Consider the following 52,053-nt stretch of genomic DNA (forward strand, 5'->3'; position numbering starts at 1 on the left):
CAAGCATTTGGGTCCTGTCAGATTATTCTCAGATCCAAAGGCACCTAGCCAAGTTTATATTTCTGAGAGTTTCTCAGGGCCCAGAAAGCTGTCAAGAACCCCTTTTATACAGGGATTACACAAATAGTAATACTGTACTTCAGTTTATTCAACAGTTTCCCCCTATTAGAACTTAAGCTCCTTGGGAGCAGGAACTTCAAGGTTTTACTATTTATATCACTTGTTTAACAAAGTATTTTGTAAATGGTATACACTTAATGTTTTTTCATTCATTTTTGAACTTTATATCTCACTGAAAAATCTGAAAGCATAGTCAATGTCTTAAAAACAGTTAAAGTATGAAATTTTTGGCTGTACCATCTTCAAATAATTTTTTGCCTTGTCTATGGTTTCTCATTCATTGTGCTTTCTCAGTAATGTAAGGATAAGGAATTTTTTTTTAGGTTTTTGCAAGGCAAATGGAGTTAAGTGGCTTGCCCAAGGCCACACAGCTAGGTAACTATTAAGTGTCTGAGACTAGATTTGAACCCAGGTACTCCTGACTCCAGGGCTGGTGCTTTATCCACTGCGCCACCTAGCTGCCCTGATAAGGAAATTTTTCAATGAAGCTTTATTTTACTCCAAAATAAGCATGATCTTATTTTTACATCTTTTTTTATATTATCTTTGAAAAAAGCAAGATACAGAAATATAGTAGGGAATTTGCATCTATCTCTTTCTACTAAAATTAGAATTAGCAATAGTTGACTCTAGTTGATGGACTTAGTTCATTTGTAGATCAGGAGGTTGTTTTTGGTTATAATGAAACACTACCCTAGTCAAACACCCCTAGTCAAAGAATAACATTATTCATTAAAGCTGGTCTCTATTTCAAGTTTAATGGCCTGGATGATTAAAAAAACAACATTCCCTGCCTTTAAAGAGTTTATAATATGGAGATGGTAGTGATCACAAAATTTAAAAAATACAACCTGTTCAGAAATAAACACAAGTTATTTTTTCAGATAAAAGAGCTTAGTAATTTTAAGAGAAAGAGAGCACTGAAGGTAAGGGTATTAAGAAAGGGGGAAGCCAACAGTACATAATCAGAAGAGGCCTCATGCTTTGATGGGAACCAGGGATTCTATAAAACAGACTTTTAAAAAAGGCAATGAATTCCTGACCTATGGGACTATTTGTACCAGGGAACAGGGGCTGGAGATGGCAGTGTCACATCTTCACAACAGTGTGTGCCTAGAATAGAAAATGAATAAAGGGAAGAAACATGAAATAAAACTGGAAGGGTAGATGGGAGAAATTGTGAAGGTTTTAAGTGCCAGGCTAAGGATTTTGTATTTTATCTTGAAGGCAATAAGAAATCATTGAAGATTTTTGAGTAAGAGTGACATGGTGCTTTTGGACAATGGATTAAGAGAAGGGTAATTCCTGGAAGCAGGAAGAAAATTTAGGATGCCATTACATTAGTAAATGAGAGGGGAGAGAGCCCTAAACAGGGTTAGACTCTGTAAGCAAGGTCAAAGGACTTCAAAAATAAGAGGGGCTGTGAAGGTTCAGAAAAATTTGGTAATTGAATGTTGCAGGAAAGTGAGGAGTCCAATGAGCTACACTGTTGCAAAAGTAGACGACTGAAAGGATTGCAGTGCCCTTGAAACAGGGAAATGTGAAGAAGGGATGGGTTTAGTGATTAATATACATTCTGTTTGGACAGGTTTAGTTTTATGAAGCCTATGAGATATTTGGGTGGGGATGTTCTAGAGGCTGTTGGGAGTATAGGAGAGAAATGAAGGCTAGAAATAAATACAGATTGGAGTTATAAGGTCCTTTCACCTTCAACAGAATTCTCATGATGTTCATATTCTAAGGGGTGGAACTATATATACATATACATATATATATACATATACATATATATATATATATATATATATATATATACACCTGTATATGTATACACACACACACACACACACACACACACACACATATATATGGGGGGGGAGGTTTTGGCTGCATGGAAAGGGCTAGTGGTTCATAGGCTATATTATAAATGACTCATGAATACCAGTCTACAATGATTAAAATGTTTTTTATTAAGATATCTTAACAAAATGGCACGCCTCTCTCAAGGTGGGGGCGGGCAAGGAATCCCAGAAATGGAAGGTTTTTTAATGTAGTTTGAAAGGCTTTGTAGGAACAAATTGCCCCTTCATGCCAATCATAGGCTGGGATCACAATCTAATTGATACAGTGGTCCCCATACATTTCCCCTGCCCTGCTCATTATACTAATGACCAAGAACAGCTATCTCCTTAAGTATGCACAAAGGAGAAGGTCCAGAACCTAGATTAATTTAAAATAGGTGGGGTGGACCTGGCCTGATCATAGCTTTTTTTTTAATTTTTGCAGGGCAATGGGGTTAAGTGACTTGCCCAAGGTCACACAGTTAGGTAATTATTAAGTGTACCAGGAGGCATTTGAACTCAGGTCCTCCTGACTCCAGGGCCAGTGCCACCCCTTTTTTGATCAAATTGTGGCTACCCGCCCATAGGCAGCAATATAGACAGTCTCTGTAATGTAAACTTACAATCCTCCCAGCACATTCTTGTGGAACCCAAACACCCACATATTCCTCATGGGGTACAAAGGTTAAGTCAGAGAATAGGAGCTTGTAGTCTTGGCTTTAAAAATAAGAGAACAAATAAATGATGTTTTAGTTATTGTAAAACCTGATTGATGGGGTAAAATGAAATAATTGAGCCTTGTAAAATCCAAGTCTTGGAGGTGTTATTTTGTCTTTTTTTAATTGTGGTTTTATTTTATTTTTGTAATGACACGCGATGGTAGTTTCTCCACATTCCTCCATTTGAAATTTATGAGTTTCCCAGTTTTCTGTCCCTCCCCAGGGCAGGGAGCCAGGCGGGTCCAGGTCCCGTGCTCCACGCTGACACACACACACACACACACACACAAAAACACAGATACACACACAAACACACACAGATACACACAGACACACAGATACCACACACACACACACACACGGACAAATCTACCAGAGGACACACGGATGCTTCCCCCCGAGGCGCACCCACCACCGACGCCTTGGGACGAGTCTAACGCCACGGAAATCCCAGCCGGGCCGAGAGCCACCTGGGGCCCGCTCCCTTTCCAGAGCCTCACTTCCGGCTGCGGAGCACGTGACGTGCGCCCCCGTGCCTGCGGCCCGAGGGTAAGCCGGCGGCCGGGAGAGAAGGGAGCTCTGCCGACCTAGGTAGTGGCCGGCAACGCCCCCGCGCGCACACCCCCCCTCCCCGGCTTCTTCCGGACCCAGACGGCTCACTTCCGGGTTCCTCGGGCTCGCCCCGTCGCCTGCCTTTTCCCCGCCCCTTCCGCTCCGAGGGGGGCGGCGGAGCCGCGGGCCAGTGGCAGAGCGACTTCCGGCGGCGGGAGCTGCGCGGCCCCTTATCATGGTGAGTGGGCCGCGGGCCGGGCCGGGCTGCGGGGCGCGGGCGCCGCCCCGGGCCCTTCGCTGTGCCCTGCGGCGGCCCCGGCGCGGCGGGGCGGGGGCGCGCTTCGGCCGTTTTCCGCCCGCTGTCACCGGAAGCGAGGCGGCCGCGGCTTCCCGGAAGGCTCCCCCACACAGCCCGGGGCGCTCGCAGCCTCCTCTCCCCATCCCTGGGGGCCCCCGGCCGCCCGGGCTGTCGGAGCGGCGGCGACCTGGGGGCTTCGGCCGGATTGGAGTCGGCGGCCCGCGCCCTCTGGCTGCCCAGGGCCCTGCTTTGTCCACAGGTGCCTGGGGGCGCCGCTCGGCTTTTTTTTTTTAGTTTTTTAGCAAATGGGGTTAAGTGACTTGCCCAAGGCCACACAGCCAGGTAATTAGTAAGTGTCCGAGGCCGGATTTGAACCCAGGTCCTCCTGACCCCACTGCGCCACCCAGTCGCCCCTGCTTTTTTTTATTAGTGTAAAAATACCTGGACGGGGACTTCAGCCAGGAGTCCCCCAAACGAGAACGGCCCTTATTCTAAGGGAGTGCAGACAGGCATTTAGTGAGAAGCCGCCAGGGCCCGGGCTCCGGGGCCCCACTTCACAGAGAAGCGTCCAGTCCAGACACCTGGGGCCTCATCGCCCCGGATCCAGCCAAGTGCCCAAGGTGACCAGACTGGGAGAGTCCACGTGCCCGCCAAAGTACCCGCTCCTGGGCCGAAGCCCAGCCCTCAAGCTCACCCTCTAATGGGGGAGGCTTCGCCCGCACAAATGCCAGGGTTGGCCTCATGTGTTGTAGATAAAGGCGAGACAACACACAAATATACGTTGTGGTGGTTGGGGCTTTTCAGTTGTCATCATGACTCCATGGCAAAGATGCTGCAGTGGTTGGCCAATTCCTTCTTCAGCTTATTCTAACTGAAACTGAAGCAAATGGCTGAGATTTGCCCAGGGGCAAATGATAGAGTACTGGCCCTGGAGTCAGGAGTAGCTGAGTTCAAATGTGGCCTCAGACACTTAATGATTACCTAGCTGTGTGGCCTTGGGCAAGCCCCTTTGCCTTGCAAAAAAAAAAAAAAACCCTTTAAAAAAAAAGATTTGCCCAGGGTCACACAGCTATTAAGTGTCTGAAGTAGGATTTGAATTCAAGAAGATGAGTATTCCAGATCTCAGGTCTAGAACAATCCATTATGCTACCTGATTGCCTGTATTTGTTTGTATGTTGTTTGCACCATTAAAAGGGAACTTGAGAGCAGGGACTCTTATGTTTTTATAGCCAGAAATGAATAGGCAGACATAGATAAATAAATACAAGGTAATCAGAGGAAAGAAAGGCCCAAGAACAGAGTCTGTTGGTTTCTGCCAATATTTCAGTCATTTCTAGTCCTGTACAACCCTTTGTAACCCCATTTGGTGTTTTCTTGGCAAAGATACTAAACTAGTTTGCCATTTCCTTCTCCAGATCATCTTATAGATGATGAAACTGAGGCAAACAGGTAAAGTGATTTGCCTGGGATCACACATATAATGTGTCTGAGGCTAGATTTGAACTTGGGTAGATGTCTTCCTGTCAGACCTATCAAATTCACCCCCTTATCTGCCCATTTTACTATATAAATGATAAGTTGGAGATAATCAAAGGGAAGGCCCAAGGGTAAGGCAGACCAGGAAAGAGTTCTTGCAGAGAGTAGGATTTGAACTTAGTATTGGAGAATTCAGGGCAATGAACATGGAATAGGAAAGAAGTGGATTCAGATATGAGTTCAGTCACTGTGACTGGGCAAGTCATTTTCTGTGCCTCCTTTTTCTCACTTGTGAAATGAAGGGACTGAATTCAGTGTCCTCTGGGATCCCTTCTTAAATCTATTTGATGCTAAAAAAGTTTCTAGGTACCCTCTGGGGGAACTGGAAGCCAGGATGACAGATAATTGTCTTGAAAGCTACTCCCTAGAAGAATGTTTTTCTTACTTTTTTTCTCCCCTTTGTATTCCTGAAATTTAACACAATATCTGGCTCATAATAGGTGCTCAATATATATAGTAGGTGAATAACTGACCTCTACTTTTATATGCTTATGTTTAAGGGCCAGGAACTGTTTATTTTTGTCTTTGTATCCCTTTTGCAACTAGTCTATAAAAGGTATTCAGTAAATGTTGTTTATTGAACTAGGCAGAGTCCTTGAATTATAAAGGGTGTGCTCTTTATGATTAGAAATCTCTGGGCTACACATGTAACCCTTTTCTTCAATGAAACAATTTGCCATTGTGTGTGTGTGTGTGTGTGTGTGTGTGTGTGTGTGTGGCCAGAAATATTTAAAGCAGCTCTTTTGGAACTGAAATTGAAAATTGGAAAGTGAGGGGTTGCTCATCAAAGGAGGAATGGTTGAACAAGTTTATGATTATAATGTAATATTACTCTACTATAAGAAAGACTGATTTCAGAAAACTTGGAAAGATTCATAAAAACTAACGAAAAGTGAAGGGAACAAAACCAGAAGATATTGCTCACAGTAACAGCAATACCATATAATGCAAGACAAGTTCAAAGGACTCAATGGAATCTGAATGCAGGTCAAAGCATATATTTTTCACTTTCTGTATTTTTTTCATTTTTTTCCCCCTTGAGGACTGTATTTTCTCACAACATGTAATATGGTAAAAATGAAATAAAATAAATGTAGCTTTAGTAATTATGTGCCTTTTACTGTGTAATTTCCAGAAAACTTTGTTTAAATAAAGACATTGATATTGAAATACTTCACATTGATTAGTTAACTTGTTTTTTTTAAACACTGAAAGTTTCTGAATTTTCCCCCTCTAAAATACTTTTTTTTTTATTTTTAGGCATAGAGTTTGGACAGTAATTGTTTGAAATATGTGGTAGTTAGAAACAAAGTGGTTCCATATGTCAGGATACAGGATAGAGGTTTTATGTGAGTCTGCTGGCAATTTCTCTTTCTCCCTATCTGCTTATTTGTATATCTTCCTCCCTCCCTCTCTCTTTTCTTCTCCTTTACTTTCATGGTGGTTGTTTAAGAAATGCCATTTTATATTATGGACACAAAATTAGTAAACTCTTTGGCATCCATCACGTCACAGAGAATTTATATAGTGGAAAAAACAGATTAAACCTCAATAAAATGTTACACTTACATAATAAAGAAATTTTTATTTTCACGTTGTTTCTTTTTACAGGGGACAATACATCTCTTTCGAAAATCACAGAGATCTTTTGTTGGCAAGTTATCACAGGAATTTAAATTGGTAGCAGCTGATCGAAGGGTAAGTTAATTTTTAATACATGATTGTTATAATTTGAGGGAATGCTTTAAGTAAAGATTATTGGTTTAATTTTAAAATTATTTGAAAAAATTGGTTAGTGTTTTTAGCTATAATTTTAATTTTCCTTAATTGTACTGACTCAGTCTGGGGAATATATTGTTTCAGTCATAAGTCAAGCAGTTAAACTAGAACAAAAGAAATAGTTGTTTGAGCTAAGACTATTTAAAAAACAGCTGAAATTATAAATAGCACATTTTTTGGTGTCATGTTAGAATTTTTATCTATATTGCCTCTACTACCATCATTTTATTCAAAATAGAATTATGAATGTGCGGGGGGCAGCTAGGTGGTGCAGTGGATAGAGCACCGGCCCTGGAGTCAGGAGTACCTGAGTTCAAATCCGGCCTCAGACATTTAATAATTACATAGCTATGTGGCCTTGGGCAAGCCAGTTAACCCCATTGCCTTGTAAAAACCTAAAAAAATAAAGTAAAATATGATGTGGATAAAGAAATGTGCATAAAACACAGAAACTATGACAATTTTATTGTGGCACAAGACCAGACAGCCCTACTAACATTTTAGAATGATTTCAATTCTATATACTATATACATACACACATAATACCCACACACACTCTCTCTTTTCTTTTTTTTCTGTATATATATACTCTATATGCTTGCTCTCTTTCTCTGTGTGTGTGTGTGTGTATGTATGTGTATAATATATATGTATATATATGTATATAGTACACTGATTATTAAACATCAAAAGGCAAATTTAGCTGTTGATTCTAGAACAGAAAGGTATTACAATGTATTATTTGCACTCTAGGACACATGGGGAAATCTACTATACTTGATAAGGGGAGGAAAAAACCCACTTCAAAACTATGTTTGTTTTAAAAGGATGAACCCTGCCCAAGCTAAATCACTTTTACAGTTTCCTTAAAATACTGTGTGACCATATCCCATTAAACTTATGCTAAGGCATATTTATCCTCAGTCCTAGCTCACTGCCAGTTTTCTTTTTCAGTTTCTGTTTCTGGGCTACAAGATCATTTCATTGCTAGAGATAATAGCTTGGCTCACTACAGAATAATATTGAAGGATTTCAATTAGGATCCTTACTTTGTCATTTTTTAATCTGTCTTATTTGATTTCCCAGGAAAAATACCCAGATCCACCATGTCTTCTTTCTTCTCCAAGCTCCATACTTGTCTCTCTGAATTTGCTTTTTCCCCATTTTGGCTTCCTTTTGTGTGATGTCTTCCTTCATTAGAATGTAAAGGACTGTCTCGCTTTATTAGCAGTGCTTAGCCCAGTGACTGGCACTAGTAAGTTCGTTATTAATGATGGTTGGTCTGTTGGCTTGGCTGGAAGAGCACTTTTATGAAGAATGAGAATTCCAAGCCTTGCTTCTATGAATGCTTATTGAATTCTATGACTTTGGAACTAGGTCCTAGGAGAAGCAGGAGAAAGGTACAAGTAAAGGAGTTGGTCTTAGTAATAAACCCATGGACTATTTGTCTGTCCTTTGGAGAAAGCATGTGGGCTAGTGAAAAGAGTGTTGGATTTGGACTTTAAAAAATCTAGGTAAGTCACATTCCTTCTCTCAACTTTATTTTTATAGGCAGCTAAATTTCACAATAGCTAGATAATTGGGCTTGAGTTCTAATCCTGCCTCAAATAACTATAACACCCTGGGGCAAGTCACTTTACTTGTTCTTAGTTTCCTCATCTATAAAATTAGGGAGGTAGAGTTGGAGTCATGGTCTCTAAGGTCCCTTCGAGCTTTAAGTTGTGATGAGAAGACAAAAAGAGAAAAGGTAGAGGTGTTAAGATGGTTTTAAGAATGGAAGAGGGAAATTGACTAAACGTGAATTTAATGGAATATTATTATATCATAAGAAATGATAGAAAAGGCAATTTCATAGAAACCTACACAGATACATATAAAACTGAGCAGAATTAAGAGAACAATTCATGCAACAGGAGGGCCATAAGAAAAAAATTCTTTGAAAAAAGTTAAAAATTGTGTTCATTCCAATAACCAGCCATGATTCCAGAGAGCTGATGATAGCATGTTACCTACCTCTTAAGGGAGAGCTGATGGGTTCAAGAATAAGACATACATTTTTTGACACAGCTGATATGGATATTTGTTTTGCTTGGAGAACACATGAATATATATATATGTATGTATGTATGTATGTATTCATTTATTATAAGAGTTTTAGTGTTTTTGTTTTCTTTTTTTTAGGTTTTTTTTTTTTAACAAGGCAATGGGGTTAAGTGGCTTGCCTAAGGCCACACAGCTAGGTAATTATTCAGTGTCTGAGGCCAGATTTAAACTCAGGTATTCCTGAGTCCAGTGCCGGTGCTCTATCCATTGCACCACCTAGCTGCCCCTCTTTGTTTTCTTTTTCAATGGGTAGTACTCTAGGGTGTGGGAGAGAGAGGGAAGTTAGGGATAGAGTAGGCAAAAGAAAAAGAGGGTCATTTTCTTTTAAATCACAGAAGAGAACTTAAAGCTAAAAATCATAGAAAAAAATTTGAAAATTCATGTTGAATTTTTTTAATATTAAAAAATTTTAATATCTTTTTTAATAGTTCCAGAATTTCTGTCAGAATTTCTGTCATTATTCCTCCAGCCCCCTCCTATTTGACACATATTTTCTTTTTTGGGGGGGGTGGTTTGTGCAAGGCAATGGGGTAAAGTGACTTGCCTAAGGTCACCCAGCTAGATTATTATTAAATGTCTGAGGTTGGATTTGAACTCAGGTCTGCCTGACTCCAGGACTGGTGCTCTTTTCACTGTGCCACCTAGTTGCCCCAATGCAGTTTTTAAAGAAAAAAAGAAGAGTTTAAAAATTCAGCAGTACCAAGGAATATATATTTTTTAAAAATGTGAAAATACTTGCAATATTCCACACTTACGGACTTACCAACTCTGCAAAGAATTAGATCAGGATGCTATCTTAAATCTTCTTTACTTCTACACTTTGTTCATTATAATTTTGCAACATTTCACTTCTGATTATTTTATAGTTCCTTACATTTACATTGTAGTAGTCATTGTGTCTATTGTTTTCTTGCCTCTCCTTCACTCTTCATCAGATATGGCAAATATTTCTATACTTCTCTGTAGTCATCATAGTCATTTTTTCTTATAACATAGTAGTATTCCCCTCCATTCTTGTATTACAGTTTCTTTAACCATTCCCCATTTAATGGACATCTACTTTGTTTCCAGTCCTTTGCTGCCACAAAAAAAAAAATGCCAATGTAAATATTTTGATGTATTTAAGGAATATATATTTTTGATTGCTGACTTCCTTGGGGTTTAAATCTGCTAGTGAAATGTCTGGATCAATGGATATGGAAATTTCAGTCACTTTATTTGTATATCTGTTCTCCAAAATAGTGGTACTGACTCATAACTCTACCAACAATGCCTTGGGATGCACCCCTTCTCTCAAATCCAATTCACTTGCATGTCATGGCATTCACCTCCCTGATGTCACAGTCTTCTTCGAGAAGGAAAGACAAACTTCATCAAGATGACAAACAAAAAGGATGTACCACTGTAGACCTTTTCTATTTCTGGTAAAGTAATGCATTCCTTTTGATCTAAAGTTTCTTTGCAAATAAGAACAAATTTTTGTTCACAGTCCTGGAAGATCTTACTTTTTGGTGCTATAAACTTACTGTGTACTGGATTCCTACTTATGTGGTGCAGTTCTACTAACAGTATAGGTATGTTAAAGTTTTTACTTTTAGAGAATTTTATTAATTGCATTTTAGTTTTCTGATTTTAAAAAAAAGTCTCACCTGTTTATAATCTAGGTGTATTCCAGACTTCACAAAAATTTAATTGCTGTGAATTATATAAAATTTTAAATGTACTTTCAAGATGTAATATTTAAAGGAAATTTGATAAATATCTCCTTTTTAAAGCTAAAAAGTTTTGAAAATGTGATTAATCCCTGTAGTAAATGTTCAATTTTTAGATGCATTTTCTCAAAGCAAAGAATATTTGTGACATTTTGTACCAATGTTCTATTATCATTATAGCAATGTTTGGTCTTAAATTCAGTACCAGTTTCCACAGATATAAAGGAAAGCTGTGTCATCTAGAACAAAATAAAGTTAAACTTTAGTAATTACTTAGTTTATATAATGTAAGTAATCTTTTCAGTTTAAATATATGAATGAAGCCTATTTCTTTTTTTCTGTCTACCTTAATCCAACTAATTAGATAATTGCCAAAAATTAAGATAGACATGTGGACCATGATAAGAAATAATAAGAAAAATTGAAAAGGAATAATAAGAAAAATTGTGATGGCTTCTCAAGTCATTATGTTCTCAAGCTAGTTATTCTTAACAATTGCTCCAATAACATTTCTTCTCTCCCCCCCAACCCATTTTTTACAGCTTTAACTGCCTATACATATCTGACAATCTTTGATCTTTTCAGGTAAGTTTTTAAAAATTAAATTCTTACTGTTCTTATAAATTTATTTCTTTTCATTAAAAGACCAAAAGAATTTTTTCTTTTTTTAGTAAAGGAAAGTGGATTTTGAAGTATAATCAGTTGATTGAAATGACCTAGAGATTCTGCTGCCATTATGTGACCCTGGGTAAGTCCAGGGCCATCTCTAGTCATCCTGATTCATATTTGGCCACTGGACTCAGATGGCTCTGAACATAGAAAGTGAAGCTGGTGTCATAGCACAGCATCCCCTCACTCAAATCCAATTCATGTGATTGACATAGCATCACCTCCCCTGATGTCATGGTCTTCTTTGAAAATAAAGGACAGAGGTGATTAGGTAGTGCAATGGATAGAGCACTGGCCCTGAAGTCAGGAAGACCTGGGTTCAAATGTCACTTCAGACACTTAATAATTGCCTAGCTATGTGACCTTTGGCAAGTCACTTAACCTTATTTCCTTAAATAAATAAATGAATGAATGAATGAATGAATAAATGAATAAATAAATAAGAAAACGGACAGGGGCCATCTAGGTGGTGCAGTGGAGTCGGGGGGACCTGAGTTCAAATCCGGTCTCAGACACTTAATAATTACCTAGCTGTGTGATCTTGGGCAAGTCATTTAACCCCTTGCCTTGCAAAAACTTAAAAAAAAGAAAAAGAAAATGAAGGACAAGCATCAGGCATATGCCCCTAAGGAGGTTAGTGATAAAAGAGAAATACTTCATTTACAACAAATTATTTACATCCACAGTTTTTGCATTAGTAAAAATCTGAGGGAAGGGAGGAGAAATCTTTATTATTGAGAAATAACTTAACAAGTTGTGCATGAATGTGATGGAATATTACCATGTTGTAAGAAGTAAATATGATAAATACCGAGAATCATGAGAAAATTTATATAATTAAGGTAAAGTAAGCACAACTATTAAAACAATATACATGATTACAACTGTCTATATGTAAAGATCAACATTTCAGTTAAAACTAATTGCTTTTGAAATTAGAATGACTGTGCTTAGGCCCCAAAATAACTTAGGAGACTTTATCTTCCCTTCTTTGCAAAATTATGGTAATTTTGCTGAAAACCCTTTTTCTCTTTTTTTTCCTTTGAGAGGAGAAATTAGATGACATAAAAACAAAAAAGAAAGGTACTCATTTGAGTGAAATAATCTTTGTTATATAAGTTAAATACAAAATAATATTTTTAACTTACAAAGAAGTTTTTCAAAATTTCTTTAAAAATCTTCTGTAATGTATTTCCAAGAGACTTACTTTTAAATTTAGCAAATATTTGTCAGATATTTACCAAGTGCAAAGCATAATACTAAGTGCATGTTGGAGCATGAGATTTTTAAAGATCCCTATTCTTAGAAGTTTTACAGTTTAGTTGGAGATATAGATACATCAAACTTGGACCAAAAGCTTATTAAACTATCTGAAAACATTAGGGAAAATAAAATATAAATCTGGTTTAAATGAAGAGAAAGCACAACTGTAGTGCCCTAAAAATCTCAACAGTATCTTTGAAAAAAATATAATGGCAATATAAAGCAGCTCATTAAAGAACATGTAATTTAATTTATGTTATTCTAAAGAGGTGGTATCAGATCTCCAGTAAACAAATGGTTAATAAACTTTAAATAGGCCATTTATAAAAGAGGAATCACAAGTAGTAAATAAAAACATTTGGAAAAATATTCAGTCTCACTAATAACTAATTAAAATAATTACAGCAATCAGTAATAATTGATTAAGAAAATTAAAGCAAAGCTGAGATTTTGATTCCCATCTCCTAAATTAGTAAAAATAATAAAAATCCAACATCAGTGAGGCTCTAGTGAAACATTCATAATCTCATGTGCTGTCTTTTTCTAAAATAGGTGGTAAGAAATGAGTCATAAATCTTGATTTGTCCTTTAATTTACTAATACTATTGGGAATACTCTATCAGTATTTTCACTGATAAGGGGTATTCTCTCTTCTGTTACAAGAGCTCAGCTGGTACCTGATAATCATGAATTTTGGTGACTAGGATTCTGACTGACATTCAGGAATACGCGGAAATAAAATTTTAACAATCACTTATTATTTTGAACGCAATTGTCAGTTAATCTGCTGATTATCTGATTGAAATTGGGCAGATAGACAATCACAATCTTGAAATATGAACCTTTTATTAATATCTTAATCATAGAAATATAATATGCCATTCAGCCAAGAAATCATTGCTATCATCACATTAGTTACTTTTTAAGATCTCTTTCTCCTCCCCTATCCAGAAAACCAGCCATTTATCCATTCAGCAAAAGGAAAAATAAAGTTCAAAATTACCACATCTGCCTGATAGAACATGCAATATTCCTCAGCTAGTGATACTCCTTCCTCCCCTCCATGGCCCCTCACATGGATGGGAGGTGAATTTTCTCAACACTTTTCCAGCACCAGGTGTGGTTTGGTTTCATTTTTTAATGTCTTTACATTTTTCGAGTTTGTTTCACTTGTCAGTTCATATAAATCTATCCATGCTTCCCTGAATTCTTCATATATGATTTTTATGGCTCAGTAATATTCCATATTTTACTATATCTACATTTCATAATTTGGTCATTTCTTATTTACTGGGCATTTACTTTGTTTCTCATTCTTTGCCTGATGAAAGAACAAAAAGTACTTTTATTAATATTTTTTATATGTAGGAAAGGGCCTTCCTTTGGGTATTTGTTTATTTGAAAAAATAAATCTTTGAGTCAAAATGGATAGGTTAATCTTTCTTCTTTACAGAGTTCCAAATTATTTTCTAGAATAATTGGATTACTGGATAGCTCCTCCTATAGTGTATTTATGTGGTTTTTATCAGCTTGCTGATATTAAGGTAAAGTCTCAGTAGTTTTATTTGCATTTTGTTATTAATGATTTGGCTCATTTCTTCAAGTCGTTATAAAGAGCTCACAGTTCTTTTTTTGAGAATTCTTTGATTGTATCCTTTGACCAGTTAACTCTTTGTCAGTTACTCTTGCTCTTTTTATTCATGTTAATTCTCTGTTTTGGCTCTTGGAATTTTTATTGGAGATATTTGATGCAAAGATAATCTAACAAAATAAAATCTCAAAAAATGTGTTTTCTTCACATTAAATTTGTTTCTTATAATTTGATTGAAAAGAAAAAAGACCTTAATTTTTAGAAAATTATAGGCATGCTCTTTATGAGAGTAAAAAAAATGAAAATAAACCCAAGTTTCCAACAATGAGAAAATGGTTACACTGACTTTGGTATATCAATGCAGTGGATTATTATGTTGCCACAAAGCATGATAAAAAACAAAGCTTATACAGAAATTTGGAAATATCTATGGTGCAAGGTAAAAAAAACCAAAATAGGATTGTTGTAGTAATGCTGAATTCAGCCATATAACACTCCAAATAAATTATTTACACTGGCTCTAAAGTAACAAAAAATGTGCCCAATTTAAAAACACACACATACTTTTTTTTTTAGAAAGATTTTATTTATTTTGAGTTTTACAATTTTTCCCCCATTCTTGCTTCCCTCACCCCACCCCCCACAGAAGGCATTCTGTTAGTCTTTACATTGTTTCCATGGTACACATTGATCTCAGTTGAATGTGCTGACAGAGAAATCATATCCTTAAGGAAGAAAAATAAAGTGTGAGATAGTAAAATTACATAATAAGATAAATGGGTTTTTTTTCCTGATTTGGTCTGTGTTCAAAGTCCATAATTCTTTCTCTGAATACAGATGATACTCTCCATCGTAGATAACCTGAAATTGTCCCTGGTTGTTGCACTGGTGGAATGAGCAAGTCCATCAAGGTTGATCATCGCCCCCATGTTGCTCATGGGGGTACAATGTTTTTCTGGTTCTGCTCATCTCGCTCAACATCATTTCATGCAAATCCTTCCAGGCTTCCCTGAATTCCTATCCCTCCTGGTTTCTAATAGAACAGTAGTGTTCCCTGACATACATATATCACAGTTTGTTAAGCCATTCCTCAGTTGAAGGACATTCACTTAATTTCCAATTCTTTGCTACCACAAACAGGGTTGCTATGAATATTTTTGTACAAGTGGTGTTTTTACTCTTTTTTCATAATCTCTTCAGTGTGTAGACCCAGTAGTGCTTTTGCTAGATCAGAGAGTATGCACCTTTTTGTTGCCCTTTAGGCATAATTCCAAATTACTCTCCAGAAAGATTGGATGAGTTCACAACTCTACCAACGATGTATTAGAAAAACTCATACTTTAGTAGTAAAAATGTAATTGTAGAAATTCACTTAATTGACCAGAACTTAAGAAAACCTTAAAGAATCCTTCAAAAATAGCCAAAACATCAACATATATTAGAGGAAGGTCAGTAATAATTTGGGCAGCTAGGTAGTGCAGCCCTGAACTGAGAATCAAGACAACTTATCTTTCTAAGTTCAAAGCTAGCCTCAGACACTTAATTACCTGTGTGACCAGGCAAGTCACTAATCTTATTGTCTTAGTTTGTCATCTATAAAATGAGATGGAAAAAGAAATAGCAAACCACTCCAGTAACATTGACAAGAAAACCCCAAATGAGATCATGAAGAGTTGAACTGTTAAATTTCTTTTGCTGTTCCCTGAACTCTTTTAGCCCTTTGTATCTTTGTGATGTCTAATGTTGTAGTGATTGATGATTTACCTACATATTCTCTACAGGAACTTGTTACCAAAATCTAAAGTATACCAGAATAAAACATTGTTTTTGTCATTGTCCCAAGATCCAGTAGCAAATACCTTAGTAGGTTGCAGGCTCACTGGGGATAACACTTTTTTTTAGATTTTTCAAGGCAATGGGGTTAAGTGGCTTGCCCAAGGCCACATGGCTAGGTAATTATTAAGTGTCTGAGGTCGGATTTGAACCCAGGTACTCCTGACTCCCGAGGCTGGTGCTCTATTCACTGCGCCACCTAACCGCCCCAGGGATAACACTTTTAATAGGTTTTGTTGAATCATATAAATAAATATCCTTTTAGTGTCCATAGCTTTTAAGTACCTGGCCCTCCCCTCCCTTTTTTACTTTTCTTACACCTTACTCTGAAGTCCAGTGACACTGATCTGACCATTTTTCCAACAAAACCCTCCATCTCCCTACCCTGGGTATTTTCACTGATTGTCCTCCAGGCCTGGAATTTTTCAGCTCATTTCTCCCCCTTAGCTTCCTTCAATCTCAGCTAAAATCTCACCTAGGAAGTCTTTCCTGATCCATCTTAGAGTACCTTGCCTGTGTTGATCAGCTCCAGTTTATTCTGCATGGTATCTCAGAGTGTTTGTATGTTATCTCTTCCTTTTAGACTGTGACCTCCAGGAGAGCAGAACTGTCTTTTACCTTTCTTTGTTACCCCTTTCTTCCCTTCTCCCCAGCACTTAGCACACAGGATCTTAATAATGTGTATAACATAATAACAGGTGCTTAATACATATTTATCGACTTTCTGGGATAAAAATTTAACATGGTTCCTCAGGGTGAGACTCTCATTCTGTCAGGTCCATTCACTCAAAACAAATTTGTCAATAGGAATTTTGTTGAAAGGTAACAGTTAGGTAAAGAGTTGGAGTTGGAAAGAAAGACAGTTTAATGAGTATAACTTCCCTGAGGTAAATGACCTGGGACTTACTTATTGAACCCTGCTATTTAGGGGATGAAACAAATTATGCATGCATTATATTCCCCATAAATAAGTATGCCAGTGCTGACTTTTAAGAATTGTTTTTGTTATTGAGCATATAAGTAAAAATAATTTTAAGTAAGTATTAAATAAAAAAATCCTATTTTATGTTACTTTCCTTATCTTAATGTAAAGGTCGTTTATGAGGTTAAAAACTAAGTTAAGGATTTAAACTTTAATTTTAAATTTAAATTAAATTTAAATTTAATTCCATTTAAATGACTAAAATATTGTAATCCTGTGGTAATCATCTGTTTAGTTTCTCTTTAACTTGCCAGTAGATTTTATCTGATGCTTAAAAGGTTATTCAGCAAAGTTCCATGCACACATTTCAAAATAAAATAGTTTGTGATCCTATTAGGAGTGCTTATTATTAATTTACTATGGTCAATCACAAGTATCCTACAGAAACTTGTTAATTCTGAAAGCTGAACTTTTTAAAATACAAATCTTTAGTTTGAAATAATTAACTTCTAATTAAATGTATTTTCATTTTTTTAATTCAGTTTAGTGACATGTCTGATAAGCTACTGGGTAATGGTGAGGAAACCAAGCCCAGTCTATTCATTTGGGTAAGTTTGAATATTATCTTCTGCTTAATGGTTAGTTATAAAATAAATATAATAAGCAGTTTAAAAGACTGACTAGATAATTACTTGAAGAAAGAAAATACCTGTTGATCAAGATAATAGAATGATTTTTCTAAAAATATAAAATTGTAAGAAGTAAATTATATGAAAAAGAAAGAAATTGATAACTTGACCCGGGCCTCTTTGACATTTCTCAAACAAGATACCATCTCTCATGTTCCAGGTATTTTTTTACGTCTCTCATACCTATAATGTTCTCCATCTCTCAGTTCCAACCTTTTTTACTGTCTCTCATGCCTATGATGTTCTCCTTCCTCATCTACACCTCCTGGCTTCCTTAGCTTCCTTGCAATTCATGCTAAAAGCCTACATAACTACAAAAAAGCCTTTCCCAATCTCTCTTAATTCTATTTTCTTCTCTGTTAATTATTTCTTATTTAATCCTTTATATAGCTTGTTTGTACTTAGTTGTTCATGATATCTCCTGTATTATATTGTGAACTCTTCAATGACAGGGACTGTCTTTTGTCTTTCTTTATCTCCCCAGTGCTTAGCATAGAGCCTGGCTATAAATAAGTAATAAGCTAGTAAATAAATAATAATCCTAATAAATGCTTATTGAGTTTGTCATTGGACAAAAGATATTGCATCCTTTATTAATGGATAAAACAAAAGATTTCACTGAGAATCATTCCAGATGAGGTAATAAATGTAATTTTTGGTTAATACAATATAGTATGGTAAGATTCTTGAGATAACAAGTATAATTAGTAGTGGATTCATACAAAAGTTGAATTTAAACTACTAGCTATACTCTTTAGTTTTCTACTTTAAAACAATGAGCTTGAAATAACTTGATCAAGAAGAGAACTAGGCTTTCATAAAACAATGGCATAGGCCTTGGCAAAGAAAGGATCTACTTTATTCAGAAAAGGCAGCTAATGGAAGAACAATGCAATGGCATTGTCTATAATGAAGATATCTATATTGACGTCTAAAAAACTGAGTAGGAACATGGTAGAGAACATTGGAGTAAAAGAGCAGAAGCAATAGTTTTAGAAACATAGTATTCACTACCGAACTAGGTAGTAGATGTGGATAAGGAATTCTTCCCTTGTACCAGTAACTGACCTGACACACAAGTTATGATAGTGATACAGAATTTCAAACATCTAGATATCTACTAGAAGTTTATTTCTGCTAAAAATAAAACACTGGCGGCATTTCCTTTTTATAGTTGAATTTTAGCTCTTCAGAAGTACAAATCCCATCAAAGGGATTTATACTTGATTCTTTATCTGACTATAGAGAGAAATCAACATTTATTTGGCACCTCTTATGTAACAGGTACCATGCAAAATAGTTTTCAGATAGTATCTCATTTGATCCTTGAAATAACCCTAGGAGGAGGAGGAGGGTATTGTTAATAGCTTCATTTTAAAGATGAGGAAACTGAGAGAAGACCAAGATTGAGTGAATTGCCAAGGATCGCACAGCTAATAAGTAGCAAGGATTAGTAAACCACTAAATGTTACCCATTGAAGTTGTTGTTGCTTTATAGTTCAAATTAGCAAGAAATACAAATCATAAGTGTGGACTATGACAGTGCAAATCTCTAGAGAAGGAATCAGAATTCACAAACAAATTCAAAGTCCCTTCTATGCTAATTTTCATCATCCTGCCATCAATTAATTTTCTAGAAAGGTGGAAGAGTAACTGATTATTTTTTATTTTATGTTGGATACATCTGTTTCACACATGGAGTCTACTGTCTCCCCCTCTTCCCATAAAGTATAATTCTGGGGGTGATAAAGACATATTAGGGACTACAGATCAGTTACAATTACAATTGTAAATCACATAATGATATGTATTGTGATTTTTAAAAAGAGTGCCACAATCACTGGTAGACAGAATGGATGGAACTAAGGAGAAATCATGCCTTTTTTTAAATAGAATCATTTAACTGGTAGATCAAGAGAACACTTTAGACATAATATATCTTGCTTTTAGTAAAACAGTGGAAGAATCTCATTATGGCTTTGAGAATTAGATGATGAAACATGAAGGAAATAATAGTATGCTTAATGTGGATTCACAATTGGTTGAACAGACTAGTCAAAGAGTATTGATTTATTATTTCATGGTCTATCTATATTGAAATCTCTGGGGCTTTATCATTTTTATCAGTAACTTGTAAGCCAATAATACATTTTTCAAGTGACATAAAGATAAGTAAGATAGATGGCTAACAGATGAAAGGATCAAGTTTGAAAATTATCCTGACATATTGGAACACTTGACTGAAATGAACAAGATGAAATTTAACACAGCAAAATAGAAAACCCTACATTTATGTTGCCTGCATGAAGTATTGAGCTCCTAGGCTGGACACATATTTAAGCAGAGACTGGAGATCTATTTGACAAGAATGTTTTAAAAGGGATTTCTTTTTTAGGTGAGGTGGGCTAGATAACCTTTAAGGTCCTTTTTATTAATAAAAAATATGTGTAAATGATATGAAACATTTCTGCATTAACTATGTTCTTGGGGGGGGGAATCTATGCTTCCTTCTACCTTCTAAATAGCATTATTCATCATGAGGCTTTTTGGATTGTTGTGTATCATTGTGTTGATCAGAGTAGCTAAGTCTCTTACAGCTGACTACAATATTGCTGTTATTCTGTACATTGTTCCCCTAGTTCTATTCACTTTACTTTGTATCATTTCATATGTCTTCCGAGATTTTTCTGAAACTATCCCTTTCAACATTTCTTATACACAGTAGTATTCCATCATATTCACATACTATAACTTGTTCAGCCATTCCCTGGTTGATGGGCACCCCCTCTTTCCAATTCTTTGACATCATAAAAAGAACTGCTATAAATAATTTTGTACATCTGGGTCCTTTTCCTTTTTTCTTTTGAGGTTTAGACATAGTAGTAATATTGCTGACTTGAGGGTCAAACATAGTTTTATAGAAATTTAGAAATAGTTCTAAGTTTGTTCTCCAGAATGGTTGTACTAGTTCATAGTTCCACCAGCAGCCTATTAATGTACCTGATTTCTCCTTTTAAAAAAGGCATCCTCTTTAATATTTATTAGTTTCCTCTTCTGTATGATTATGGTTGTTGAACCTTTTAATTTGCAACATCACCAAAGCATACCTTTATTCCTCAAAAGAACTAAAAGCCACTATTAGTCTTACAAAAGCACTGTTGTCCTCAAATAGCCAGACTTCAGAGCACTTATCTCTTGTTTAGCTTTAAAGCAAGATTTTAAAGACAAAGAGAAAGAAAAACAGAGAGAGCCAGAATGTTAGAAGAAATCAGATTACTCTTGTTAGATATTGTGTGTTGCCTTAAAAGCTGTCTGACATTCTCTACTACTGATCTCCCTTACCTTACTAGAGTTCTAGTCTTTAGTTTGAAAAATACCTACTTAGAGAAAATAGCAGGTTAATTCAAAAGTGTATTCTTATATCTGGTTTGATTTAATTTGTTTACGTTTAAACACTGACTTGGAATCAGGAAACTTGAGTTCAAATTCTGTTGCAAACATGCACTAGCTGGGGCAGCTAGGTATATAGTGGATAGAGCACTGGCCCTGGAGTCAGGAGGACCTGGATTCAAATCCAACCTTGGACACTAATTACCTAGCTGTGTGACCTTGGGCAAGTCACTAAACTCTATTGTCTTACAAAAAAAACAAATATTCACTAGCTGTAATATCCTTGTCAAGTTATTTAACCACTATTTCTTCACTTATAAAATGAAGGGTTTGATCTTAGCTGTTTAAATACCAGGAATAAAATTTTAAAAGAGGGTAAATACTTTAATTCATTTCATATTCAAATTATATGCAAAATCCAGAGAATAATAAAATAAATGTCTTCAGAAAGTTCCTTTTTCTCTTGTATTTTTTTCTCATTCTATAAAAAAAATTGATTTTAGAAATTCTAGATGTATAATTGTATTTAACTTTTAAAATGGAAGTAATTAGCCTAATTTTCTGATTTTAGGTTTGAAAGATTAGAAGTCCTGGCAGTATTTGCTTCTACAGTTCTGGCCCAATTGGGAGCACTCTTTATATTAAAAGAAAGGTAAGAGAATATATTATGAAAGTTTAATCTTGATTTCCATTACCCTCATCATTCACATTACTGTCATTCCAGTTCAAGACCTCATCACCTGTAGCCTAGACTTATAATATTCATCTACCTGCTTTCCTTGTTTCTATTCTTTTTCTTTGCCCATTTTATCTTTTGGCGTTTTATTATATCACTAGTTTTATAATAGTTTTATTATATCACTCCCTTACTCAAGTTTCAGTGGATCTTCATTGACTTTAGGATAAAATTCATACTCCTTAGTGTAGTGTTTAAGACTCTATTCTATTTGACTCAAGTCTGTAATAACCATACCTTACATTTATATAATGCTTTAAGGTTTGTAAATCAATCTATCAATAAGCTATACTTACAAAGTTGATTATTTTAACCCAAATGCAGTACTTTACACATCCCTTTTGAGTTTTATCTTATTAGATTCAGCCCCTAAATTATTTTGAATCTTAAATCCAGTGTGTTAGCTGTCTCTTTCAGCCTTATTTCAAATGCATATTTCACAAATATAATGTCTATGCTTTTATCCAAGTCATTGGTAAAAATGTTAAATAATCAAACCAAGACAGGTCCCTGGGGCACTCCACTGGAGACCAACTGATGTGTTAAATTGAATGATTATTAACTACTTTTGAACTGCTGTTCTAGTAGGTGAGATTATTAGACTCTATGTTTGTACAGTTGATTTGAATTGATCTGAATGCTCAGATCAGTGTTGCTTTTGGTTCCTAAAAGCGTTAATGGTTTTGGTCCATTATTAAGTTAATCAGTCAGTCTACAAACTTATTGTGGACCATGCTAGAAGAAAGGTAAGAATAAGTATTTTGAAGAAGTTGATCTTCTGATTGGGGAGACAATATGCAAACAACCATGAGCAAACAAGATATAGACATGAGAATTTAGTAATTTGTTTTTGGTTTGTTTTTGCAAGGCAGTGGGGTTAAGTGACTTGCTCAAGGTCACAAAGCTGGGTAATTAAGTGGCTGGAGCCAGATTTGAACTCAGATCGTCCTGACTCCAGGGCCAGTTGAGCCACCTAGCTGCCCCCAAAATTGGTAATCTTGTCAGACATTGGAGAGGCTCAACACTAGTTTGAATGTGGCACTTGCAGAGAACTTCTGCTTAGTCAGAACAGTTGTGGTCTGTATTAGTTGGAAAAAAATACCCACAGTGCTGAAATCAGAAATCATGGGTATATTTCATGATATAAAAGTTAGATAATGGAGTTTACTAAGCTTAGGCCAAATCCATTTCTTGGTTATTTAGAAGTCTTTGATAGAGGCCTTTGGGAGCAAATGAATCTACGAATTGATAAGTTGCTTTGTTCCATCCCTATTCTCCATTACTACTAATATTCAAAAGTTAACTTATATCATGAGAGTTGGGATAATTTAATTTCTTTTGGTTTGGATAGATGAAACATATGATAATTTTTCCCTTGTAATTTAAAGAATTTATTTAACAAATCTATGTCATTTCTTTCTTTAGTGTGGAACGTTTTTTGGAGCAGCCTGAGATACATACGTAAGATATTTTAATATGTGTCATTTTTCATTTATTTACTTTTCATTTCTATGTTTAATAAATGTCTTTTAATAGTAATTACTTTTTCTCAGTTTAGCATTTATGGCACACTTTTTCAAAGAGCTTCAAAGACAAGATCCCAAAAGTAACTTTACTTACTGGATTACCCCAGAGTTTTCTTCCTCAGCTTCATTTAGTTTCCGAAGCACTGCCCTGAAAAATTTGTAAGCAGTCTGAGATTATACTTTCCAGGATAGCACCCCAAGCATAGCTCCTCCATCCTTTCATTGTTAAACTGTGTGATTCCCTGTATGTATGTGTATACAGATAGAGACACACACACACAATGCAAATATATGTATAAAATAGTTTTGTAAATTAGATTGTCCATGCCTACTCCAAATCAGTTGCAGTATAACTTGTTCTGTATATTTACAGAACATTTATACAATATGACTTTAAAAGTATATGTTTATAAAAAACATGAATGCCAAATATTCTTTTTCCATACTACTTGAGAGGTATTGTGGAGTAGTAGATTAAATTCTTAAATTCTCTCTAACAATTACTAATTATGCAGTCAAAGGCAAATCTCTTTGCTTCTGAGCCTCTTGTTTATCTGTAAAATAGGAATGATAGGCAGTTAGTACAATGGGCATAATGCCAGGCCTGGAGTCCAAAAGACCTGAGTTCAAATCCAGTCCTAGGCACTTATTAGCTGTGTGATTCTGGATAAATCACTTACCTTGTTTGACTCAGTTTGTTCCTCTGTAAAATAGAAGGAAATGGAGCATTCTACCATGAAAACCCTAAAATGGGGTCATAGAGAGTTGGACACAACTGAAAAAAACTAACCAACAAAATAGGAAAGATAATTCCTGTGGTTCCTTATGGGGTTGTTATGAGACTCAAATGAGATAATGTGTGTAAAGTACTTTGAAAATCTTTAAGTGCATTGTAAATGTCAGCTATTACTTTTATTAGTACTTGAGATGAACAGAAGTTTATGGTCCAGTAGCTAGTGGTCCAGACTCCTGAGATGACCTTGAAAACCAAGTTCAGATCATGGTTCTTATGTCTTGAAAGTCAGCAAGCAAATAAATCACATTATCTCTTCATCTTTCCGTTTTTTCATCTTAATGGTGTAGCTAATGATGTGTATCATGTGAAATGGCATATTTATTGTCAAAGAAAATAAACACAAATTTTATTTTTTTTTAGGGGACGATTATTAGTTGGTACTTTTGTGGCTCTCACATTCAACTTGTTTACAATGCTTTCTATTAGGAATAAGCCTTTCGCTTATGTCTCTGAAGGTATGTTATGTTTGTCATAATAAGTAAGAAAATTCAATAGAAAAAAATGAGCTCTTCTTGCCATGCTTGATTGTTCATTCTCTCTTGTAAAATAGTAACATTTTGTAAAATAGTAACATTAAAAATGTGGCATAGTGAAAAGAGAGTTGTCCTCAAATTCATAGAATCAGGTTCAAACCCAAGCATTGATACATACTAGCTATGAGACCCTTGGCAAGTCTGAACTTCTCAGGATTCAAGTAGCTTTCCAAGAGAATAAGTTGGAGAACAGATAATGAATTGGTAGAGGAAATTTCCTTTCTACACAGATGAAATGACAGCTCCAAGTCAAAAGTTTTTTTTTCTTTTTGACGACTTCATTACTCATTAAAGTGTTTATCGATACATCAAATATAAAAGTGTGTTTTGAAAGAATAAAGGCAAAGAGCAATGATTCTTAACATTTTTTGTAGTAGTTTTAAAGTTCAAAATACACATATTCATTCAGACCTCAATAATTTATAGAATAGGTTAAAGTATATTAATAACATCCATATATATATATAAAGTATATTAATACCATCTATAAAGGAAAACAGGTTTTGCTAATTAATATTAATTTAATAAGTTAATAAACAGTCTAGAAGAACCATATTTTGGGGCATTCTGAAGTTTCTCTTTAAATGAAATAATTGTGTTAGTTACAAAGAATTTTAATAAGTCCAGTAGGACATCTGTTGGGTAACACTTTGAAAATAACAAATCTAGGGCAATTTAGTCTTACAATGGATAGAGCACTGGCCCTGTATTCAGGAAAACCTAAATTCATAAATGGCTGCAGACACTTAATAATAACCTAGCTGTGTGACCTTGAACATGTCACTTAACCCCATTGCTTTGCAAAACTCAAGAAAAAATAAAATAACAAAACTTTCTTTCAGAATATTTTACAAGTCAGAGGTTTTCTTGATTCAGACTGGCTGTCACTTTGGTGATCCAGTTAATAAGATTACATTACAGAACCTCAACATTTTGGAATCCTTCAACCTAAGAAAGGGTCCATAGCTTAGTAGATATATAGAAAAGGTAGTAGGAGGTAAAGTGGGTGATTAGGTATGCCAGTGGTGGTATGTCAGGAAATCTGATATATTCAAGGACAGGCATTCTTAATCTAATATCTGTTAATTTTTTTTTTAATCTTGGTAGCCAAATTGCAGTAAATTAGGTTTCCTGTGTGGTCCTATTTATTTTATGCATATAAAAACATGGTTCTGAGAAGGATTTCATAGCTTTCACCAGTGTCTATGACATACAAAACAATTAAGCACCCCTATAGTAGATATTAAAATTTTGCATAATGGGATAACCTAGAGAAAACAACTGTTTGAAATTCTCATTTAAACCTGAAACAGCTTTGTAAATTATATCTTATCATGATCTAGAATTTGGAGGTCAAGAAATAAAGGATAAAATTTGAGATGGACATATTAGTTATATATGTGGAAATTTGAATAAAATAATCTAGGAAGTTTCACTGAAAGGTTTGTATGGAACATTGTGTTATATATATTCATTAGTTCTTTCAAACCAACTAGATAGACTAAGAGCAAAAGGAACTTTTTGACTCAGACTTTCATCTTAATGGTCTACAATTCTTTTTAACAAGTTTAACAAGCATTTATTAAGCTCCAGTTTTGTGAAAGACTGTGCTGGGTGTTGCAGGATAGAAAGACAAAAGTTTTTAAAATTCTTTGCTCTTAGAAACTGATAGTCCATGTGGGAATATACTTTGAAAAAATATAATTAGTTAATTTGAGTGAAGATGAAAGCTTTAAGAAGTGAAAGACTTCTTGGAGATGACACATGCAAAAGAGGAAAACTCTAAGGAATATTATCAGAAGTACCTTTGCCTATAATTTTGAACAATATTCATTAAATTTATCAAAAGGTTAAGGAAATTGGGGCAACTAGCTGGCTGTGGATAAAGCACCAATCCTGGAGTCAGGAGGAGCTGAATTCAAATCCAGCCTTGTGATACTTCTTACTTAGCTGTGTGACTTTGTTAACCCTTTTGCCATGCAAAACAAAAAAAAGTTAAGGAAATCAGGAGTGGTTGAATTTTCTTTCTAGATAGCATGTTAATAATAAAATCTCTTTTATTTTATGTAGCTGCTACTACTAGTTGGCTTCAGGAACATGTTGCTGATCTTAGTAGAAGGTAAGCTTGAATAAGGTTTGGTTACAATAATGCATTACTTTAAAAAGTACAAGAAAGTAATCTCTTCAGAAACTGTAAAATAAAGTATTCATTCTGTAAGTTACATGAATGACACAGAAAGTGACTTCTTATTCTAACTTAATTTCATATATATTCTTTGTTGGCATGTTTTCTTGAATTTTTTTGATTCAGCTTAAGTTTCACAGATGAAATGCAAAAAAAAAAAATCCAGAGACCTTTGTCAATTATTAAGTTTGCTCCAAAGTTTTCCTTCTATAGAAACAAGATAGATTATGCCTTATTGAAAATTTTTTGTAAATTTTCAGCAGAATAATATTAATGAATCCTACTTTGGTTTGTTTTTCCTTATAGTTTGTGTGGAATCATTCCAGGGCTTAGCAGTATATTCCTTCCTCGAATGAATCCTTTTGTCTTGATTGATCTTGCTGGAGCTTTTGCTCTTTGTATTACATATATGTTAATTGAAATAAAGTAAGTATTTTTATTACTTCTATTAGTTCTAAGAAGTACTTTGTGGATCTGACTTATAAAGGAGCCAGTGTTAGAGTAATAATCCTGGATCAGAAATCAGAAAATGGGTTTTAGTTCAACTGAGTCATCAGTATGCTGCTTCAACTCAGTCAAGTTGTTTAACCTTTCTAACCCACAGTGGCCTTATGGCTTAAAATGAGAAAGGGAATTGACAACAACTAAGATTCCTTCCCCTTTAATGTTTCAAAATTTTTATAATTGGTAAAAATAACTGAAAGTTAACTTTTTGACAACTATCACCAGAAAACTAAAAACTAATTCATGTGGGACCGATTTAAGGAAATGAAATACCCAACTATTTGCTTTAAATTATTAAAACCTACATTGCTTCCACACTCACTTGGCCGTTATTGTTATTAGAATAATGCCTTATTGCTAATAAAGCCTGCCTTATTTTAGAGAATAGGTTACCAGTTAAAAGAGCAATGCTGCATATCCTAAAAACCATTTGGGAAAGGAGTATGTATGAGAAGCCCTATGACTCTGGAGTATTGAACCATCTCATAAAGAAACTTGTGAACAAATCAAACCACTGGTGAAATTTTAAACTCTAGCAAAAAATCTTCAATCAATAAAATTCTAGTGAAGCTATCCCTTCCTTACCTTCCAGGATTTCTAAACTTTCATAATATCTATCAGGAAGTTAGTATTTCTGGAAGAGATTTAATGATTCCATTTGTTTGCATAATAATTTGTTTTTGCTTCAGAGAAGTAAGAAATAGATTAGATATGTTAATATATATTAATATTGTTGGTATAATATGAATTTCCACATCATTTCTTACTTGATGTGATAATTTCCTTGAAATGCAGATTCCTGCATTTAGGCTTACAAAAATTTTACTTAATAGTTTACTTAATAATATTATTTACTTAATACTTAATAATAATAATATCTTAATATTTTTTAAAACGGATTTGTCAACATATCTGCTTATATGTATATTATGTCAATAGCTTATTTTTTAAGAGTTTTTAAGACTCAGCTGTTGGAGGAAAATTTATCTAGAAAACTGGGACTTTGGCTCTTTTCCAATCCTGAGGCTAGCCAGTTTTAACAATAATGTGCATTTTGAGAATTGGTTACAAGTAGATTGAATTAAAAGGTGATCTAAGGAACCTTCTCTTACTCTTGGCATTATTTTTTCATTTCAGTAATTATTTTGCAGTAGACACTGCTTCAGCCATAGCTATTGCTCTGATGACAGTTGGTACTATGTATCCAATGAGTGTATATAGTGGGAAGGTGTTACTTCAGGTAAGGAAAGTTTTCTCAGGTTGCTTCATTTCTAAACTTGCCTGCTTGATATGGTCCTTATTTTCCTAATTTTTTTTCAGCTATTGGGCAAACTGCATCATTACATACTTTAAAATTATTAGAGAAGCCATTATAACTTGATTCCTAGATTTAAGTTTATATAGCAAAATGAAATCATTTCTACTAAAATGTGATATCTGATAATGTGAAAACTCATAAGATGGGTAGTATATTAATCCTGTATTTGTAATGTATAACAAAACCAAATTATTGAGGTTATTTTACCCAAATTGAATATGTTAAATGAAAAAGAAGTACAGCTTCTTATTTTTACTTATTTATGTATAGACAGTTTAGGTTTCATAATCTCTAGCTGTTGAGTCTTTCTGAAGCAAAAATCACAGATTTCTTTTTGATCTGGCAGGATTATCCCAGAACTAGTACAAATACTTCAGAACTACCACCCCCTTCTCTCCAGTTTCTCTAATTATAATGTGACAATACTTGTAAAAGCAGGAAAAGTGACACTCATGTAACCACTTTCTCAACAATTAAAGACATACATTTAGGTTGATGGGGAGCGTGGACCCCACAAATAACTCATTTGATTATGGGCTGATAACCTCAAGAATTTGTATGATCGAATACTAGAATCTTTTAGCCTCCCTTCCCTATCATGTCCCCAAATTTGATAATTATTTTTGTTGAAACTTCAGAGGTAACACTATAGATTAGGGTATGTTTTGTAACAGGTTTTTAATAGTTTTTGAGTCATTGATTCAACCAGTTTTCTGTTGTATATTGATTATAATTTATTGTTATTTTCTTCTCCTAGACTACACCACCTCATGTTATTGGACAATTGGATAAACTTATCAGAGAGGTAATAATAGCTAACTTTCAGATGGATTATTTTGTAAAATCACCAATATTGCGAAATTGTGCTTAAGAAATAGATATTAATAACATTGTTAGATTTCAGGTAGGAAGAATTTTATAGTCATTTTAGTAATGTAATCCAAACAAGAGCATGATAACAAAAGGCAGATTAGTAAAAGGAATTATCAGCACCAGCCAGTGAATTTACTAGACAAGTATTAGAGGAAATAAAAGTAATATATCTTGTTTTAAATGACTTTTGACTTGTCTCTATCACAGTCATCCTCTGTACCATTACCTGGGCCTCAGTGATACCAATGCTCATTATGTAGCAACAACAACCCTTTCTCCAAATCTAGTATTGTAATCACTTCCAAAGCTCTGGTTAATGTGGGAAGGGCTACATTACTTCAGAGCCTTGAGTTCTGAATTTCTACCTCATTGTTATCTAATTTTATAAATTCTTTAGAGATAGCAACTATACTTGTGATTTGATCATATACATTTGATTTGAATAGGTAAGTTCTTCTATTGAAGAAAAGTGGCACCTTTTCTGCAACCTACAGCTTTAGGGAGCTGTAGTGAACACAAAATGTTAAATGATTTGCTTAGCTTCATAGAGCTAGTGTGTGACAGAGACTTGAACCCTGATTTTCCTAGCTTTAAAGCTTACTCCTTATACACTACTGTCTCTTATAAAAGCAAATTATAACTTTATTAATGTCAGTTAGTGGAGGCATAAGATATAATGAAATTTAGATATTAGGAAACAGTAGCTAGTGTCAAACATACTGATCATTGATTTTTTATCTTTAGGTTTCTACTTTGGATGGAGTCTTAGAAGTCAGAAATGAGCATTTTTGGACACTGGGATTTGGTTCATTGGTAGGTCTTCTACTGTATTATATTAGTAAATTCAGATATGACATATTAAAAAGAATTAAAATTCTTTAAAATTAAAAAATACTTTCACTGATACCTATTTCATATAGACAAATTTGAATTATTGAAGAGTTTGAATTTTATTGGAACCCTTTGAAAGCAGTTATTTGGTAAATTAATGAGTATTGAGAAATTTATCTTTTTTCTTTCTCAACAATCTTGTTCCCCACCATGTGAAACATTGCAGTTGTTTCTTTTTGTTGTTTTTTATTGCTTTTATTTTGTTATACATTTCCCAGTTATATAGATAAAAATAATTTTAACATTCATTTTTTTTTAATTTTGAGTTCTAAATTCTCTTCCTCTAACCTCCCCTCACTCCTTGAAAAGGCAAGCAATTTAATATCAGTTATACATGTGAAGAAAATAAATTTCCATATTAGCTATGTTGCAAAATAAAACACAGACAAAAGGGGACAAAAAGAAAAATCAAGGAAGTAAAAAATACTCTCTGGAGGTGGATAGCATTTTTCATCAGATGTCCTTTGGAATTATCTTGGATCATTGTCTTAATGAGAGTAGTTAAGTCTATCACAGTTGATCTTCAGTATAGCTTTTACTGCGTACACTATTCTCTTGAGTCTGCTCAATTCACTTTGCATGAGTTTTAATTTATGACTTCCAAGGTTTTTCAGAAATAGGAGTGAGTGTTGTATTTTGTCAAACTCTTTCTTCATCTATTGATTCAATCTTAAGATTTTTATTGTTTTTGTTATTGATCTAGTCAGTTATGCTGCTTGTTTTCCTACTATTGAATCAGCCCTGTATTGCTGGTATAAATCTTAACTTGGTCTGAGTATAAGTATATGATCTTTGTAATTTGTTGCTTTAATCTCCTGGCTATTTTTTATTGATGTATGTGTTTAGAAATATAAATTTTTCCCTAATTACTGCTTTGATTGTATCCTTCAAATTTTGGTATGCTTTCTCATTTTGTCATTTTCTGTAATGAAATTAATGAGAATCTCTAGATTAATAGACTAGCCTTCATCTGAGCCTTCAGTGAGTTATAATCTTTTGCTTGTGTAAGGTCTTGCCTTATTATTGATGTCTACTCACTAATCAAAAGTAATTCTTGCTGAAGGAAATCCTTTTTTGATGAAATATTTGACATTTTTTTCTATTTTTGATACTTTTGACTTTGTTTTGTTGGGTTTTTTTTTTGGTATCTCATGAAGTTAGCTTCTACTTAACCAATTCTAATTTTTAAGGAATTATTTTCTTCATTGAGTTTTTGAAAACTCTTTTTCCATTTGGTCAGTTCTGTTTTTTAAAGTGTTATTTGCTTCCTTTGCTTTCAATTTTTTAACCTTATTTTTCTTTTACTATTTTTATTTGATTTTGTAAATCATCTTTTAGCTCTTCCAGGAATACCTGGGTTTGTGCCCAGTTTACATTTTTTTCTTTGAGGCTTTGCTTATAGCTATTTTAACTTCATTGTCTTCTGAGTTTGTGTCTTGGTCTTCCATGTCACCATAGCAGCTTTTTATGGTCAGTTTTTAATTTGTTTGTTCATTTTTCTATCCTTTTCCTTGATTTTGAACATTATGTTAAAATTGGGCTCTCTTCCTGTTGGGGAAATTGAGGAAGAGGGGTACTATCTCAGTCTTCTGGCTGTTTGCACTGCTGTTTTAAGAAATAGTGCTGGGGATTTGGAAATTGTTAGTCTTTCCAAGGTAGTATAATCTTGGTAGAATTGTGATTACTACACTGCACCATCTGTACTTTGGTCTTTATCCTGAAAAGACTCCTGATCCTTTGGGCTTGCAATTTATACTGCTTCTCAGGTGCCCTGCTCCCTTGGAACTAGAAATTATACTATTCCACAGGGTTCCTGATCCCTTGGGACTGGAAGTGATCCCTTAAGGCCAAAAAATATTACTACTCCACAGGGTTCCCACTTTCTTTTGACCAAAGTGTCCCATATCACTATTAACACAGAATCCCTTGTAATTTCTTTCTGATCAGTTGCCAGGTCCCTTTACCATCTCTGACTTGAGAAATCTCAAAGTTGCTGCTACTTTTGTCACCACCTGTATCTTAGTTTAAGGGTTTCCTCTATGTGCATATGTCAAACCAGTCTTGACCCCATGTCACAGATCTCTCCTTCCAGCTTCCGAATGTCCCGTCCTGACCTTTTGTGGGTTTGAGGCATTATTTAAAGTTTTCTAGAAGGAAATTTTGGGAGACTTCTTGGCTTCATCCCTAGAAGTCTTATAGTTGGTTTTTGTTTTTGTTTTTTGTTTTTTTGGGGTTTTTGCAATGCAATGGGGTTAAGTGACTTGCCCACGGTCATATAGCTAGGTAATTATTGCATGTCTGAGGTCAGATTTGAACTCAGGTCCTTCTGACTCTAGGGCCAGTGCTCTATCTACTGCACCACCAAGCTGCCCCATAGTTTTCTTTTTTTTCTTTTAAAAAAATTTTTTTTAGTTTTTTTCCAAGGCAATGGGGTTAAGTGACTTAGCCAAGGTCACACAGCTAGGTAATTATTAAGTGTCTGAGGCCAGATTTGAACTCAGCTCCTCCTGACTCCAGGGTAGGTGCTCTGTCCATTGTGCCACCTAACTACCCCAACAAAGCAAATTTTTAAAAGTGAAAACTAGTATGCTTTGGTCAACATTGTGCTTTGCATTTCTCTCTCTGAATGTAGGTTTTTTTCCATCCATTTTAGTTCTTAAAAAAAATAATATTCAGTGTCTTTAGCAGTATTAGTCTATAAGTGTATGCAGAATGAAGTGGGGAGAACGGTACCCAAAGAGTGGGCTGTAACCTGTGGGTCATTTGATGTTAAAGAACTAGTTATGATGGTAGTAAGAACAACAGAGAATTTACTGAGCAAATATCTATTTAATTGCCTAGTATTTGGAAGATACTGGCAAAATATTAAAATGAATTCTTTCCCTCAGGGAACTCAGCCTGGATAAGTGTGATGCACAAAAATAACTGCAGTATATATTAGAATATGATTGAGTTAAAATGTGATAGATGAATTAGAAACAGATTTTTTTTGGAAATTTTAGGAGGGACAAATTTAGATTACTCTGTAAAAGAGTCAACAAGACCTAGCGACTAATTGGATGTGGCAGGCAAAGAAGTCAAAGGCAGCTATTTTATCAATTGCATAAAAAAAAAGTCAAGTAAAATTCAAGCAGTTTAGCCAGCCTTTATGTCTCAAATACTGACTTCATGATTGACTAAAGAATTTGATTCCATTCTGTTCTTGAATCCCTTTTTTTGGTTTTTGATGTCCCATAACTGAACTAATAAGGAGATTAAAGTTAATTTTTATGTCATTTAGTTGATTATTACCATTTTTCTTTTCTGGAGAAACTTACATGTCCTCTGTTGGTTACTGCCTTTACTTTTATTTACCATGCAAAATGATTTTATGAATTATTTTCCCTAAGTACTTTCTGTTTATGAGGTGTTAGGGAACTATGCTTTTTCTTTTGTATAAGAAAATGTCACAATCAAATCATAAATGAAATCTTTCTTTCTCATCAACATCTTAGTTTGCCTTAAGCAGACTTATTCTTAGGTTCTTGTTCTCTTTCAGGCTGGATCAGTGCATGTTCGAATTCGAAGGGATGCAAATGAGCAAATGGTTCTTGCTCATGTGACCAATCGGCTCTACACTTTGGTGTCTACTCTGACTGTTCAGATTTTCAAAGATGACTGGATGAGACCTGCTTTAATATCGGGACCTGTTGCAGCTAATATGCTAAACCTTCCAGAACATCATGTAATTCCAATGCCCCCTCTAAAGGGTGATGAATTGAATCCTCTCACATCAACTCCAGCTAAACCCAGTACTGCACCTCCAGAATTTTCTTTTAATACCCCAGGAAAAAATATGACCCCAGTTATTCTTCTGAATTCACAAACCAGACCTTATGGTTTAGGCGTTAATCATGGATCCACACCATATAGCAATATGTTCAGTCAAGGATTTGGAGCACCAGGAATGGGAGCAACTCAAGGATTCAGGACTGGTTTTACAAATATACCAAGCAAATATGGAACTAACAGTAGAGGGCAACCTAGACCATAAGACACTGCCATTTGATCTTATTTATTCTTATTAAGGGTATCAACTTTTTGACCTCTGGTCTCTAGCTGAAATGTCAACATCTGATCATTCATTCTAAATATTAGGAATTGATGATCTAATCCCCATTTCATAAAGCCTGCAAAATTGTATTTTCATAAAATGCATTTAATCTAATGAAATTTCCTGAATTTGCAGAGCTTAAATGGACAGAAAGTATGTTCCTCTAAATTCAGATTTTGCTTCTTTTTCATTTTTTTGAAATTGATTGCAGTATGATATTGTGTTAACTTTATGAGGAATTACTTCACAGAGTGGCAACAACATTTCATTTTCTTGTTAAGAAAAGATTGTTTTCTTCAGTTGAGATTAAGAATCTATTTCCTGAATAATGGTAAGACTTTCAGTAATGAAAAGAAATTACTGTTATAAAAGTAAAAGTCTCTTCTACAGCTTTTCCAAAGTCAGTTATATTTTCTTTGGGACCACACTAGCTTTTGGAAGTTATTGTGTTACAAAGTAAAATCAAATTTTCCTTTTACTTGAAGTTTTCTATACATGTTTTACTGACCAAGATTTTAAAATGTTGTGACTAGATTTTTATCATGGTTTTTATTGTCGTTTAAATTTAGCTATCAACGAGGATTTTCACTAATTTTGCAATTTTAAATGAACCATGCTTCTCTTCATTACACTTTTGGTCAACTTTTAAACAAATTCTTTATCAATGTGCAATGAAAAGGTTTCTATTCTATGATTACTGCAGTAAGGAATTAATGGTGGAAACAGCTATAACTATACAACTTATATAATTTATGACCCTTTTACTAGTTCACTGTTCTGTACTTCATGAACCCAGTTATATTGACCTTATCATACTTGCAAATTCACATAAATATTTTGTTTTTACACTGTATGATGTCACAAAAACGAAACAGACTTTAGATTATTATACTATTACATCAGTTGTACTTTATTATCCTGCTTTATCAGGAATAGTGAAATAGTAATGGTGGCAATATTTTGGAAAATGACATAGGATGTTTTATTTATTTTGAATGTTTTCCATGTGTATATTATGTGAACATTCCACTTTAGCTAGTGTTGCTTTGTATGAAGTATAGTAAGTACCACCATATGTTTTCTTAAACACAGTCAACCTTATATGACCTCTACTACCACTGTTTAAAAAAAAAGGAATTTAATGGGTAAATGAAGTTCAACTTTCCCATTTGCCAACCATTTTCCTGTAATTATAATTTGGATGGTCCAGTTCGTGCTGCTTTTAAGGATGCATGACCTCAACACTTTTAACATCCATCCAGAGAAGATTTTCTTTGAATTCACAGTGTTCATGAAGACCATCCAGACTTCAACAAAGTAACCTCTCCCTATCACTGAGCAATTATGAATTTGAAACTTGGAGCAAGTGGAAATGAAGAAGCAGGTTTGAAATGCTTTGAAAGACCCTTATTTGCCTCAAGATGAGGTCTAGTCTGCTAATATCCAGAGGAAGTCAGTTCCTTGGAACAGAGTTGTATCATCCAATGAAAATATGTAGCCACATCCTAATAACCTACTTGGTGAGAAGTCATCTATCTCCCACATTTACAGTGTCATGTAGACAGCTGGGGTTATAGGAGAAATCTAATCAAAATTGTATATTTCCCTGAAGAGAATGACACTAAAATCTAATAAGGCAGCTTTCCTTTTCTCCTGTCATGCTGTACTACACCTACGGCAGTGCCTATTAAAATACTACCACTGCAAGAAGGGCTCACCACCAGTAACCAACCAAATGTGCCTATGAATGTCTTCATAGTGAGCAGAAGAACTTCCATATGTTGAAAGGTGGTAACAGGTACGTTTTCCATGTGCTTTCCTTTTACATCCTCTGCCCACAACCTCTATTTCTATGAGAGTAATGGTGCTCAGGTGCTGACCTTGAGTCTGTGTGAAGTCTACTTCTTTCACAGCCATTGAAGAGGTGACCACCTTTACAAGTGCCCCACCAAAGGTGCTTTAATTACTGTTTACACTAGTTAAGAATGGTAATTAAAAGTTGCCCATGGGATGTGAAAGTGGAACTGGCTCTACCTGCTGGTGTTTCTTTCACTCATGCTGTCAACTGCTTTGGGTAATGCTAATCTGTTAGTCATTTTGTTTCAAAAAACATTTTCCAAAGTATCTCACAGGAAAAACAAAAGTTTTGCTAACAGGTAGCCTTTAGATATCAATCTTAATGTTGCCATTGTGTCAACTTTAAGTATCTAGGCATGAAGTTCAAAAGAATATGTTCTTGCTATCTAACTTGAGTTTGATGTAATCAGCAGGCATTGAACCAAGCAGCAACCACATGAATATATCAGAGCTCCCTTGCTGAATAAAGAATGCTGAGCCCAGATATTTTTTATTGCAGTGACTACCTCAACATAATGGCAAGCTTCTGCCACCAAAGTCATTAATGTAAGCTACCATGGGAATGGGAGGTAAATAATTGTGGTGCTAAGTGAATAGTTGGTTTGTTTTTGTTTTTTTTCCCAGGTAACAGAGATAAAGCTAGATTTTTGAATTTGCATCATAATTTACTTTTAGGTTCATTACATTTTGATGGGGTAGAGATGTTAAAATTATTTGGGCCTTGTGGTTTTGAATCCTATGAGATAAAAATGTGGATCTCTTTTATTTTTTTCCTTTTGCAATGACTGAAGCCTATGATTGATGATTAAAAAGGCTTAGTAGCTCCTTGATAGAAAAATCTAGATTTTCTTGCCTTTGATAGTATTCTGAATGAGCAAAGAACAGCAGTTGCTGATTTTCTACTAGGGTAAATGTTACTAATCTTTCTCTAATAAGAAAAGGTGTTTTTATTTAATACTTTATAATATTTGAATTAAGCTAAGTGAGCCCTAGATACATTTTTCTGATTTTAAGCAATTATTACACTGATTTTTGTACATTTCATTAAGTTATTTATGCAACTGATTTTTTTTTTTTTTAGGAATCTAACATGTACTGGCCATTATACTAGGTATTGAAGCTAATACAAAGATAAGTCAGCTATCAGTTCAGTTTAATTCAACCAACATTATTAAGTACTTAATATATACAAGACACTGCTAGTTGTTGGGAGTTATAAAGACAAAAAGAAAACAAACCCTGCCATTCTGATAAAAGTAGATAAAAGATACAAATAACAGCTACAGTACTTACATTTCATTGACTCTTACTTAACTGTGATCCAGTATTCCAGGATTTAGAACAAGGCTTTTGAACAGTTATGTGTGTGTGGCCTTTTTAAATAGTTACTAGTTAAATTTATTAAATTTTATAACATTGAGATTGTCATCTAATCAATCTGATTTCTTACAAACAATTTAGCTTATATATGATCAAATTTTCTGACCACCTGTGGGTCAGGAAGCACTTTTTTTTGCTACTGATATAAAAAAATATACAAATTTCTTGAGATTCACTAATTTCCATAAAGACTAACCATATATTACTTCTTACACATTCCTTGCCAAATCTAACTGCTGGAAGCTTTCCAGAAGTTTCTTCTCAAAGAATGATCCTAAGAATAGAAAGAATAATAATGCTAGTTTGAAATGAGCCTTAGTCACTTCAAAGACACATTTTATGAATTTCCTCTTCTTTGTACCTAGAGCTAATTGAAAGAATCATTGACCTGGTTGTTAGTAAATGTCATATTTAGACCAGCATTGAGTATCTGAAAACAATGTGAATATTTTATCTTGGAAGTAAAGGGGATCACTTGATTTAATTGGCTAAAAGGTGACAGGCTTGGGCTTTAAAAATATTACTTTGATAACTAAGTGGAGAATGAATTTTAATGAGGAGAGACTTGAAATAGGTAGACTGTTGAAATTGTTGAAAATAATTGTTGATTGTTGAAGTAATGCAGGTATGAGGTGATGAGGGGTGGCAATGTTAAAGAGAAGAGACAGTTATACCAGAGAGGTAATCATGAGAGAAATAACAAGATTAAACAATTTATTGAATATGGGGTGTAAAAGAGTGAGGAGTCCAGTTATAATAGAGAAGTTAGGAAGTGATAAAAATATGTAGAGGCAGAAGAGAAATGAGTTAATGTTTTGGACATTTTAAGTTTAAGATGCCTATGAGGCATTTAGTTTGAGATGTCCCATAGTTTGAAATGTAAGATTGTAGGAGACAAGTTTGGGGGAGATAGATCTAAGAATCATCTGCATAAAAATAGTACATGGCAGCTGATAAGATTATGAAGTGGAAGACTGGGGACCCCTGCTATTAATGGATATGACTAGGATCAAGATTCAGCAAAGGAGACTGAGAAGGAATAGTTAGATAGGTGTGAGGAGAATCAGAAGAGAATTTTGTCATGAAAATCTGAAAAGAAGAGAGAATCAAGGCAATCAGCAGTGTCAAAAGCTAAGATTAGAGTGCCAGAAAAACATGCCAAAATAATTAAAATAATAATACCTACTGATTTTGTGTTGTAACAGAGAAATTAATACAGGGCTACTTTACAGAACTAGCCAAAGGGATAACATGGTTATGGGAATGGTATGTAACTTTGCTGAAAAGACTGAAAAGTTCTCACTTCCCCAAAGAGGACCTTGTATCTTATCCTAGAGCTTATAGAATGCACCCTGGACTTACTCTACCATGGCCTCACCTGATGTACTTTTGTCTCACTCTATACCCCAACCCCTTCATCTTTTTGTGCCATCTCAGAGTGTAAGCTCCCTGAGGGCAGGGCCTAGCTTCCTGTTTTTATTTGTTCCCCTTCCCCACCCCCTCTTAGCATAGTAACTGGCACATAGGATGTGCTTAATAAATACTTGTTGATTTAGAGGGGAACAACTGGAATTTATTATAGTCTATATATACTAGTCATCTTTGGGCTTATCACACCTGTTTTCATACCATCATCTTAAAACTTTAGAGTAATTATGGCAACCAAAAGGGTTCTCTTTATAACACTATGTGTGGAAAACAAAGATAAGGACCTCTCTCCTGTTCTCCCTGTAGAGAAGGTATCTGAGATCAAAGGCTAACAGGAGTAGAAAACAAGAGAATAACCCTAGGTTTACAGGTTACCATTCTAGAATGACAGAGCAGAATGATCACTGTCTACAGACCAGGTAGACTGGTAGATGGGCAACCCTGTCCTATTTGGCAAACTCCCGAAGGAAGTCGGGTATAACCAGATGGAAGTGGTATTTAAGACCTCTTAGCCTCCCTGTTGGGATTGTATATGCACAAAAATGTGAGAAGCAAAAAACTTGTAAGCAGTTTTTATAGGCGATCACATCCTCATCATCTCACAAGAATGATAACTCCTAATATTTGTATAGCTCCTTTGATGGGCCAGGCACTATGCTAAATGCTTTTAACATATTATCATTTGATAGTCACAACCACCCTTGGAGGCAGGTACTATTTTTATTCTCCATTACAGATGAGGAGATTGAGGCAAATAAAAAGTTAAGTAACTTAGTCTTGATTCCATAGTTTGAGGCCATTTCTCAGCTCTTCTAGTTTCAGACCTACTTATCATTTCACTACATCACAAAATGTAGATAAAATAATAAGATCCTCTTGTTTACAATTAATTAAAATAAGTAATCAATCTAAGGCAGTAAGCACTATTTGTTCAGATATTAGGCTAAGTGCTAGCAATAAAAAGAAATCAAATAGATGATTCCTACTCCCAAGCAGTTCACATTCTAATGGTGAAAACTATATGCAAAAAATAACATACAAGATATATACAATATAAATGGAAAGTGATAGCAAAGGAAAGGCACTAGGAGCAGGGGAAAATACCTAAACCTTTGACTCAATAAAGCAAAAAGGCATAAAAATTCTTCAATAAATCAGTCTTTTTTTTTTTTTTTTAGTTTTTGCAGGGCAATGGGGTTAAGTGGCTTGCCCAAGACCACACGGCTAGGCAATTATTAAGTGTCTGAGGCCGGATTTGAATAAATCAGTCATTTTTAAAAAATAAAAAATAGTCTATGCTATGCAGCTGAGATGATTTTGATTTTCTAATCATCTGGTTCAAATGAGGATGAAAACAGAGAAATATGTTCTGGCCAAATATTTGTTGAACATATGTCCTGTTTATTTTTATATTGGAAGTAACTTTTTTAGGAGGTTGGGATAAGGGCATGGTAATGAATGATTAACATTATTCACTCAGAGTAGATTGCATGATCTTTCTGATCTTGGGGTTATCTGGACCTAAGAAAGGCCAGTATAGCTGAGAACAGTGACAGCCTGACCTTGAGCAACCATTGGAAAAGCAGTAAGGCCTGGAGAGGAGAGAGGTACTGTCATTGTATTGCTTACTGCAATAATAATAATCCATCTGCAAGTACTTTACTGATCATTAACTATAAAAGAACAACAGTAAATCAGTGTCCCATGACTATTTACATGTGAATTACGTGGAATATAAGATAAAAATAATAAACTAGGAAGCAATAGTGACTGAAGAGCAGGAAGAACACACCAAAAAATGTCCTGGAGTATAAAAAGAAGTCCATTACTGCTTTGGGAATTGATCAAGTCAGTCATAAAGTACATTACAATTATATTGCCTTTATTGATTAATGAAAATGTTTTATTCATTTCTACACTTTTGTGACTTATTCGTGAATTGCAGGTGTGAAAAACATACAAATATAATGAAAATGCTAAAAAAATCCTCCAGTAAGTTGCTAAAGTAATTAATGTCTACATGGAAAACATTCACTAACATATGCCACCACCACAATAAAATAATAAATGATATTAAATCTGGCATTTTTAAAGGAGATAGCTAATCCCTAAACCCATCATTATCTCTCCTAAATTAAATCAGTAAGATTTGTTAAGGACCTACTATGTGCTGAGTCTTGTGTGAGGTGCTACAAAAAAATAACACAAAGCCTCTCAAAGGAGCTTAGAATCCATTGTTCTACCAAGATCATCACTGGTTTTTCAATTTCTCAGAGTACAACTTCTTTTTAATGAAACCCCCCCCCCCATTTCATTGGCTGTGGTCATGTAGATTATTACTTTTATCCTATTGCATTCTATATCAGTCAGTCTGCAAGCATTTATCAAGTGTTTACAGTGATCTAAGCACTGTGCTAAGCCCATAGAAACAGAAAGACAAATGGGCTCTGCTCCCAAGAAGCTTATGTTCTGTTGGGAGAGACAGAATATAAATGATTAGGTTCATACAAGAGTAGATCCCCAAAATATCTTCAGAGGGGAATTGGCAAGGGGGAGGGGAGAGGACTGTCCAAGACATCCACAGAAGGCACTCTGAGTTTTTTTAAGGAACCCAGGGTTTCTAAAAAGCAGAGGTGGGGGAGTCAAGCTATTCCAGGTATTTGGGAAGGCCAGTGCAAGGGCAGGAGGTGAGAGACTGAGTATTGTGAACCAGGAAGGAGAAGGCCAATGATGCTAGATCCTAAGGTGTGGAAGGAAATAAAGTGTAAGAAGCCTAGAAAAATAGGAAGGTGCTGGGTTATGAAGAACTTTACATTCCAAGCTAAGGGACATTATATTTGATCCTGAAGGCAGATCTGAACTTTAGGAAAAATACTCTTGACAGTTTATATTGGGGATGGATTATAGTGTAAGAAGCTAGAAAAGGAGAATGATCATAAACCATTTCAATATCCAATTCATAGAAATTTTCCCATGGTTTTCTTAATTTCTCATTTGTCATTTCTTGCTACACCATAATATTACATTGCATTCATAAACGACACATTTCTCTCATTTCTTTCAGGTAGTTACCACTACCAGGTGTAGTCATGAGGATTTTCAGTCATCATCTGATGTTCTCTTTCTCTCAGCACTGAAGTTAACGAGCCTCCCAACCAGTTCAGTGCTTCCTCAGAATCTTCCAGTCTTCCAACCCCATGAATCCTCAGGTGTCTGTTGAGTGGTTAGTCAAATTATCTAGAATTACTGCTTCCACCATTTTGTATAGAGGTTTGACTATAATTGGAGAAAAGCCAAGGATTCTGCCAAAGAAAATTTAAAACTCTCCACTAAAAACTTTTCTCAGATTTTCCAAAGCAAAATATTACATTACTTCATCCACACTTCACAAGGACCTTGTGAAATAGTTCTGTTACAAGGAAAGGTTACTAACCTTTTCCTGTTATGGATCTTGTTGGCAATCTGGAACTATTTCTCAGAATTCTGTTTGTAAATGCATAAAATAAAATACATAGAACTACAAAGGAAATTGAGATATTTAAATACAGTTAAAAAATTTTTAAGATAACAGACTCCACGTTAAGAAACCCTGTGCTACAGGTATATTGTTTCCATTTTACAGATGAAGAAACCAAGGCTAAGGAAATTACCTTTCCCACACTGAGTAAAAGTCATAGATGGGATGTGACCTCATTTCTCTCCTCACTTTAAGTCCAGTCCTTTCCAGTAGGGGAAAGATCTAAAAACTGCCTACTTCGTAGTTTTTTCTAGACCTGGCCTTATTCTCTCATTCATTCCATACATTTATCCTTCTAGCACTTAACGGAGATATGGATTTCAGCATCTGGAAGACTTTGTTTCACCCTAGTATGGGAAGCTGTATCAATGCTTCCAGTTGTTCTAGCACATCACACCACCACTACCCCCACCCCCAGCAGCTGTGTTTTCTGCTGTTTCAGGACATCTAACCCATCAACCGCAAACAGCAGAAGGTAGTTCAGGGAAAATTGACTGCAATATGTGTGATGAGTACTGCATTTATCCTCAGGAGAGATGTCAGAATTTAGGAAGTCTTGGGTTGTTGAAGATACTCTTTGCCTCCTCTTCTCTTGCCCATGCTCTCCCAGAAGAGGCAAAATGTCCCGGTATAATAATAAAAAGGTATGCACTGGTAAACCTAGAGACACCTGTTCTCTGTCCTAGACTCACTGTAACTTATAAATAGGCTAAACTGGTTCATTTCTGTGTGTGTGTATAAAGCTAGGAGTTTAACAAAAACAGACCACAGATGGCTCTTCTAATTGGTTTGCTGCCCCAGGGCCAACATCATAGCTGCTTTCAGGTCTTTCTTATCCAGTTCACATAAAGTCTCAGGTAAATCAAGTTTGCTTTGCTTTGTGGAATTGTGAAAATCCTGAGCCAGGAAAAAGAAGTAATTTCAGTCATCAGTTGTTTTACAAAATGCTTTAAAAATATCAGGAGAGGCGGCTAGGTGGCACAGTGGATAGAGCACTGACCCTGGAGACCAGAGTTCAAATGCAACCTCAGACACTTACTTACGCAGCTGTGTGACCTTGGACAAGCCACTTAACCCCATTTGCCTTGCAAAAAAAACTTTAAAAAATATCAGGGATTATCTACTTAAAGATGGTGAATTTGGAGATCCTTTCCAATTCTGACTTGAAGATCCAAGGACTGAGCCTATAGACTTAAGATAAACTATTCTACCATTCCTATCTGCTTAAATCTTAAATTTCATGGAAAAGCCATGAAGAAAAAAGTCAGAAACAGAACCTTTTCCAGTTTCTTTTCTGTCTTTAGTTTGGAACAAGGACACAGCTCACCCAGCCTAAGCATTTATTGGTATATATGTGGTCATGACTTATTTTTTTCTACACATATTTTTACCCAGTGGAACAGGAAAAAAAAAACCCTAGAATTTTCACACTATAGGTTATCAATTAACAGGAAACAAATTGGATTTCTTTAGGATTACACTTGGGAGGATCTGACTAGATTATATATCCAATTCTAGACAAATAGAGTAAATGCAATTTCTTTGGGCTCCATAGCCCTCCAGTTATTAGTGGATTGAAAAAGACAAGCACATAATTCTAGAGTTCATTATACTTCATTCAGCATGGGTTTATAGATGAGCTGAGAAGATGACCCACTTACTATCTATCTGAAATTGCTGTATTTTACATATTTTTAAATATCATGTAAGAATGAACACAAAGTTGATTGTTGATCAATCAATAGTATTTATTGAACACCCATATGTACCAGACATCAATCTGAATGTTGGGATACAAAGACAAAAATGAAATAGTCCATATCCTCAAGGATCTTATGAACTATCAATAGGACAAGAATTCAATCTAATGGGAGATTCTAGCCCTGTTGAACAAAACTGATGGAAAAAATATACTTTGTTAGATGATAAATTTTGTCTGGCATCTTATTACTGCATAATAAGCACTAAGTGAATATTAAATATTAATTAAATTAATAATTAATATTAAAAGTCACATTTTAAAATTTTGAAGTAGAAGATAAGGGAAGAATTCATAACCTGAAAGGTATACTGGAGATTACACTATATAAAATAATTTATAAAAAAGATTTAAAAGCTGAACAAAATTAATGGGGCTAAAATAAAATCTATGGATTGAAAGGTAAAATCCTTGACTAAAGTAGTTCTGGTAAGTTTGTAAGAAATTGATACAAGTATATGATGGAGGCACTCCCAATTAAGTAATCAAAGAATAGAAGTATATATATATATATATATATATATATATATATATATATATATATACATATATATACATATACATATATTTGTGTATATATATGTAATCAAAGCAGTTTTCAAAGGAAGCAGCAAATAATTTTATTTATATATATATATATATATATATATATATATATATATATATATATATAATTCTCCAAATCATTTATTAAAAAGAACTACAAACTAAAACAACTCTGAGGTAAATATTTCACACTAATCAAATTGGCAAAAAAAAAATGATAAAAGGCCAAAATAGTGTTGAAGAGAAAAGTTGTGCAAAGACAGACATACTAATGTACCATTCTGAAAAAGAATCTGAAATTATGTGGAAAATATTATTAAAATGTTTGTATCCATGATCTAAAAAGCTTTTCTAGGCAAATATACTGAGGAGGTCAAAGACAGTAAAGAACTATGCATGCCAAAAGACTCATGGTAGCACTTTTATAGTTGCTCCCCACCCCCAAAAAATGGACATAGAGTAGGTCCAAGGTAGGTACTTAACAATTGTGTCTAAATAATTATGGCATACAAATATGAATATGATCAGACTGGAAGGACTTCAAAGAAATAAGGGAAAATTTGTATGAAATGAAGACTTTAAGTCAAGATGGTCGCCAGAATGGAGGCAGGCATTAGCTCCCCCACATCCACTCTAGTAAAAACCTAAAAGTCATAAGGTCAAATAATGATCATGAAGTCCAAAAAAGAAACTATATAAAGTGACTAATTCTATCCTAGAACTGCACAAAAAATCATCCAGAGGGCCACAGGCTGTGGACCTAGCAATATTTGCATCGCAAAAGCAAACAAAGCCAATAGCCTTCCAACTGGCCAGAAATGAACCATAGGCACTTGTAATCTCCATGGCTTTGTGTTTGGTGTCAGCAAGACTGGAGCACTATCCTGAGAAAACTCAAGAGTTTGGAAACCTATAACAAGAATCTTGAAAGCCAACATAAGTGCAGCAGAGCTCAGACTAGGAGACCCCAGGACTCTGAGGTTCACTAGTATTGTCATGAAATATCATAGAAAGCCTGGGAGAGCCAGCATCTGAAACTCAAAGATGTAGGGGTAATTAACTCAGAGATAGAGCTCAGCTCAGAAGCCCAACTGACCCAAATTGAGACCAAGCAGAGTGTCACCCACTCAGAAGGATAGTGAAAGGCAAAACCTGGTTCTGGCACACTAAAGGTCTAGAGAGATGACCAATTAGAAGAAAACAGAACACTATAAAGAATTTTTAAACTGGAGATACATAAATACAACATAGAAGGAAAATGTAACTAGAATAACTGCAGGTACAAATTCAAAGAATTTTCAGAAGTTAGCATGAATACCAAGAAAGAAAATTGGGATAAAAAATTAAATGAAACGAATTGAAAAGAGATTAAATATCTTAAAACACAAAGTTGTCAATTTTACAAGTTACCTGACAATTAAAATAGCCCACACATCAGTGAATCCCCAAGACAGCAAGAAATACCAGAACAAAACTTTAAACTATATATGTGTGTGTGTGTGTGTGTGTGTGTGTGTGTGTATACATACATACACATATATATGTATATATGATGGAGGAAGCACTGTAATGCATCTTCATCAAAACAACTATCTAGGGGCAGCTAGGTGCTGCAGTGGATAGAGCACCAGCCCTGGAGTCAGGAGTACCTGAGTTCAAATCCGGCCTCAGATAATAATTACCTAGCTGTGTGGCAAGTCACTTAATCCCCTTGCCTTGCAAAAACTTAAAAAAAAAAAACCTATCTAGAATCATCAACTTCTTGAATTAAAAAAACACCCTAAATACTATATATCAAGTCATGAAAGCACACTCCCTAGATTTTTAGAAAGGATTCCCTGATGGTCTGAAATTCCAGAAGAAAAAGTTGCAAGAATGTCATAGCCAAAATCCTGAGTTTCCAGGTCAAAGAAAAAATAATTGCTTGCAGGCAGAAAGTATCAGTTGACACATCAAGGCAGTATAATTAGGGTCACACAAGACCTAGCATCTGCTACTGAGATCTCAGAATGAATTATTCCAAAAGTCAAAGATTGGGGTTTACAACCAAGAATATAATCCTCCTGAGGAAAATTGTGGAATGATTTTATTAGAGTCTTTAATGGAATGGAGAACTGTGAAGTATTACTAATGAAAATACCAGAACTAATTAGAAACTTTTAAATGCAAGCAGAAGAGTCAAGAGAAACCTAGAAGAGGAAATCTATTTGAGCAAGTAAAACAGGCTAAATGATAATGTAGTACAGAAAACAGAAACAACCATCTCTTTAGAACTTTAATATTTTCAAAATATTTTGAGGGATTTAAAAGAAAAAAAAGGACTTAAGCATGGGTCAATTCTGTTGTGAAGATTTGAAAAGAAAAGATAAAGGGCAATAGAATTTAGTTATTTTCTATAACTGATGTATGAATGAGACATAATACATAAATAAGGAGGAAGGGAAGACTTGAGCATGGAATGAACCTGATTCTGTACCAGACAAATGAAGACATAGACACAAATAGTTTTGCATAAAAATACTTCAGACTCATATGGGAAACATCAAATAGTGGGGATGGGAGGGGTAGGTTTTAAGAGGTTAGATAATACCAGGGAGAAAATAAAGGCATAACAAACTTTGTTGATCCTGAAGGGAAAAATTAAGAGGGGAGAAGGGAATTTTTAAAGCAAAGAACTGGAATCTAAGAGGGTGTCCTAGATGATCAATGTGCAGTGTTGCTGTTAATGTGTACAATGTTCTTCTGGTTCTGCTCACTTCATGTCATGCATGCAAGCCTGGCCACTCATGATTTCTTACAAAACGATAGTATTTCATCCCATTCATATACCACACTTTGTTCAGCCCTTCCCAATTAATGGGCATCCCCTCAATTCATTGAAACATATTAGAAGGCAGCATGTTGGGAACTAGAAGAATCCAGATCCCTACAAATACTTGAGGAAAAACTCTATAAATGTCCTTTTTTAATTAAGAGAAACTGATATGAACTCTTCCATTCATTCCAGACCTTCACAAAAAAGAATGTAGAATCCTGCAGAAACCAAGGCAGTCCGTGACTATATGGGAAAGATCATAGAGCAGAGGTAATTTAGGAGGTGGACTAGAGTACTTCAGTAAAAGAAATAGGAAGGGCTTAGCTTGGAGCATGGTTTAGAACCCTACAACAATGATGAGAAAGAATCTAGACAGAAACCCCTCAGCACCTTGAGGCAGCAGGGAAAAAAAGACCTCAGCTGCAGGATAGCACAGGAACCCTTGACTAAAGTGGCAGAAGACCCCAAGTAACATCTAGAAAGCAATATGAAATTATACACAAAAAGGTACCAAAGAGTACATGCCCTTTGACCCAGCTATATCACTACCAAGCCTGTATCCAAAAGAGATGAAAAAGGAAATGTCTCTATGTACAAAAATATTTAAACATCTCTGGATACTAAAGGGATGCCTATAAATTGAAAAATGGCTGAATAGTGACATATGAATATGATAGAATACTATTGTGTTGTAAGGAATGGGATAGATGATTTCAAAAAGAAATACTTGTATGAACTGATATAACTTCAATACTACAAAAATGAATAATGTTGAGGACTTTTATAAAACTGACTTCTACATCAAGATATTAAAAGACAAACCACTTAGATGTTATTCCCAGGGAATAAAGAAATGTGTTGTAAACCTCCTTTAGAGAGGTGAGAAATTTAGGGTGCAGAGTGAAACATAGATATAGATAATATGTAGATACATATTTTTATATCTAGTCAATCAAGGAATTTGTTTTGATTTGCTATGAATATTTGTTAAAATAAGTGTTTTTCTTTTCCCTTTTTTCAGTGGGGTAGAGTGTGGGAGGGAGAAAAAAATAGATTTCTGTTAAAAATTATTTTATAATAGGCAGGGGACTAAATGTAGAATATTGCATGCGCCTTCATACTTGGCTACTGTATTGATAGTTTTGCTTAATTGTTTTTCTTTGTTAATGAGAGATCAATGGATAAGAGTAATCTGGAAATATTTGTAATATTAAAAAAATTTTTAACATTTCATATAGATTTCCAGCATTTAACAGAGTTAACTCTCTACAAAGTAGATAAAGCTCACCTATTTTTGAATTCAGAATGATTCATTCTCTAATAGGTCTCTTTGATTTACCATCTGTTCCAAAAAATCCATATATAAGTTTATTCTTCATGAATTCAACAGAATTGGGTAATTGAGTCAATGAGCAGAAAAGAGTTCAATTACATTCAAGATAACAAATATATATTAAGAGTCAATAGGGGACAGCTGGGTGACCTAGTGGATAGAGCACTGGCCCTGGAGTCAGGAGAACCTGAGTTCAAATCTGACCTCAGACACTTAATAATTACCTAGTGGTGTGACCTTGGGCGAGTCACTTAACCTCATTGCCTTGCAAAAACCAAAAGGAAAAATGAGTCAATGAAACAGGGTTCTTAATCTGGGGTCCATGAATTCATTTTTGTTAATGTTTTTAATTTATATATATATATATATATATATATATATATATGTATATTTCAATTTGCTTTCCTAGGTAACCTCATGCATTTTATTTTATACATTTAAAAACAGTATTCTGAAGAGGAATACACATACTTCACCAGACTTCCAAAGAGAACCATGAAATAAAAAAGGTTAAAAATTTCTGGCCTGGGGCGGCTAGGTGGTGCAGTGGATAAAGCACCTGCCCTGGAGTCAGGAGTACCTGGGTTCAAATCCGGTCTCAGACACTTAATAATTACCTAGCCATGTGGCCTTGGGCAAGCCACTTAACCCCACTGCCTTGCAAAAACCTAAAAAAAAAAAAATCTGACCTTTTTTATGCAAACTACTGAGAATTCTATTTTTCTTCTACTTTGGCCTGTTTGTAGCCTATTCTTAGACTCCTCCTGCTTGAACCACTGGCTCCTATGGTTTCCTGCTACACAGTGAAAGCAGTTCCTAGACCAGTAATATTTATGGGCATGAAAAGATAGGATTACCTCCAATGTCTATGTAATGTTTGAAAATATCAGTGTTCCTTCACTATGTTCATGATATCGATGCATAATACAAACTCTGACTGGTCTGATTAAGTTACAAAGAGGTTAAGTGGACCTGGCCCAGGACTAGCCTAAAATATTGAGAACTCAGCTATCACATCAAATGTTTTTAGTTACTACAATCTACGAAACTATCAAGAGAATGAATGGCAATCTGCATTGATGAGGAGGTGCTCACATTGATAAACTAATAGATTCTTAAAATATTAAAATATTCTCACTTTTTTCTTCCATAGTATCTGAAGCGTTTAATGAACATTATCTTATAAATTCCATGCAGATGTCTTACAATAGTAGGTAGCTAGAACCAGAGCTAGAACACTGCGTTCTATCTGTACTATCTGTACTATCTGTACTATCCTTTACTGTCCTTATGCTAACTGAAATCTATTTTCTCTCCCTCCCACACTCTAGGCCAGTTTAAAAATCAATGAGGACATAGCATATCTGAATCTTTATAATAAGAAATGTGTTAAAGGTGTGGTTAGTGTGGTCTAGTAGGGGCTGGTCCTGATTCTAAGAGTTTTTTAAGTCGGTAACATTCTACATGATGGTTGCCTACTTGCTGAGAACCACGGAGGACTTGGTGCTTCCCCTGAACTCTTTTTTTTTTTTTTTTTTGCTGGTGGGTCACATCATGTTAGATTGCCCATTAAACATTCTGATGATTGGTTGTTATGATAACTAGACTCAGGTTAGGGACAGCAAGGACACCTGGTGGTATTTAAAATGTTTCTGGGAGCAGCAGTTAAAGAATCTACATGCCAAGATTGAGGAACATATTGATATAGGTTGTCACCCTATAGAAAATATTCACATATATCCTTTTCTTCATATTTTTGTTGTTAGAATGAACATACTAATTCACTCAGGAACAGGTTTTGAATGATCAACAATAAAACCAGAACATCCTGGAAAGGCATTTTTTAAAATGTTTCCAATCATTTCCATAAATACTCAGTTATGAACAAAGGTTTCTTGTGGCTGCTTGTTGAAAAGATTAAGAGGAAAATAAGGTCAGAGGATATGCAGAGACAATTTACAAATGAGGAAATCAAATTCAAAAAACAATTTAAAAAAAGAGGAAAACAAAAGGAAAGAAAAGTTGATCATTGTGCTGATGAAAGTTTCAGTCTTTTTAAATTGTTCATTTTTATAATTTACTAGAGTGTAGGTGTTTTCCAAGTTCTTCTCACTTTATTTTTTACCAGTTCATACAAGTCTTCCCAATTTCTTTGTAATTGTAGCTTTTGCAATTGTTTTAGTATTATCACACTTCATTATATTCATATAATAGAATTTGTTCAACCTTTCCCTAATTGATAGGCCCCTTAAATTTCAAGTTTTTTTTGCCACCACAAAAAAACTCTGCCATAATTGTTCCAGTCATTCTTGTGGATATATGTGTGTGTATGTGTATGTATCATATGTGTGTGTGTGTGTGTATTCCCCCCCTTTCTTTAATCTCTTTGGGTCATAACCAAAATAGTTGGCCCTCTCAGGTTCAAGTATCTACCATATCTTCTGGAAAAAATAATTTTATTTCTTCTTTGCCTATACTTATTCTCTCAATTTTTTTGTCTTTAATGTTATTGCTAAGAGTTCTAGTACTATGTCAAATAATAGTGTTAGCAATGGACATACTTATTTTACTCCTGACTTTATTGGAAAGAACTCTAATTATATGTAATTATTGCATATAATGCTGGTTCATGATTTTAGATAAATACTATTTCTATATCTACATAGGAGGTCCACTTATTCCTGTTTTCTAGTGTTGTTGTTTACAAAAGTGGATACTGTATTTTATCTAAAGCCTCTTCTGTATCCATTGCTATAATAATATTGTTTTTATTATTAACATAGATCATTTATTTATAAGTTTACTAGGTACAAATGCATCTTATCATAGTGTATGATCTTTGACATGTTACTATAGCCCAATTGCTAATAACTTACTTAAAATCATTTCCCTGTGTTCCCTTTAAATAGTAAAACCCTATATTTGCAAATATAGTCATTGTCAAA

At 34.8% G+C, this 52,053-nt stretch overlaps 1 protein-coding gene across 6 annotated transcripts; it reads left to right on the forward strand.

Annotated features, from left to right (window-relative positions):
* The first annotated feature begins 3,394 nt into the window (after window positions 1-3,394).
* Window positions 3,395-44,904, forward strand: SLC30A6 (solute carrier family 30 member 6). 6 transcript variants are annotated; one of them, XR_012473422.1, is made up of 15 exons: window positions 3,395-3,470; window positions 6,678-6,764; window positions 10,439-10,523; window positions 11,204-11,246; window positions 17,482-17,547; window positions 21,590-21,670; window positions 23,180-23,215; window positions 24,437-24,531; window positions 26,680-26,728; window positions 27,101-27,220; window positions 28,436-28,538; window positions 29,374-29,421; window positions 30,234-30,302; window positions 33,919-36,876; window positions 42,203-44,904. XR_012473422.1 is itself a non-coding variant. In XM_074209674.1 (14 exons), exons 1-14 carry the CDS (start codon window positions 3,468-3,470, stop codon window positions 34,411-34,413), a joined length of 1,380 nt encoding a protein of 459 aa, XP_074065775.1. In that variant the 5' UTR covers window positions 3,395-3,467; the 3' UTR covers window positions 34,414-44,904. The 6 variants fall into 6 exon arrangements, 3 of the variants coding, with proteins under 3 accessions (XP_074065775.1, XP_074065777.1, XP_074065776.1); XR_012473424.1 differs by having other exon boundaries at window positions 33,919-36,271; window positions 36,741-44,904; XR_012473423.1 differs by having other exon boundaries at window positions 33,919-36,271; window positions 36,744-44,904.
* The last annotated feature ends 7,149 nt before the right edge of the window (window positions 44,905-52,053 follow it).

The sequence above is a fragment of the Macrotis lagotis genome, chromosome 1 (genome assembly GCF_037893015.1).
Source record: "Macrotis lagotis isolate mMagLag1 chromosome 1, bilby.v1.9.chrom.fasta, whole genome shotgun sequence".
Lineage (NCBI taxonomy): Eukaryota > Metazoa > Chordata > Mammalia > Peramelemorphia > Peramelidae > Macrotis > Macrotis lagotis.

Excerpts from the sequence above, each read along its gene's own strand:
- SLC30A6 (XM_074209674.1), top strand. Across the intron at positions 6,765-10,438 it reads TGGTAGCAGCTGATCGAAGG|TCCTGGAAGATCTTACTTTT; the intron begins GTAAGTTAATTT and ends TTTTGTTCACAG. Across the intron at positions 17,548-21,589 it reads AGCCCAGTCTATTCATTTGG|GTTTGAAAGATTAGAAGTCC; the intron begins GTAAGTTTGAAT and ends TTCTGATTTTAG.